This window comes from Salvia miltiorrhiza, chromosome 8, assembly GCF_028751815.1.
Source record: "Salvia miltiorrhiza cultivar Shanhuang (shh) chromosome 8, IMPLAD_Smil_shh, whole genome shotgun sequence".
In the NCBI taxonomy this organism is placed as follows: domain Eukaryota; kingdom Viridiplantae; phylum Streptophyta; class Magnoliopsida; order Lamiales; family Lamiaceae; genus Salvia; species Salvia miltiorrhiza.
In genome coordinates, this window is record NC_080394.1 from 20443979 (window position 1) to 20515581 (window position 71603).

A 71603-nucleotide genomic window follows, 5' to 3' on the forward strand; every position below is an offset into this window, starting at 1 on the left:
CCTGATATAGCATATGTTGTTTCTTGCCTTAGCAGATATATGGCTAATCCTGGATTACCCCATTGGGAAGCTGTGAAATGGTTGTTTAGATATCTGAAATCAACTATGCATTGTGGTCTGATCTTTGATAAATCTGATGATAGTGTTAAGTGTGTTGGCTATGTTGACTCCAATTATGCCAATAACAAGGACAATAGAAAGTCAACTACTTCCTATGTGTTTACTCTATGTGGTTCTTGTATCAGTTGGAAATCTCAACTGCAGGGCATTGTTGCTTTATCTACAACCGAGTCTGAGTACATTGCAGCCACTGAGGCTGTTAAGGAAGCAATTTGGTTGCATGGAGTCCTTTCTGAACTTCAACACATTGATGATAAACCTCTGTTATTCTCTGATAGTCAGTCTGCAATTCAGTTATGCAAGAATCCTGTGTTTCATGATAGAACCAAGCATATAGATGTCAGGTATCATTTCATTAGGGATGTTGTTGAAAGAGGAGAAGTCATCCTTGAGAAAATTCCTTCTGAATTCAACCCTGCTGACATGGGTACTAAATGTCTTCCTGCTGCCAAACACACCTCCTGTCAGAAAACCTTGCATATGAATGTGTAACTTGTTCTGGTCTGTTTGTTTCTTTTCTTCTGCATTGTTTGTGCTTGTGTTGTTGTTTTTGGGTGTCTTCCTTCTCTTTCCCTTGTGTTTCTTGTGTCCTGCTGTTTGTGTGCCTGTTATGCATGCTTGTTTGTTTCCTTGTGTGTCTTGTTGTGTCTTCAATGATAACCTTTTTTGGGTTTGAGAAATGGTGATTACCCTGGGTTGGTCTCTGTGGTTTGAGATTGAGATAAATATGCTTAATATTTTTCTCACCCTCTCTTGTCTTGACTTTGTGGCAGATGAGAGAAAAAATTAGGGCTGTGATGACAACTCCAACTCAATTGATGGCCCTTCCCTGGTAACAGAATGATCAATGTGCCAAATGTGGATATGTGAGGTTGGCCCATTTCTCATTCCTTCTCCCTTTCTTTTTCTTTTTGGGTCTGGGCCAACTTCAGGGCCCAGAACCGAGCCCAATCTCTCATCCCAGCCCATTCCCTAACCCTAGCCCACTCACACCCCGGATATATCACTCCCCGCTTTTCTCTCTCTCTCATTTCACTCAGCGTCGCTCTCTCTCTCAAACCCTAATCCCTCTCTCTCCCTGACTCTCCATCTCCTCCGCCGTTCCACCGCCCATCTCCTCGGTTCCTCCATCACCATTACTGCTCCCTACTCCTTACTGCTGTCCAGCTCCTCCCTCCCCCCTTATATCTTTGATACTCTCTCATACGCTGGGAATAACGTATTATCAAGAAGTGAAGGGCTCTGCTATTCCTTTCAAGTGTGTTTATTCATTGGATAATACGGGATTCCCTGCGTGGGTGGTGGTATCACCGGGCTTTCCAGACCATCGGAGCCCTGTTTGGTGGTTACCTGAGAAGATCTGAGCTGCCGGAGTTCTGACCTTGGCTCCTGCTGGTGGCTCTGTTGAGATCTGTGAAGCTGCTCCATCGTCCATACCTCGCCGTTGATCATTCAGCTGCCGGAAGGGTTGCTGAGTTTAAAGGGGGAAAATCTGAGCCCCTGTGTCCCGAGGACACCTTTTCCCTCGACTGAAACCCTAACTTCTCTCTTCTTTTCATTTAGTTCCTTGTCTCTGTTTACTCCTTTATTTCTCTTTGTGCAGATTGCAGAAGAATGAAAGAGAAGTTGAAGAACTAAAGAGAAGAAGAAGAAAAGAGCTAAAGCTCTGAAGAAGGAGAAGACGAAGAGTCAAGTGCCTGAGCACGAAGTGAGACGGACCGGAGGTTCGGGAAACAAGAGGAGTAATCCCGGCAAGGCGAAGATACCCTACAACATACATATATTTTCTAAATACTTACCAAAAGATTACAAAGTTTAGTGGTTGCAAGATCTTAAAAGTTAACCGTATGCGCATGCTCAGCTTAGAAAGAAAATCAAGACTCGTGAAATTTTAGTTAGGTGTGGAAAATAGCTATGTTTTGAAAAAAGGGAAATTAAAATATAAAAAGCATGTTTTTGATTCTATTGTTGGTGGAAATTTTATTCTAATATTTGTTGCTTCATATAAATAAGTGTATTGTGATCACAATTTTCAAATAAAGCACACTTCAGTGCATCAGAGATGTACGATGTATTTCACTTAATTAAATTTTATATATAGTCCCTTGTTTCACTAAAATTGATTTTTTTTTTTTTTTGAGATGTTCCATTAAAATTGACTTATTCATATAAAAGGTTGGGCTCTATCATTTCTATTTAGTTTATATTTTCTTTTCATTTTTCATGTCTAAAAGAATTGAGTCAATTTTAATAAGACGGAGAAAATATTAATTAAAAAATAATGTAAATTTTTAGTTATACTTAATTATCTTCACAAAATATGAAATTAGGTGGCTGATGAGAACGGGCCTAACCTAGGCACTAGGGAGTGGGGGCCGGCCCAGTGTGCTCATTTTGGTAGAATCAATAAGTGGCTTTACCAATAACTCTTTTTTTGCTTTTTTATCAAGGGTAATTTTATGTGTAGCCACAGTTTTTATCTCTATAGCCTCCTTATCTAAATAAATAATTAAAATATAATAAATTTACTGCTTTATCCTTTTTGTTGTTTATAACCCCCGCTTCTTCTTCACGCTCCCATCCCTCGTCACTGTAATCACACCTCCTTCTTCTCGATGGAGACGTCTTTTCGACTGCATTAGCAGCCATTGTCATAGTTTCATCACATCCGGCTCAGATACAAGAGAATTATACTATTGTAATGTCAAAATCATTAGGGCCTGAAATTTGTCATTTGATGGAGCAGGTATAAGGGAGAGAGAAGGCAGGTTTTCAAGAAAACTAAGATAGATGATGAAGAAAATATTAGTTGGAGAGCAATTACCAACACACAAACTACTAAAATCCTCGAGTGATGAAGTAATTAACGAATTAATTGTTTTCTTCTGCAATTTTGGGGCTACAGATGAAGTAACTAACATATTATTTTAAATCAAGGGGTTATAAGGATAAAACAGTAACTTTATTAATATTTTTATTATCTTTTAACATAAGAGGCTATAATGAAAATAACAGGGGCTATGTATAAAATTACCCTTTTATCAATTCATTTTGGCCTTTTTTTCTTCCCCTCTTCAAATGAAAATGGAAAATAGATTTCACTGCATTCATGAAAGATACTCGAATTGTGATTTTTTGTTATTTTTATTCGTTTATAATAAATATGTTTTTTTATTTTAAAATATAATTGCATCAAAATACATGAACTTTAGTCACTTTTTCATTCTGTACACGAACTTTAAAATTTACATTTTAAATCATGAACTTTGCATATGTTTCAAATTTTTTCATAAAATTGAATTTCCCCCAATTTCATACTGATGTGGATCCTATGTGGAGCCGAAAGTGTGCCACTTATTTCACCGTCCGGCATATGAAACGACGTCGTTTTTTAGGGGTAAAGAACATCGTTTTATCTCAATTTATGAAATTAGGTTTAAATTTCAAAAGCCTCAATCTTATCTCTCTTTTTCTGAAATTAGCTTCTTCTTCTGAAATTAGCTTTCCCATTGACTGCAATATGTTCACATACTGCTTATCCGTAAAATTATTCACCGCCGGCTTGCCGCCTGTATCCCCCAACGCCTCCCTGTGACGATGAATGTTGAAACGACGCAAAACCCTTCTTCTATGCCACAGTTGCGCCTCCGTCCGCGACGTCGTCGACTCTCGACCGTAGAGCTCTCTGCAGCGAAATCGACTGCGACCTCTGCCTCTGATGGTGATTAGCAGCCACAATTCCTTAATCTTCTTCAGCAGCTTCTCCGTCAATAGTGGCGCGGCTGCTGCGGAACCTGATTCAGATGTGCTGCTCCTCTTCATAGGAGCAAAATTCTCAGAAACCCTTAAAATTCAAAAGCTCCAAAAACCTTAGCAAAAACATAACTCAACTTGAAAAACTAATGCCGCAACAACACAATTCCCTCAAAACTCTTTGCACCGTTTTGCCACTTCCCTCTCTCCTTCTCTCTATGAACAACTTCAATAATGGATCCATGATTGAGCTCACTGGAATTTTCCTTGCTCCTGAAAGAGATTTGTCCCTTTTTAATTATGGTAGGGTTTTGGAGGGTAACATGTGAGGGAGAAGATGAAATTATGGCTTTTTTAGATGACCACTTTCAAAACGACTTCGTTTTGTATTTTCACGTCAGCTACAATGACGCGTGTACAATGACACGTGTTACATACGCGTGGCATGTTTAAAGACACCTCAGCTTTCCGGCGGCCGGACTTCAATTTTATGGAAAAATTGGAACATATACAAAGTTCATGATTAAAAATGTAAGTTTCAAAGTTCGCGTGCAAAATGGAAAAGTGACTAAAGTTTGTGTATTTTGATTCAATTAACCCTTTAAAATATATATATCTTTATACTTTATCTCATTTACACATAATATTTACAAAAAATATATCTCACAAACCATTTATCTATTACCTAACAAATCAATTTGTTGGGACCTTTTCTCCACTTTATACACATCTTTCAATATCTTTTTAAAACATGTGTACTCTCATCCATACCACACTTAAGGTAGAAAAATGAGTATAATTCAAAGAATACAAAGTTTAATAAATGATTAGAAGATATATATAAAATGAATAAAAGAAATTTATTAAAATTATACATAATTAAAATTTTATTAGAAAAGCGAAAACAAAAACCTAACAACCTTTGAGGCAGATAAGATGCGAACAAGGGCCGAGCCTCGTTAAAATCTCTTTAGAGAAAATTCAATGGAAAAAACTCTATAAGAGGAAAAAAAGTGCTCATCTATTCCAACACTATAAACTAATAAATACAATGAAAGAACCCAACTAACAAAGTGCAAACACCACAAAAAACAAGCATGGAAAACATCCAACAAGATGGCCCATGTCACACCCAAGGGACCCGACTTAGTAGGATTTAAACCCCAGCGCATCGGGAGTTCGTCTAGAAATCTCGAAAGCTATTCTAACCCGAACACCAGACACAACCAATGAACCAAATGAAGAAATCTATTAAAATTAATTTATTAGACAATTGATAAATGATTTGTAAGATGAAATCTTGAAAGTATAAAGAGGCGATTTGCAAGATAGTCATACAAAATAGTGAAAATCAATTGTTGTCCACAAAAATAGTTTTAATAAATTGTAGCCAAACTTAAGTCTTCTGGATGGAACTACCCCTCCCGTTTACGTACTAAAAAGCATTGCTCTCTCAATTTTCTTCACTTTCGCACTGCCTCTTTATTTGAAATCGTGCATCAACCACTCTAAAGTATATCTATGAAAATCTCTCTCTCTCTCTCTCTCTCTCTCTCTCTCTCTCTCTCTCTCTCTCTCTCTCTCTCTCTCTCCGACAAGTCCCATCTATCTCTGATAATGGTTTTTTTCGTGCCAGTTGCCCGAGATCTACCTCTCATATGCGAGGAACAAAAAATAATTTTGTTCCAACTGGAGATGAATTCAATCCATTTATGCTAAGTGCGCAGGATTGGGGTGAGGAAGAAATCAATCTCCACCCTTCCCAATTCATCATTGTCGCTCCCATATGATGCCTTCTTCCAATGCTTAGTGCAAGAAAGTGAAGGAAATGATGAAAAATGAATATTTAGTTCAATTTTTGTTTTAGTTGTAAGATTTCGCGTTGATTTGCTAATATGATTTGTAATTATATTGTTTAAAAAATGAATAAAATGTTGATTCAATTTTTGTTCTACAATTATAATTGGATTCATTCGAACAAACTGCAAGTATGTTATGTTTTTATTGCGTAATTTTTATGGGATGAACGGTACAAAATAACATATTCGAATCATTCGTCCCAATGTCTTGATGGAACCGTATAGTGAAATACGATTTTTCTTTTCCCTTTCAGATCGTTTATAGTTGTCAAATCAATTATCATACAACAGCTATATACCTAGCATGAATCTAATAATTTTACTACATCACATTGGTGGTAAAATCACTGACTTGAGAAGCTACGCGTGAAGGACTCCAAATTTGATCTTTTTGGTCTGTGATCACTTACCAATGTTCTACTTCTTTGGTAGCGAAAATTTTAGAATAATCCTACTTGAATCTCTGCTCACATAAAATTGTGTGTGCGTGTGAATACTACGTAATAGCTGCCCCTCCTCCTATTCTCTTTGTTTATAATTCTCTAATTATTATCTTGGCCTAGGTCTAGGAACCCTGGCCTAATACGCCTAAGAGATGCCTGTTGTATTTAAATAAAATGGAGCGAGCTTTCACATAATTAAAGCATTAATTCCCTTGGGCTTAGGCTTATGTAGGGTTAGTCCAAGGACCAAATACAATGGATAATGACAGGCCTCTGTGTATTAATTAATTTCTCATATCCATGTCAAGATACAAATTAATTAATAAACATGAATTCATTCCCTAGAGAATCAACGTTGACCTACAAAATGTATGGTCTAGAATTGGTACTACATACTATCTAAGGACACGGTATTATCGGAATCGATATATATATATATATATATATATATATATATATATATATATATATATATATATATATAGGGTTAGATTCAATGAAAAGGGCCTAAATGTAAGAAAGAAGAGAGAAGTAATCTCATCCGTTGATCTTATCTAATCTAACGAACATGATTTATTCACGCCATGTTCAACGAATTTTTTTGTTGAACATTCGTGAACATATACAATATTTTTGGGGATTTTGGGTTTCGACCCCCCATATGTTCAAAAAAAAAAATTCGTTGAACATGGCGTGAATAAATTATGTCCGTTAGATTAGATAAGATCAACAGATGAGATTACTTCTCTCTTCGTTCTTACATTTAGGCCTTATTCATTGAACCTTGGCCTATATATATATATATATATATATATATATATATATATATATATGTAGAAAATAGAATACCAATAGCATGTCTAATATGTTCAATTTAAAATATAACATAAGAAGCTGTTATACAGCATGAAGTGGAACTCATTCGCGTGAGCGTTGCCATCTTTGAATTTCGCAAGAGCAAGAACCTAATGACATTTTGTGAAGGATCAATGGTCCACAACCACAGTCCAACGAAAAGGGTGGCAACATCAGACGGTCCAACGGTGGCTTAGGCTATGTGACGACAGTGGGTGACACTAATTGGTGTGAGTTAGGAATTTGAGATTTTTCTTAATAAATAATTGGGGCGAGTTAAGAATTTGAGATTTTATATAATTTTTTTTATTAAAGTCAATGGATTATAGGAGTATTTTAATAAGAGTTCTTAATATTTATATAAGAAAAATTGAAATGAGAAACTTTAATTATTGTGAAAGGAGAATCATTTTTAATCCTTCAATTACGAAGATGTATAGCGAATGCATCAGTTTACTAGATGGATGCATCGCTTAAATTCGAACATCATAAGTGGTGAACATTCCATTTTTTAGTGCGAAAATTTTTACTGTGAATTTATTGATTTTATATGTTCAGTGCATTGTATACATGTTCTCATGAAAAATGTAGTTCTTACAATGATCTACCCATATATGCATTATGAGAGAGTATAAAAATGAAAATACCAACATTATAATTTTGTGGAAGAAATTTGTTGGAATATGGAACCTAAAATCATGTTTGGTACACTAGATAAGGTCGTGCTAGACTAGATATCCACACTATACTATGTGTTTGGTTCTCTAGATTGCTGTCGCGGAAAGCTTGAGATATATGTTCGACTCTGTCAAATAATATTGTTCCTCTTTAGCAATGGGATCGTGCCACCACCCTCAGATACACATCCCTCGATTGAATAGTATTCAAGATAACAACCTTCTACCTCCAAAAAACAAAGATAACAACCTTCTAAGACCAAATTATCCTTGTTTCTCTTTCTGAAAATAAAATTTCCCTAAAGAATAATCACACAGTATAAAATATCTTAACCATTAGACTAGTAATTTTCAACATATATATATCTCTCATCATGCAAATTAGGTTGAGAAATAACGATACCACGTGGAATTTACTCAGATTTTTAACTGTAGATGAACTCAAGGTCAGGAAGCAATGAAAAATATATCCATATGTAATCTTATGAAATGTATATATGTTGATGATCCCTTTACTAGGAGAAAATCAATCAAAGTGGACCAAAGATAGACAAGAGTTCGGTACAAAGGCTGAGCCACCAGAGTTTGGAGGAAGAAGGCAACGATTGTTAGCTTCTAGCGCCACCAGAGTTTCGAATTCCTTGCTAGGTGAGTCCGCAGTTAAATGACATGACTGTGTTAGCTTTGATACAACGGTGATGGCTGAATTTTAGGTATTTTGATATGTTTAACGATAGAGCTTCAGACGATGTGGAGTTAGAATCAAATATCGGCGAACGATTATCATTGGATGACTACTCGCCAAAGATCGAGATGGACATATTTTAGAGAAAGAGATCATGTCGGTAGTGGTTGACAGTGGAAGATCTTCGGTTAGAATTTTGAAGTTGCGATTTGATAGCAGTGACTTGGGCCGCACGACTGATGACAGCGTGATGCGGCGATGTGAGCAACAATCTTGGATCCACTACACTTGCCAGAATTTAGGGAAGGTGATGGCACTTTTTGGTCAGAGCAGATTGGGGATATTGATTGGATGATGAATTTTGATTCAGTTATACCGATCAAGATAATTGAGAATAGGCGTAAATCATGAGAATAAAATCTTGCCATGAACAACAAGAGCAATAGGGATAATGGGAATTGTTAGGCTTTTCAGGGAATTGCAATGAGTGGTGGAAATTGTCGTGAATGGCTGGAAAATCGATTGATCTCTCGTCTTAGCCCAAGTTTCCCCATAGAATAGAACAAAACATGTCAACGTCCTAAACTCGAGTTTAGATTTTGTACAGATAGCACAAATTGTTGTGCCTAAAAATAACGGTTCTAACGGAAAGCGAAGAAAACAGTAAATAACACAAGAATTTGTGTGGCTCGATCATAAAGATCTACGCCCATAGAGAGTTGACCGAGAAAATTCACTATTTGTGGTCAGGGTTTACAATTACAAAGTTCTCTCCTGAATAATGAATATATGCCCATATTTATAGACTAAAATACTAAGAATTCTAGCAGAAATATGACTCATTTTATACTTATAATAGAGCTATAATTCTTCAAGGTTATCCCTTTCTTCGTGATAATCTCCTTCTTTATTGAACACATGATAGTCTTCAAGATAGCTCCAAATCCCAGAAAAACATGACTGCAGGGCTGCTAAAAACGTTGTTGTTGGTGAAATTAGGCTAGATCCGCTTTGATTTTCCGATGCATATTTTTGTCCTCATCACACATCCCTCGATTGAATAGTACTCAAGATAACAACCTTCTAAGACCAAATTACCCTTGTTTCTCTTCGTCGGACTTATTGAATGAGTTTTCTCCAAAATCTTTTTGTGCGAGTGCTACGATAAGCTTCTTCATCAACGCGGAAACCTCAATCCAATCTACTGAAAAATTCATCCGATGTCGTGGCCGATTCTCCATCCATTAACTATGTCGAAGAATTTCGCTCTGATGATGCTCTACTTGTAGCGGACTTCAAACCTCAACATGTTGCTCAAGTCCCAAACATGTGGCACCCCAATAAAATTTTCAAGAACCTCACGTGTCTCCTGCAGATTTATTAATCGCACAACGAGGATGCAACTGTTTAATTCGAATTGGATCTCTGTTCTAATCCCGAAACCACCTATACTTCCATAGGTTATGGTCTTTATCTTCGGAAATCGTCGATCGCTGCGAGCGATGCTCCTAGGGGTAATTATGAAACAATTTCAATTATGGAGTTGAGGAGATGCAAAGAGGATTTGGGGAATTTTCTGGATGGTGGTGTATGAATTTGTAGACGTACCCATCGAGGGATATGGTGCACCATTATGGTTGGGAAAAGGTAAATTTTGTCTTTTTAAAACTTGACCAAGGATAGAAGTGTAAATTTCACTTTTAAGCTTAGATTTAATATTGCGTACCATACACAGATGTTAATATATCTCAATTTTTTATCTTGTCTATCAAACACTAGGATACAATACCAATCTCACCTTATTTGCGATACATATATTAGATTTTATCTATCTTTCCTAACATTCCCTAAAAAGGGCGTTTACTTTGAAGGTTAATCCATTGTTTACTTCGATGGATTTAAAGTTTGGGATATCTCAATGCCCTTGATTATTTTTATCATTTAAGCTAATTTTATTTGATTCTTATCTCATTGAAAGAGTGAAATTGGAGAAATCTTACTCTTGAAGATAAAAATATTCAATCATGCAAAGTAAATACCCTTAAAGGTAGTAAGCATTTGAATTAAAACACTTTACACTTCATCCATACAAGTGATCTCTATTTATTGTATTTAATTTCCGTTTTCAACAAAGTGAGTAATTATCAATAGACACTTACTTTACACCTTATTCATACAAGTGATTCCTATTTATTTTACTATATTTTAAACACTTCATTCTTAATTTTTGTATCGAGTAAAATGAATTATTATCATTTGGGACGAAGAGATTTTTACAAAATAAAGTATTGTGCGCCTATGCGTTTGTTGGCCGTTAGTTAGCTGGTAGTGCAAATTCAAACCGGATAAACCAATAAAGCGCTGAAATCACAAAATCTTATTGCTTTGAGGCCGACGACAAACAAGAACCAGAAATATTGTTCGATTTTCCGCCACCACCCAAAACCTCACCCAAAAAACACATCCATTCGCCCACAACAACACACGATCTCGCATGTCTCCTGCTCACACTCACACTTAGTGAGAGAAAATACAGAGAGAGAAGATGATGTTGGCAATGGCTGTGAGGAGGCTTTCCTCCTCCATCTCCAAACCTCTCAAGCGCGGCGGCTCTCTCTATCACATGGTCTCCCTCCTCCATCACTCCATGCTTGATTTCTTGTTGTTCCAATTTATGTTGTGATATAATAAGGAAAATTGTGTTTGTGCAGTCTTCGTTGCCTAATGAAGCTGTGTACGAGAAGGAAAAGAATGGCGTCGCGGTATGCTTACACACTGCTCGACGCTTGTTCTCAGTTAGGAAATGAGTTTTGTTTCTTCGTTTGATGAATACTAATCTCTGTTAGAGTGAAATTTGCAGTGGCCGAAGCAGTTGAATGCTCCGTTGGAGGTCGTTGATCCCGAGATTGCTGACATTATCGAGCACGAAAAGGCTAGACAATGGAAGGTCACTTCTGCTTATCTTCTCTTTGCTTTTCATCCTCTCCTACTTCATCAAATTGTAATATATCAATTCTATGTGAAGTTTTTTCTTAGCATTTTGTCTATTGCAATTTGAGCTAAAAAAGGAGTAACCATAAATTCCATCCGTCATATATGTATACATATATATAGGTGTTATGATTTATTATGTCTTAATTTTTGAAATCCATGTATGTTGCAGGGGCTTGAGCTCATTCCCTCGGAAAATTTCACTTCTGTGTCTGTGATGCAAGCGGTTGGCTCAGTTATGACTAACAAGTACAGTGAAGGATATCCTGGTGCAAGATACTATGGAGGAAATGAGTAAGTACATAACTAATTTCTCATTCCTAATCTATTTTTTTGTTTTGTCCATTAACCACAGTTTTATTTTATTTTTTTGCTGCTTTCTACTTATATATGTTTGTTAGCATCAGGGTGTTACATATTAATCTCCCTCGACTTATTTTCTTTTCTGATCAAGTGTTGTGAAATTTCAGGTACATTGACATGGCCGAAACACTATGCCAGAAGCGTGCACTGGAAGCATTCCGGTTGGACCCTGCAAAATGGGGAGGTAATTCATTCTGTAAACAAATGGTTTGCATGATATACTGTGAAGGAATGTCATAACATGTGAGGATTGAATGTGGATTACTGTAATACATTTACATGAGCCAGATTGGGATATTAGTGAAATTCATCTGAGCTGAGTCATCTTTTTCATCACAGTAAACGTGCAGCCTCTATCAGGATCTCCAGCAAACTTTCATGTTTACACTGCTTTACTTAAACCGCATGACAGAATTATGGCACTTGATCTTCCTCATGGAGGGCATCTTTCTCATGGTTACCAGGTGCTTCCTGATTTCTAAGTAATTCTATGCAGAACATTTATCTCGTTGGAGCTAGAAAACAGCAAATATTTATCTTGTTATAAAACTTCATATCTATAAGCTTTCACTTAAACACTTATTTTAGATCATCAAGAATAATGTGAGGAATTTTGCATTCTATTTTTACAGACTGATACAAAGAAGATATCTGCAGTCTCCATATTTTTTGAGACTATGCCATACAGATTGAATGAAAGCACAGGCTACATTGATTATGATCAGGTGCATTCCTTTTCTCTTCTCAGTCATAATTTCTTTATGATGGTTCAAATTCTTCAAATAAATCCTTTTCATAAAAGCAAGAGCAGAATCTTCTTCTATAAATATGTCGTGTCTGATTTGTGAAGCCAGTGTATTATCAGCTTATAGCAACTGTTTAGTATGTTACAGTTTGCTGAATTAGTTTATTTCTGCAGTTGGAAAAGAGTGCTGTACTCTTCAGGCCAAAACTAATTGTTGCTGGTGCTAGTGCTTATGCACGTCTCTATGATTATGACCGCATCAGGAAGGTAATTTTCTGCCAGATACTTGTGGCATTATGGTTGTTGTCTGAAGACAGAACCCTGAGCTTGTTTCCTGGATATCTTTGGCAGGTCTGTGACAAGCAGAAGGCAGTTTTGTTGGCCGATATGGCACATATTAGTGGATTAGTTGCAGCTGGAGTCATCCCATCACCATTTGACTATGCGGATGTGGTGACAACCACAACCCACAAATCACTTCGTGGACCTCGTGGTGCCATGATTTTCTTCAGGAAGGGTGTTAAAGAGATCAACAAACAAGGCAAAGAGGTTGGCTGTCTCCTATTCCACTATAGTTTCTGTTTTCATTACACTTCATCGCCAACTGATAATGAGAGTTACTTTCAGATAAAAATGTTAACTCTTATTTCTTGAAGGTGTTGTATGACTATGAAGATAAAATCAATCAAGCTGTTTTTCCTGGACTTCAAGGGGGCCCACACAATCACACAATTACTGGCTTGGCAGTTGCATTGAAACAGGTTTGGCACTCTAAATAAGTACCATATTGACTGATGTCACCAACACCAAGTACTACTTTTCACATTTTCAATTTTCATTTATCAAATTAGATAGGCTCCAAAAAGACATAACCTTGTTAAACACAGGCAACAACTCCAGAATACAAAGCTTACCAAGAACAAGTCTTGAGCAACTGTGCAAAGTTCGCTCAGGTATGATCGACTTAGATATATGTATGTATTACTCTTGGATGATAAGGCAATCAATATCAAACTCAATCTAATGTTGCAGACTCTCACTAAAAATGGATATGAACTTGTTTCTGGCGGAACAGACAACCACTTAGTTCTTGTCAATTTGAAAACCAAGGTAATTTGTCGGACTTGACACTATTTAACCGCTGTCTTAGAAATGAAAACTTTATATTTATTTGCTTTTGCAGGGTATTGATGGTTCAAGGGTGGAGAAGGTGTTGGAAGCTGTCCATATTGCAGCAAACAAGAACACCGTTCCTGGAGATGTATCCGCCATGGTTCCTGGTGGCATCAGGATGGGTGCGCATGCTTGTTTTTCTTTCTCAATCAATTTTTAGTTTGACTCCATTTCTCTCATCACCAAAATTTTCATATCTGTTTTTCTTGTTATGTTAGGTACCCCTGCTCTTACTTCTAGAGGATTCTTAGAGGAGGACTTTGCCAAAGTAGCTCACTTCTTTGATTCTGCTGTACAATTGGCTGTCAAAATCAAGGCTGAAACTAAAGGTTCTAACTATACTATCTAATCCTAACATCATATTCGTATACTATTTTGAAGTTCAATGCAAATATACTTGAATTTCTGCAGGCACCAAATTGAAAGACTTTGTGGCCACAATGTCTGATCCTTCATTTCAATCCGAGATTGCAAAACTCCGCCACGACGTGGAGGAGTATGCGAAGCAGTTCCCCACAATTGGGTTCGAGAAAGAAACCATGAAGTATAAAAACTAAGAAGGTAGGCACATCTTGCCTAGAGAAGAAGTTGTGAAGAAGAAAAAGTTTATGTAACTTGGTTTTTTTTTTTCTTTTCTCTCAATCTTAGAGACTTAATAAATGGGGTGAAATAAAAATATCGAAAAGATTCAAAGTTGTCATGCTTTGCTATTCCTATTTTCTCCCCATTTTATATGTACAAAATGAATTATATTATATGAAACTTACAGATACGCCTGTTTTTTTTTCTGAAATGGCATGTGGTTGTTGGTGATTTCGTATACTAATATTTTATATGCTTTTTAAATGTAATGTGAATATTGATTATTTATTTATTTCTTTTTTATTTTTTAAGTTACGCATTCACATAAGTTGGACAATCATATGCACCAACACTCACATAATAGTCTAATAATAACTCGTCAATTACTAATACTCTAGTAAAACACTTTAGCTATTGACTTATAAACTGAAATTCAACGTCAAATAAAACATTATAATTTAGCATGTAAAAACACTTTGAATTAAATTAGCCGAATAAACACTACTAATTACATCTTTCATATAATATCGGGTTATTGATATCTTATTACGAGCACACGTCAATTCGTGAAAGTTTTTCCCCTAGGAGTCGAACGGTACGGTATGCCGATTTTTTTTGTCATACCGTATACCCTACTGTAAATTACGGTATGAAAATTTTCATACCGTTGTCGTACCGAACCCTTCGGTATACCGAAGATCCGTATACTGAAAATTTCGATATGAACTTTTCTCATGCCGATATTGTATCGATAGTGCGGTATACCTTATCGAAAGTCGGTATATCGTACTTTACGGTATATTGAAATTATTTGTATATAATTTCATGCTTAAATTTATCAAAATATTACGACATACCGTGTATTTGTGAATACCGAAATTTTATTAAACAAATACAAATAACTTTCTAACAAGTCTAGAATTATATATGTGTGTGTATATTTATGTAATTTATTTAAATTAGTACGGTATACCGATTATTTTGATATATACCAGTATTGCGGTATATACCGAAACAACAATAAATATCGATTTTTCAGTGTATACCGCTGTATCGGTATACCGCGGTATGAGGAAAATTGATATTGTTGTCGTACCAAAGAATTTCGGTACGGTACAATACCGTACCATAATTTACGGTATACCAAAAAATCGGTATTTTGGATATTTTTTCGATACGGTAAGTGCGAATGTGCGATATACCATTTTTTCGGTATTTTAGTCCACCCTTAATTTTTCCTCTTTTAGAGTGAAGCTAGTAAGTTGTCCATTCAAATTTGACAAAAAATCATTTTGTATTATAAATTATATATATACATATACATATATATTTAAAAAATAAGTCAATATTTTATTTCAATATAATAGTATTCAACAATTCATTGGAAAAGGGTTTAGAACACAAATAAAGTTATAATAGAAAAAATAAGTTAAAGAGCATATTTATTTAATTTCTTTTAACTTATATATGTGCTGATTTTTAGCATATGAGCCACAGCCGCGGTCTTGATTACAAAAAAATATAGTTTCAGATATATATTTTTTTATTATAGGGTTAAGTATCAAATAAGCCCCTAATATAAAGACCCTTATCACGTATAGATTCTATAGTCGAAGTTGGTCTAATTAAACTCTCTAACTACTTAATTTCGAATAATCAGGCACTCTACCCTAACAGCGACTTTACGCCGTTTGTTTTCATTTTTTTTTTTAATTTGGTTGGTGGTGGGACCCACACCTTCTTCTTCGCCAAGGTCGCCGGAAACAAGATCCGCGCTTGAAACCCACTAATTTGCAGCAAGATTCTAAATCCCAACCATCACCCTTCAAATCGTCGCTGAATTTCGACCCCAATCTCCAAATCTCTCATCCCCAACCGGCCACCTCCGCAGCTGACGCATCTAAGGCCATCCGCACCGAGATCTCCCACAATAATCCCCGCAATCCTTCCAAAATTCCAATTCGACCTCAAAAAATCCGTAAGAAATCAGCCTAATCCATAAATTCCTGCAACAATTCCCCATCATATCCATGGACATCGAGTTCCCAAGCACCGTGTTCAAGCTGAGCCCCCTCTTCAAGAAGCTCCCCGCCGGCGACGCCGCGATGAAACGCAACGTCGACGCTCTCCACCTCAACCAGCTCGGGCTCACCCTTTACGCCGCCGCTGGCAATCTCACGGAGCTCGGGGGCTGCCGCTGCGCCTGGGAGTTCAACTTCGCCGACTTCGACTCCAACACCGACCCCCACAACCCGGAGTCTCTCCCTCCTTGCGCGCCAAGGCCGCAACCACCTCGAGGGGGTCGACTTGCGCAGCTTCGCCCTGCTCTTCAAGCTCTCGGGCCTCGGCCTCCGGCATAAGCGGCTCACGTGGGTGAGGTTTCACAGAGAGAAACATGGGTTCCTCAAACATGGGGCCCACAGATTAAAAAAAAATAAAAAACAGACGGCGTTAAGTCGTCGTTAGGGCAGAGGGCCTGATTGTTCGAAATTAAGTAGTTTGAGGGTTTAGTTGGACCAACTTCGATTATATAACTCTGATGCATGCCATGGAGGCCCAAGTTACGTTGCATATGTAGGCTAATTTAATCGAGTCCTTTATTTGGTTTTATTTTATTATTTTCGTGGGTTATATCAGGGTGGCTGAAATTGGGCCTTAGTTGAGTCAGTTTTGAATTTTATACTTAGTTTTGACTAAGGATTTGTTTCCTTATTAGATTATGAGTTATTTTTCATGTTTATTCTCCTAGTTTGGTTAGGTTTTCGCATACCCTATATACAGGGCTTGTTATGCACGAAAATTAGGGAATAATGGCCTTGTTTGGGTGATTAGGGTTTGTTTTAAGTTGTTTTCCTTATTAGACTAGGTTTAGTTTTTGCCTATATATATGGCTTATTTGTGATGGACGAAAATTACACCTATTATCAATCAAATTTGTGAGTTTTTATTCCCTCTTGAGAGTTTTCGAATTATTCTTGATTATTCCAAGACGAATTTATCTATCGACGTAACGGCGAGTCAACGAACCCTCGTCTGGTGTCATTCATCGTCCCCGAGTTGCTGCATCAACATCACGTTGGGGTATAGGGAATTCATTCACCTATATCATTTCGTGGGTTAGATTCAGAGGTTTTGGAATTTCCATTATCTATTCCATCTATCGTTCGTTCTTCAGTCTTCCGTTAGCGTGTTCGTTTGAACGATCTGACAATGATCGTATTATTTGGTATCAGAGCCAGTCTTTTCAACCAGTTTTTAGTTCTGTTTAGATTCAATTTGACTTGAGTATGACTGGAGCCGATTTGATGTATATGGTGGAAAAGATGCGGAGAATTGTAAAGAATGAGTTTAAGTCTTTCCATTAGAGGTTATGTCGAATTGAGCAATCTCAACAGAGAGCGGCTTAGAATTTTCTTTAGTCAATTAAGTGTCCTCAAAGGGGTTGTCACGCCCCAATTCCCGAAGGAAGGCAAGAATGCCGAAACGTGACTAGGGGTTGGATTTAAGAAGCGGGAAAGAAAGGAGATAATAATAATAATAATTGTAAATATTTCATAATAATATAATAATATATACGTTCATCTCTTTTTGTTAATATTCTTAAAGAATATTAATTTATAGTAATCGTTGTTAGATAATTAAACTAAGTATTATAACATATTTAATATTCAAGTCAGAAAGCTTGGCTCAGCGCGCTGGTGGTTTAGAACCAGTCTACAAATACGTGCGGCTAAGCAGTCGGACATTTAATTACAATTTTAATAAAGCGGTAAATGATGGGGTAACCGAGTCTAGCTCGCCAAAAGGAGTTGACCGACCAGCTCACTCATGAAATTGGCATAGCACAACATGATCATGAGGGCTTTGGTCAAGCGTCCAAGAGGGGCCGACTACATGCACTCTCCATCGAGCGATAAATAAATCATTGCATAATAATAATATTATATATATAATCTTTAACTAGCATTTTACATACTCAAAATATATGACATATTTTTTTAAATATAATAGCTAGCTATTTCAACATATTGCAGCCAACCCGCCACAGCTGCTTCCATCTCCACCATCTTACTAACCTGAAAAGATTGAAAAGATTTGTGGGCTGAGTACTAGTGTACCCAGTGAGTCATGCATTTTTGAATGATCATTTTCATATGATAGTCCATGCACATACGTGAATTATAGAAGGTTTTAAAATAAAACATTTAACTTCTATAATCACAAAACATTTTCATTCATTGCGCGCGCCATACCGTAGCACCACTGTTACCCTTATCATTTCATTCGTAGTCCCTGGGCGACCCTTGGGAAGTAATCATTCATCATTAACTAGATGGGACCCCGGGACGAACCCATGTCAGCTACACCATCTAGCCGGATTAAGGGCGAACCCAAAATCCTCCTTTCGTCTATAAGGCTCGTGGGGATCAATCCATTACCTTAAGACCGTGCGCACAACTTTTAATAGGTGTGTTAGACCCATTAAAAGTCACAATTGTTAACATAAGAGCATTAAACAGTGGGAGAACGTGAAAATATTTCATGGACATACCACATTTTATATAATTACATCAGAGCTTAATAACTCAAATATACTTTGAAAAATAGAACCCACATTTCAATTGTCTCAAGCTCAAATTCACTGTATTTCTATAGTATAAAAGTTGGTCGTCCACCCTTATGCCTTTAATAAGTTTACCCTTTTTTCTATGTCTTTAACTTAATTATGCTGAGCCCTATTTATACTAATGTTTTCGTAGGAATGATGAGTCAATACTAGCTTCCTTAATAGGTTTATAGGTTTGAATAGTCAGCTCCTAGAATTACTACACATATACCAAACTTTATACTTATTATATCTATGTGCATGGTTTAGGTAATAGTTACGTAAGTAACTTATCCTCCATGCACTATATATCTATATATATAAAGATATAATAAATTCTTGAGTTTAATATATATATATATTTACGTTAACATATATATACATATGTAATAGTTTAACTTTTTAGCTGTCTATCCAAGTTATAGATTTACGTGTGTGTATATATATCTATATATATTACTATTATTATATTATATATAATGTAAATATCTATGTATACAATTTTATGTATATTTTAAAATAGCAATTAAATAAATATAATTTTAAGTCTAAGGACCATATTATAGTACAGTGTAGTTGAGCTCGTTTTTATGAAATGTCAATGCAAATTTTAAGTATAATGGAAAATGAATAATAACATATTTATTCTAAAATTTAATTTATTCTATGCTCAAATAAATCCTAATTATTTTTTAGATTTCATCAAATATTCTAGAAAATAATTTAATATTTTTCTATGAAAAAAAATCGGGGTGTTACATGGTCTTATGAAAGAAGAAAAATCTTGCGAGAAAAACTTCGAGAATGCTCATTGACAATTTTATGGCAGCAAGAAAAGGCGAGGTGGAGCAAGGGATCGTGAGGATATCAAGTTGCAAAATATTCCATCAATTCAAAAGAAACACGATCATAAATCGTATCTTGGAGGGGGAGTGGGATAATTGGATTTATGAGAATCAGCCATTGCCAACGCAACAACTAGAAAACACTGTCACTATCAACTAGACAAGCCACCGTTTGAATCCAAATGAGATGAAGGTTGAAGTGGAAGTCGTGGTGGATATCAAAGACGAGGCATATCTGAATCCAAAGGAGTTGGTGGATGTTGATAGAGAGGTTGATGTAAAAGATGATGAGTCTAATCCTAAGTTGCTAGAATTGAATGATTCACGTGAGGAAGTACTTGAGGAATCTACTCCAACTACTTTGGAAGCACATGCTTTGACGCAAGCTAAGAGCATTGAAAAAGAGCAACGAAATAACATCAATTTAATAAGATGTGATGTTACAAATAAGTTAGGGATGATCTTGTTAAAGTAACCTAAGCTGCAATGGATGAATGATATTGGAGATACCAAGTCGATGAAGTTGGTGAAGGTTCCGTTTCAAATCGACAAGTATGAAAGTGAAGTCTTTTGTGATGAAGCACCGATGCAAGCTACATATAAATGGTTGGAGCAACCATGGCTGTTCGGAAGAAAAGTGAAGCATGGCGATATTTTCAGCAAGAACTCCTTCATGTTCAAGGTTCAAGAGAAGTCAGAGTTAGAGTCGAAGAAGAAGAATGATGGACAAGGGAGAAAAGCTATGGTCCAACAATCGTTTCTTGCAAGAAACGAAGATCTGATTTTTTTATCCTGGCATTTGAATTGACGACTTGGATTTGAGGACAAATCCCTTTCAAGAGGAGGGGAATGATGCATGCCATGGAGGCCCAAGTTACATTGCATATGTGGGCTGATTTAATCGAGTCTTTTATTTGGTTTTATTTTATTATTTTCATAGATTATATTAGGGTGGCTAAAATTGGGCCTTAGTTAAGTCAGTTTTGAGTTTTATACCTTATTTTGACTAAGGATTTGTTTCTATTTTCCATGTTTATTCTCCGATCCTAATTTAGTTAGGTTTTCGCATACCCTATATATAGGGCTTGTTATGCACGAAAATTAGGGAATACGAGTCTTGTTTGTTTGATTAGAGTTTGTTTTAAGTTGTTTCCTTATTAGACTTGGTTTAGTTTTTGCCTATATATATGGCTTATTGTGATGAACGAAAATTACACCTATTATCAATCAAATTTGTGAGTTATAATTCTCTCTTGAGAGTTTTCGAATTATTCTTGATTATTCCAAGACGAATTCATCTATTGACGTAACGGCGAGTCAACCAACCCTTGTCGGGTGTCATTCATCGTCCCCGAGTTGCTGCGTCAACATTACGTTGGGGTATAGGGAATTCATTCGCTTATATCATTTCGTGGGTTAGATTCAGAGGTTTTGGGATTCTTCAGTCTTCCACTAGCATGTTCGTTTGAACGATCTGACAAGGATCTATACGTGATAAGAGTCTCTATGTTAGGAGATTATTTGATACTTAACGCTTTATTATAATATAAACTTATTTTTCAATAATAATTCCATTCATCATAACACTTATTTTAATTAAATTTATTAACACTAACATTTCATAATACATAATACTATCATAATTCTAAAATTATTACGTCAAAAGATAGGGATGGAATTTCGATAGATTACCCACTAATTATATAAATATAGATATACGTATCCCTTTTTCTTTAATACCTTCAAATTATTTTAGATTTAGCCCTTAATATATGGATTTAGTAAGGATTTTAGATTATTTTGTTGTGCTATAGGCTATAGCTATACATCGAATCGAAGAGGATTCTGGGGTTGATGAACAAGATGAGATCCGGATGGAGCCGCACCGTACCCGGCCCCGCCCCATTTCCCCACATCTCCTCTATCCATTTTCTTGTTTTAGGCTTCCTATTTCTTCTCATGGCGTCCTTGTTATCTCTCTCTCGGTCTATCCATTTCCAACCCGTCTGCCTCATTAAACCCTCTGCTCTCAAACCTCGTTTCCCGTTTTACCCCGCTTCCCCTCTCAAATCCCGTCCCTGTCCCCTCTGGTCTTCCTCCTTCTCCGTCTGCCTTCTCCGCTCTCGCGCTCGCTCTCATCACTCCTCCCTCCGCACACCGATCAGAAGTGAACCCCTTCGCTCGCCGCCCTCCCTCCGATCGTTCTGCGCCTCAGCTGCATCCGACGTCGTGGAAATGGCGGATACCGAGGCTAATCCTCTCTTGAAGGACTTCTACTTCCCGCCGTTCGATTTGATCCAGGCCGAACACGTCCGCCCTGGAATCCGTGCGCTGCTCAAGAAATCGGTGTGTGTTTGTGTTTTTTGTGTGATGATTGAATTGTTACGCGTTGATATTTCGAGTTAATTAGATTGGAGGAATTGTAGGAATCTGATCTTGAGGAGCTGGAGAGGACGGTGGAGCCGACATGGCCGAAGTTGGTGGAGCCGCTGGAGAGGATAGTCGATCGGATGGCGGTGGTTTGGGGCGCTGTTTCGCATCTTAAGGCCGTCAAAGATAATGCTGACCTCCGTTCCGCCATAGAAGAAGTCCAGGTACATATATATGTTATTCGTATGTGAGGGAGATAAAGACTTATGCTTGAATAACGGGATTCTTATGTTTTTTTTCTTTCTTTGGGTTTTGTAGCCGGAAAAAGTGGCATTTGAGCTTAAGTTAGGTCAGAGTAAGCCTATTTACAATGCCTTCAAAGCTATTAGGGAATCTCCTGATTGGGAGAAGCTCAGTGATGCTCGCAAACGGATTGTTGAAGGTGCGTTGAAACACCTGCCTTTACTATGATTTCTGGAGATGTTTGGATTCAGAAAAGTTCGTATTTCTTGTATATTATGAGATTTTGCTTCGTTTGTTCTTTCATTAGTAGGAGGTTTATTTTTGCATGCTGATCTTGATGACCTTCCTTGCTGACCAATTTCTGCAGCACAAATAAAGGAGGCTGTTTTGAATGGTGTTGCACTTGAAGATGATAAAAGAGAGGAATTCAACAAGATCGAACAGGTAATTCTATACCAAATATACGTTCATGAATAAACTTGACTATGTTTACTATGCTATTGATGATCCTCCGGGGATTTCAAGTGTTCATCGTTGCTTGTGTACACAATGCTATGGATATGCTACAGCATATTAATTTCAAATGCAGAGCCAATGCATGAGCATGAAATGTGGATGGAATGTGCATATTTCTCATCCCTATTATTACTCTTAGTTTTACAAAAATCTGCTGCATAGTATGCCAATATCTGATAATTTGGTTTTTCTTGTGACCTTTTGCTATAAAATAATTGCCTTTTCTGCTATTGACTTGTTTGCAGGAATTGGCTAAACTCTCACAAAAGTTTGGGGAGAATGTTTTAGATTCAACAAAGAAATTTGAAAAATTAATAACAGATAAGAAAGATATTGAAGGTTTGCCGGCTAGTGCTCTTGGACTGGGTGCGCAAACAGCAGTGTCTAAGGTAATTACATTGGATGACTGATTTGTTTATACCTCTATCTTTTAATTTGATATGTTATCAACTAGGCACTCTTGCTTATTTTGCATTTTTGCAAAATGTATACAGGGACATGAAAATGCCACCGCAGAGAATGGGCCTTGGATAATTACTTTGGATGCCCCTAGTTTTATGGCTGTTATGCAGCATGCTAAGAATAGAACCTTACGTGAGGAAGTCTATCGTGCCTATATAAGTCGTGCTTCTAGTGGAGATCTGGATAACACACCAATCATTGACCAGATTTTGAAGCTTAGATTGGAGAAGGCTAAGCTTCTTGGATATAATAACTATGCAGAGGTATGACTCCTTATTTTCTATATCACTCTTTCAATAGATTCCTAACGAAGTGCTATTTATCAGGTAAGTATGGCCAGCAAGATGGCAACTGTTAAAAAGGCAGAAGAGCTCCTTGAAAAACTTCGATCTGCCTCCTGGAATTCTGCAGTTCAAGGTAGTATAGTATAGTTTCTTAATACATAAATTTTGGAATGTAGCAACAAACTGTTTGCCTTCCACTATCCATGTTTCTTTATCTATGGCACTAACTATTTCTCTGAGTTTTTCTTCCCCCCTAAAGTTGGAGAATTTTTCGGGGATATTTCACAATGACATCACATCATTGTTTGACCTGGCAGATATGGAAGACCTCAAAGTTTTCTCAAAGAGTCAAGGTGCTCCAGAGGCTGATGACTTAAATAATTGGGACACTAGTTTCTGGAGCGAGAGACTTCGTGAATCGAAGTATGAAATAAATGAGGTGAGGTTTCGTGGATCTGTCTCTTAAACATTATTTTTTGATATGTAGAAATTGCGAATGAATGTGGCGTCTTTATTTTCTTAAAAATAGCTACCTTCTGCTTACTTTCATTAACAGACACTCTGTCACTATTTATCCGTTCTTTGCTTTCCCTGCAAAGGGATGTTGCATGATTGTTTATTCATATTTTTGTTTGCCAAATAAGTTGTACATAGGCTAGTAAAGGAACTCCTTAAAATAATGCTCATTTCTAGTTATTGTTATTTGATTTTTTAATCTTACTGAATAAAACTGCTATATTGTCCTTTAAATTAATGAATTTTACCTTATGTTAGTACTTTAGAGATCCGATTTTGGACTGATCTTTCTTGTTAGTCTGTGTTTTCTCTGTGCTTTAAGAAATAGTGTACTTGTGTAGAATTAGAATTTATAAGCTCTAGTGACAGTGCAATATTCTTCTGCATCTTCTCTATGGCAGAACTCTGATTGCTATTGGTATGATTCAATGCATTTCCTATTAATCGGGACTTCTTCCGCTGATTATATAATCTAATCGCATTTCGTGAATTTAACAGGAAGAGTTGAGACCGTACTTTTCTTTGCCTAAAGTTATGGATGGTCTTTTCAGTCTGGCAAACAAGTTGTTTGGGATCAGTGTCGAGCCTGCAGATGGTTTAGCTCCAGTAAGATACTTTCTGTATCTATATTTTGAGATTGAAGGCAGAGCTTATTGGCTACTGATGCATGGGGTTGTCACTAACAGGATCATTTTTGTTCTTTAGGTTTGGATAAATGATGTTCGGTTTTATCGCGTCAATGATTCTTCAGGTAGCCCTATTGCATACTTCTATTTTGATCCATATTCTCGCCCTTCTGAGAAACGAGGAGGAGCATGGATGGATGAAGTAGTTGGTCGAAGTCGTGTCATGTCTCAAGATGGCTCCTCTCCTAGGTTGCCTGTAGCCCACATGGTGTGCAACCAAATGCCACCTGTAGGAGACAAGCCAAGCCTTATGACCTTTCGTGAGGTATGCACATGTCTTTGGTACTACCAACTAGAACATTTGTATAAGTGATTACAGTCTGTGATTAGACTGTTACTGTGCTAGTTGCAGCTGCACCAATTTGTGCACTAAGCATGAAGAGAAGCACCTGTTAAGGTGAAATAAAGACTTAATGAAATTTAATAAACTCTTTGCTGTCCCAATTTGTTCTATGTATGTCCTCAAGTTACATACATTAATATGCTATGGCAAGAAGTCTTTCCCATTATTGATGAACATATGTGAAATGGTTTTGGAGAATGAGTTGACAAGTCTGAATTCCTGGAGCTATTTTTCGTTTTAGCTACTCTTTATTTGTTTGATTCTCATGGTGCTTGTAGGTTGAGACCGTATTTCATGAATTTGGCCATGCTCTTCAGCATATGCTGACAAGGCAGGACGAGGGTTTGGTTGCTGGTATAAGGAATGTAGAGTGGGATGCCGTGGAATTACCTTCCCAATTCATGGAAAATTGGTGCTACCATAGGTAGGTATTTTCACTTGTTTATCTTTTTTGGATATCCTATCTTTCCAATAACTAGAACTGTTTTTCTCAACTTATATACTTGGTCTGGTCAGGTTTGCAAAATGCCCATGTCCTGTTCGGTAGCTACTTGTTCCTATTTATGTAAATCTGTTCTTGATAAATGGATTTGAAATTTACACCTAAAACAACATTGGAGCCAAAAACAATTTTGGCTACTATTATGTTAATTCTTTGCCACACTCAATAACATACTCCTCAATATAGAAACTCATCTATTCTTTTCCAGTCATCTTATTGATAAATTTTAATGTGTTATTGTTTGCAGAGATACCTTGATGAGTATTGGCAAGCATTATGAAACTGGTGAAAGTATTCCAGATGACATATACAAAAAGCTTCTTGCTGCTAGGACTTTCCGTGCTGGTTCTCTGAGTCTCAGACAGGTTGGTGCACCCTTATCAGAAACAATTATTGATTTATTCAATAGGGTTTCCATTTCTCACACAATCAAAAGTATGCTGCTGCATGATTACCTTTGACCAACGTGAAAACTACTTATATGATGCTCTCATGTATATTTCAGCTGCGATTCGCCACTCTCGATCTAGAGTTGCATTCAAAGTATGTCCCTGGTGGTTCAGAGTCGATCTTCCATGTTGACAGAAGAGTTTCTGAAAAGACTCAAGTCCTTCCTCCACTTTCAGAGGATAAGTTCCTTTGCAGTTTCAGTCATATATTTGCTGGTGGATATGCTGCTGGATACTACAGCTACAAGGTAATTTGTCACTTGTCAGTCTCTCTGCATTTATACTTGGATCTGCAGTTGGGTGCTCTTTAACCTCTGAAATGTTTTTCTGATTGCTTGCTACTTCTCGATTTACAGCATTAGGCATAAATTATCCTGAATGGTTTCTTTAGGAGAGAAATTTCATGCTTAATTTTTGCACATACCTAATTTCCAGATTCTAATTTTCTTGCAACACCGCTGATGTCTATATCTTCATGCAGTGGGCTGAAGTTTTGTCAGCTGATGCCTTTTCAGCATTTGAAGACGTTGGATTGAATAATGATAAGGTACTTGATGTTCTATGGTTTTGGTGCATATATGCACATTATGAATAGTTAATGCAACCGTCTCTCTCATATCTTGTGGCTTATCCCTTGCGACAGGCGGTGAAGGAAACTGGTCATAGGTTCCGAGAAACAGTTCTTGCTCTCGGAGGCGGAAAAGCACCTCTAGAGGTTAGAAGTGATGATACTGTGCCCATTTTAAGTTGAAAAATTATACTAGCAAAAGGTGGTTTACATGATCCCTAACTTGGCAAAATATTTGGTTAGGTCTTTGTGGAGTTCCGTGGGCGCGAACCCTCTCCTGAAGCCTTACTAAGGCACAACGGTTTGTTGCAAGTTGCTTGAGTCCGTGTGGGCATATTCTAGTCAAATTGAAGTACATCCAAGACTAAGAAGGGCTTTAGCTTTTTATAGACACACAACGTACAAAATTGAATAACTAGAGTTTCACATTTCTTGTACCCAACCCCAAATTGATCTTCATGTCATAGCGACTAAATTATGTCCTGTTTCTCTCCAAGGCAATCGGCTTGGCTGTTTATATGCCATCATTGCATTTCTTAATATTAAGACGTATAGTCTATACTCCTTTTTGTGTCATTGTTTCTTTTATATTTCAAATGAAAAAAAATAAATAAACCAACTTAAAAAAGAAAAAAATGAATTAGGTGTGTGGTAAGCTATTTTAGAAACCAAAACAAATTTTGTAATCAATTTAAAACAAAAGTAAAAGAACATTATTTGCTTCGTCCGAAAGAAGATATGTATTTTTTGCAACGTTCCTTACGCGTGGTTATTGTAATCTTCTTATTATTTATACTTTCTACGTTCATAAAAAATAGTATTTTTTTTTGTCATTTTAGGGTGTAAACAAAAATTTGTCTCTTTTTATTTTTAGAAATTATCACATGATTGGTCTATTCTTTACCCACAATATAATTAATTATCATTATAATTTTGAATTGTCCACAGAAATTGGTCTCTTTTTACTTTTGAAAACTATCTATCATATAGTTGGTCATATTATTTACTCACAATATAATTAATTATCATTATAAACATTATTTTTTATGTGAATTTTTTCTCTACTCACAACAAATAATCATTTTTATTAAAATTTGTGATGTCTCTTGCTAGATTAATTTTTGTAAATTGAGGTATTGGTTTGTAAGATGTGGAAATGATTTTGAAAGCTTCCGATGTTACTAAAGACATTACAAGAAAAAGGAGGGGAGAATTACAACTTGTTCATTTGATCATCGTAGAGAAAGAGTTTTGGCAGTTGTAAAATTGAATAGAAGAAAAAGGAGGGAAGTTGTGCAAGTTTGATCTCAAGTGACAACATAAGCGAGACCAATGACAGGGAAGAATGACTGAGAAAAATATAAAATTGAAGATGAAGCATTAAACAATGATCAAATACCACATAAATGGCATTCGTTCCCTCAACTTGTGACAGTGTTTAAACTTTGAAGGAGGAGCAACAGGATGAATTACACAACTCCAACAAGCAAGCATCGATTTCGTAATTTAAAGCAACTCTGATGCCGGAAACCACGCTCCTCATACCCCATTGATTCGCCTAAACTTATATCATTAGATGACGTTTCGTTTCGTTTCGGTCTGCTGTTTCATTTGATTTGATGCTCCAGCCAGGTGAGTGATTGAATTGCTTAATTCTTTCTACTTTTATTTTCTCTCTCACACCTGTTGACTGTTGTAGTTGTATGGGTGAGCTCCACTCCACTGTTTATTTAATCGGCATCATCGTTACTCATATTCTGATCTTGTTATCGTTACTAATTGCTTTCTTACGTACCAACACTTCCGCCACTCTTCACTAGCTTGGGTTAAAGAGTCCGTGGAAACCGGCAAGACTGATCGTAATTCAAGTTCCTAGCTCCAGCTTCTTAGATTCGCTTCATCAGGGGCAGACGCAGAAAATATCCCTATATCTTTTAAATGTTGAGTTTGAGATTTCGAAAAGACAATTTTCTCACGATTTGATTTGGTTATATGATCACACAAAATTCCCATAATTTGACGATTTGAACTGAATAATAATAAAAAAATTCCATGTTTGGTGGGGGCTTAAGCTCCCTTTCGCCCCATTTAGGTCCGCCACTGCAAAAAATGAAATGGCATAATGTTGTGGCTGCTGCTCTGTTTTGCTTTCTTCGTTTAAACAACAAGTCACAAGTTAAGAATACAGATGCTCAATTGAGTGAAATTTTACATTCTCTCTGAACAATATTTGGCCTAGTCTAAGTGGTTTTGCATTATGCATCGTCTGGGGAAGGAATTTGGTTTGTACATGCCAGTGTTTGAGTTTCTCAGGTAGACCAATTGACTGGTGTATGGAAGTATTTACACAACACTAGTAATGAAGCAATGGTAGAAACCAAATAGTCTAGAATCGTAAGCTAACTGATTTCATAAGCAACAACCTCAATTCCCCCAGCCGATCATCTTGGCTGTGGAGGAGGCGGTTGCATAAGAATAGGGGATGGTTCCGTCGGAACTGGAGTTGGTGGTATGATGATAGGCCTCTCTATTGAGTAGCGATTGGACCCACCAAAACTCTCAATGGATTTCATGTATTCTGATGCATTGTTTTCTATGATGAAAGCATCTTCTAGCTCACGAACAATGTCTGCCATGCAGGGGCGATAAGCTGAGTAAGGTTCAATACACGCCAAAGCTACCTCTACAACTCTCCACATTGCCTCAGCATGGTATCCTCCCTTAATGCTAGGGTCCACTATTTCTTCGACTTTTGAGTTCTTTATATGAGGTTTTGCCTGTAGTTTATTAAAAAAAAAAAAAAAGGCAAAGCAAAAGCAAAATAAATAAGAAAAATGAGGAAGAAGTGAATATAATAGTTGAATTATAAATTTCATCTCTTTCATGTATAACTCATTTAGGATTGGGGTATGTGGGGTTGTGCGATGCACACACACCTTGTGGGTTATCTGTTCCTCTATTGCAGTTTAATGAAAGTACTATTGAAAAGTGACTTCATCATATCATGTGGCAATACGAAAACTGAGGTTTCAATTCATCACAAGTTGTCAAGATATTTTCTATGGATGATTTGCTGGTCTTGATTTAGCATACGGATTATTTAGAGTTCCTGGGAATCTAATTATTATTATATTCTCTAGAGGAATTATTATAAAATTTAAACATCATAAGCCTCTTTGTGGTGTCTTTGTTTATTTCACCATATTTCCTTCTGAATCTTTTTCTTTTTCACATGTAAGCAAGTACATACCGGAGTTATTACGGACTGTTATGATGCTTAATACTTAATGACACATGGATTTAAACTAGAGCAACACAGTGATAATACCGTATATTCATTGTTGATTTTGCTCGCAGAGTTACCATACTATCTTATCTTTTTATACCAATTAAAACAATAATATGCAAGCATTCAGTGTATGTGATCAGGTTGGATGCTCATAGATAAAATCTTACCCATTCAACCAAGCTCCACTCATTTCTTGGCCTGTTTATATTGAGAGGTTCTCGGCCACTTACAATTTCCAGTAAAACAACCCCAAAGCTAAAGACATCACTTTTTGCTGATAGATGCTGTGTTGAGTAGTACCTGAGAAGACAACTTTGTTAGGAGAGAGAAAGTGGCAATGCTTATAGAACTCCTGAAAGGCTATGTAGGTGAATTTGAGAATAACAGCATGTTGTTGATGCCCTGCCAAAATAAAATAAATAGAGACTATGTTTGGAGTTAATGGAAATAATGTCAAATCTGTCCACATTAGATATAAGCATCTTCATTTCGTGATCTAAAATTTTTGAAGCTCGTGCTTTATCTTCCTGAATCTTTAAGATCATAATATTTCCCCTGGAGTGTGATAGCATTACTTACTCTGGGTCCAGGTATCCTGCAGTACCCCTTACTTCAAGAGAAGTACCACTGTCCCCTTCTTGAGGTGCATATTTCGAGAATCCAAAGTCTGAAACTTTTGCACACATGCTATGATCCAGAAGTATATTACTTGATTTGACATCTCTATGTATTACACAACGCTCGGAGAAGGTGTGAAGATATGTTAAGCCTGAAAAATGAAAAGTTTCACAGTTGGTTGGTAATAATCACAAGATAAGAAAAGATGAAAGGAAAGAGACCAATTCTATTTGTTAGTTTTATGCTCATTTTCGAGATAGTGGTAGATATATAGGTATAGTATTCTTATGTCATTGTTTGAAAGCTTTCTGGTCTTAGTGTTTTTTCTGTTAAGTGCATAGAAATTAATTCTGCCCTGAAAAAAAATTGTGATTAAGCTCATGATAAATGATAGGAGTATTGATTAGTAAAAACATGAATATTTCTGGAACTGCTTGCTACTTGCCTCTTGCAGCACCTAAAGCAATGGAAAGTCTTGTTGGCCAATCAAGGATTTTGCGCTTTGCTGCTGCCCCTATTAGTTAGTAAATGAAGAAATGAATAAAATCCCAAGAGAATCTCACTTCAATCATTTTCCATGTAAATGAGATTTACCATATAGGCGATCTTGTAGAGAACCATTGGACATGAAAGGATAGACAAGAATTTGCTGGTCATTCTCGCAACAATATCCAATCAGTCGCACCAAGTTCTCGTGCCTAATTGCTGAGAGCAAGTTTAGCTGCAGAATTTGACGATACAGATTCTGTTAGGCTGGCATGGGCATGGTTTATCAGTCCATATGTATATATAGGTATGAATTAAGATGAGTTAAATTCTTAACTAGAGAACATAAGTTATTGTGATATTCTGAGGCTGGAAAATTTGTAATTAATTGATGATTCAATGGTTAAATCATATTGTTGAGATTACTTCTAACAAGTGAAACGTTGGGTTATATTATTGAGAGAAAAAGGAATCAATGGTTAATGGGTTGAAAAATTCCTTAATGCAAATCATTTCTTCATTACATATGTCTTAATGTATTTCAATTACTTTGAAAAATAGAACTTCAGTTTCAGACTTCGAAAAATAGAACTTCAATTTTCTCAGGAATGTGCACACTGCACTCATAGAAGAAGTAATCTTGCCATCCATACGGTATATATACATGATAGAAACTTACTTCATTATCAAACTCACGAGTTCCCTGTGTCGAGGTGGCTGATCGGACCTTCACTGCAACTTCTTGACCATCAGCTAGAGTACCTCGATAGACTGATCCAAATCCACCTTCTCCAATCAGTGTTTTGTAGTTTTGTATTGAAGCCTCTATGCACTCCAGTGTGAAACTTTGAATAGAAATTGATTTTGTAACCACAGTTTCTGTGCTTGCTATTGAATAGATTGCATCTGCACTTAAAAATAATGTTGTTATAATGAATGCCGGATAGACCAGTGATGGCTACTAGTTTTTGTTGAAATTATTGGATTTGTGCTGTTTTCTCGGATATTTGAATTTACAGAACAGTAAAGGAAAATCTGCCAATCTGGTGAAACCAGAAATTCGTTGCATCAGAACCTCTCATATCCTTCTAGGTTTATCGAAGGAAGAGAAAATTGAATTGACATGGAGGTGTAGGACAAATCTATCATGGTATTCCATGAAACTAAACTATGAAAGTTCACATAAGTACTTCACTGTCTATGAGAAAATTATAGTATGTGCTTAATTTTTGAAAGTAACTTCTGGAACTGAAATGTGCCAACTAATCAAAATTCAATAAGAATGTTTGTTGTGTTAAATAATTCAGTAAATTAAATATGTTGTATTGCATTACTTCCACAGTACGTAAGTATATATATTGAGTGTTCGTGTGTGTGCATATTGTTAGTTAACTTGTGTGTTTTGAGTGGTTTTGGTGGATTCAAACCATCTTGTATATATAAAATTCTCCATCTGAAACAACATTGACATGTTCTGTGTACTTACTTTTCGACATCGGGTGCCTCTTGTCATCATACTTTTGCAGAGTCCTTTTCTTTCTGTAAATGCAGAACAGGCACGTCCCAACTATGACTATTACTAACAGAGATCCAGCTGCAACTGTGCCTATGAGAATCCCTTGAGCTGAACGGGGGGATACTCGAGCATTACACACCCCATTGCTATATATAAATGTAGATAAGGAGTCAATTCTATCTCAAGGTGCATATACAAAATGGATGTAGATAACAACATTTTTGCTCCATAAATATGCTGTGGGTTCCTAAAAGCATCAGGATCTTACTCTGTAGTGAGATTTGACTTGCTTAAGTTTGTAGGGAGACTTCCACTGAAGTGAGAATTGCAGCCGGAATATCTATTTGAAGAACAAAATAGAATTGAGATTAGATAGAATAAATGATGCACTGACAAAACCAATTTAAGCAGCATTTAGTAGTTAATCATAAATATAATGTGTGAACTTACAGTTTTTCCAAATATTTCATTTTGGAAATAGACCATGTGATGTTTCCTGTGAGATCATTGTGGCTCAAATCCCTACAAAATAAATGAAAACTTAATAGATGACTGTCTTCTAGCAAGTACATGGATATATTATCCCGGTCAAGTCAAGTAGCTCATGGTCAAGGGTATATTCCAAAATAACGCGCATGCATAATACGATGCCTCATGCCTGTACTTCTATCAGGATGACTAATCTTGGCTGTTGATTTTTTGCAGATAGAGACAGAATACGCCAGTTTTTCTAATTCATATTCAATGTCTCTGGCAGGAATTTGTGAAGGAATATTCGCTGTTATAGACATATAACTGGAAATTGTAGATGGTTGTTCATTTTCTGTCATAAATTATTAGATTTGGATCATATTGATGCTTCTTATCTGGTACAAAATAACATAATCCAACCTTAAATTATTTTCTGAAGATAAGCAGATTCTAGACAGCAGAATAAAGACATATTAAGTTGAGTTATTACAGTAAGGTCAGCATGGAAGAAGCTGGAAACTGAGGAACAGTGCCAATGAAGCCATTATTGCTCACGTTCCTGCATTTTACCATTGATCGTCACTACTGACAAGTGCATAAATCAACAAAAGCAATTACAATGAAGAGTACTGATTTGTACAATTCTTTCAGGTATTTCAGCTTGGTGATACTGGAAGGGAATGGCCCGGTGAGTCTGCTGAAGGATAAGTCCCTGTGACAGCAAATAAAACGAATGACCATTGTTGGAACAACGAATTTGCAGGTATAACACATTGGTGGTAGGACAAGCGTGGGAAAAGGAGCATGTGTTATGGAGAAGCATCTCACATTTTACTGATAATTGAGGTACCGTTGAGAGCGTCACAAGACAAACCATGCCACGGAAGAGGGAGACAAGGGTCTCCAGACCATGTCTTCAGAACTTCACTATCTTGATTCTGGGCAAGTAGCTCGTTCTTCACTTTCATTATCACCTCCACTAAATAGATATATGAGAATCTCAGTCATCTGTCAGATTTCTTGCATGAAAATATAAGGTAAATGAAGTACTTAGTTACCTTCCTCCACATTTGTCTCTGCATTCCTTGGGTAAACTTGCAAAATCTCATAAGCATTACAGATGGGTCCCAACTGAGAATTCAAGGCTTTGACGAAGGTCAGATTAAGAACTCCGTTAGCTGTGAAGTTGAGAACTACTGCCAAGAAGCGTGAACCACTAGCCCATATATCAACCTCATGTATATTCCGATCATTGATGTACACATCAAATACCCTTTCCCCGATTCCAACAGAATCATCCAGCTCAAGAAAGTAGAGGTAGAGGTCGTAATTGCTTGGTCCTACGTCAAGGTTTCCATACTGAAACTCTAACCGTTCCGGATGGGTCACAGCTGTTTGTAATACTTTAAGAGGCGGCATTATACTGTCTGGATTGGTGATATTTACATTGGTGGTGGGCGGCAGCATGTAAGTAGCTGTTGAATCAGGGTACACATGTGATCTCCAGATTCGATCATACAAGTCATCTGGGTACCTGAGATCTCAAGCATGCAGTAAAGTAGAAGATTAGTTTTTCAGTCAAATTCCTATTACATTCTTCTCGGGTTTTGGCTCTAAATTTGTATGATAGATGTTGTTATGATAATTAGATCTTTTTATTTATATGTTCACTAATAAGTATTATTATGAGAAACATTGATTTTTGAAATAAGCCATGCTGAAGTGCTAGCATGGGGATGATCTAATAGTATAGAATCTTAGGTGACTACTTGAGTAGTTTTTATTTGAAAACAAACCATGCTAAATCATCAATATTAGAATTCTAGGGTTTATCACTGTAATAACCTTTAATTAGGAAGCATACCTGACTTCAGCCATTGTGTTTCCTACATCTACCCGATCCACAAGTTTGAGCACGCTGGAAGTGTATCTCTTTAGGTATTCTGGATGTGAAGGTCGTAGTTCCAGCTTTGAAAGGTACGCTTCCCCTCTGCCCTTCACTAGGCAGAAGTTAGTGTAGTTACTCGTAGCTTTAAATAATCCCTCAACTTGTTTCTGTGAAGTATTGACTTTCTCTATTTCGGTTTCACTAACTGATACACTGAAAAATGTGTCAGAAGGCGATTCCTGCGGATTGCTGAGAGGAAATGTTCCTCTAATTAAATAGAAAGATTCACTCCTTGTTGGCAAATTGTAACACCATTTGCTGTTATATCTCGACTCAAAATATCTTGCTTCATTAGTCTCTTGATTGACATCCCCAGTCCAAACTGTGTTTTGGCAACTTTTCTTATCAGGATACCAACTTTCATCTGATATGTAGCTAATACTGGTATTCGGATCTGTGAATGTAGTATCAGCGCAACACTGAATGCTAACCAAGCCTGCTGAAGGTTATCTCAAAAATGTGAGTGCTTTCTCTCTAGAAATATTTACTGTGTAAACCTCTGCTAAAGTAACATGCATTTAGCTTATGACTTATGAGTTAAAGTTTCAACTTTGAGCTGTAATAATACTCCATAGAGACCTCTAACATGCAGATTGAAAATGCTCTAGAGTAAATATGCTTTTACCCATACAATTAATGTTTCTACTGTCATCTTCGAGAACAAAAAGTGAAAAAGAAAAAAAAAATTGATCTATCAAAATTACCTCTAGTTCGGATTCCAATTCCTAAATCAAACCCTCTCTCTGCATCCCTCCCTTCTTCTTATCTGCGTCAGCATATAAGACCTTTTATTTTTATTTTTTTTAATTTTAGTTGAAACTAATATAGACTAGGTAAGGGGAATTCATTCTTGAAGATGTTTAGTGTTGAAGATATTTGATGTGATGATAGCAGTTTTAAGGTTGCCCTAAACCCTTTGATCATACTAGGCAATTTTCCAAATTGAGGCCATTAGTTCCTATATAATGGTGTTAGATCCATAAAAAGAACTCTTAACTGTCATACCTTCCTTTGTAATCCTTTACCCTTATCTCCTCCCTAGAGATATCAAAAAGGAAAAATTCAACTGGCTGCAGAACTATAGCTTTTTAATCATGGTGATTTGCACTTATATTATTTAGAAACTAATATAGGATGCTTAATTGCTTTGTTTCCATATGTTTAAAATAGCAAAGTTATAGAACACATTCTCTAGTTCCTGAAGGCAATAAAATTGTTTAAGGTGTACAAGATCTAGAAGAGAAAAGGCAAAAACATAACTACTCATAAAAACCACTGAGAAACTCACCTTCTTGTGCATAACTTGAATTTACCAACAGGAATATGAGAATGATGCAACATGTATTCACATTATCAAACGCTTCCATCATCCTGAAATCGTCATAGAAAGTCGCCCCATCAGGGTGGTTTAATGATCTTAAACTTTATAGTTCTGCTTGCTTCTGTGATCAGGAAAACAGCATGGTAATTCAGCTGATGGTGTTTCCTGGTTTGAATTTCTCAGGGAAGACAAAAGGGCATAAACGACAAGCATTACAAGAAATTGAAGAAAGCTCTGATGATATTCCAGTTTGACTATAGAGGTTGATGCTGAAACATTGAAAACAGGTTAGAGATATATTATTCTAATTACAGAAACTATAAATTTAATGACCATCATTTTAACTAATAGTCTTGATGATTAATCTGATTTGTTTGTTTTTAGAGTAGTTGATATTTCTTTATTGCTGGGAAACTCTTTGGAAAAATTTAAATATAAATGGGCGGAGCCACCATTTACTTATAATTCATCTTTGTCCCTCCCTTTGGCAGTTACCTTGATTGATCTATCATTAAAATGGGATTAGTCTTTAAATAATAATTATTGAATATGATTTATAACCAACCATATGGTGACAAATAGGTCACTCTATAGTTTCTCTATCATTGTGATGACAAATAGGCACTCTATAGTCATTAGATTTGATTTAGTTTGCGTTTGTTTAGTCTAGTTAAATCTTGATTTCTTTACATGTAATATCACCAACTTTATGTGTGTTGAGTTAATCAGTTTATAGTTTCTTTGCTAGTCAGTTTATAATATAAGTGTACATTTTTCTCTTTTTCTTATCAAAAGTAGTGGGTAAAATACCATTTCATGCCTCAATGTTTGAAGGTTTCACAATTTTGAATGAGATATAGTACATGTTAGTACTACATAATATGAACTTCAAAAATTAAGGGTCGCACAATAACTATTTTTGAAGTAGAAAAATAGAAAGTCCCTCTTTCTTTATGTTTCTGTGAACACTATTTTGAGAAAATATCATTTATATACTTTAACGTTTGAACCTTTTGACAGAAAATTTGATGTTATAGTAAATAGAAAATCTTTAGCTAGCAAGACAACTGATTAGTTGGCAACACAATGAAATAAGCCACATAAAGTTGTAATATTTGGGAGGATTAATGTAACAGACTGGAAAGATGTAGATATTCCGACATTTAGTGTTTTACTGAGTCAATTCGGTTTGATCCCTAATTCTACTAATTAAAGTCCACTACGAGATGTCAAGGCCCCTAAATTAATTTCCTAATCTAATTTACCAATAATTTATTGCAATACGACCTGTTCGTGTTCGTAAATTGGAAATTGTTGTCAAGTACATAGACACAAATGCATCACTTTTTGTACTTGATAATTTTGATGAATATTTGTATATCTCTTTGACTTGGAATATTCTCAGTTTTATATTGAAAACATGTTGCTCATTTAATAAGTCTGCGACATTCGTTGTGAATTTAAGACATTTGGCAGTAAAATGGTTTTAGTTTTTAGATTTAGAAGTTGTGATGATCATTCTAGAGTTGAGAAATTATGCTTTAATTGATTGTGTCTTGTTTTTCGTTGCCAAAATTCTTTTTTATGTAAACGAATATGTTTATAAATAATTCTTGTTTCCGACTTCAGCGAAAGAGGTTATAGTTGACAGCAGTCTAACCAGTAACCACAACCACTCTTGTATTAGGTGTAGAGTGGATAATTTAATACTACTACTGATTACCTATTTTTGGACATGTCTAAACTGAACTACTTCAATTTTTATTTATTTTTCAAATGTATCAAAAAATTAATTTGATGAAACTATACACACAATGTTAATGATAAAGAGAGTAAATGATCTATTTGCAGATATTGCATTGAGCACCAATATAGATTTGCATACAAACATTTGCGACCTATATAAATTTTACGGTTGTTACCAGAGATAATTTGTAATTCAAAACTCTTAGGACATTTACTTAAAAGGATTAGCCTTGATCTTGATAGATCAAAATAATAAAGTTAATCCCTTGTTTAATTTGATAGATTAAAATTTTGGGATATCCCAAGACCCTTGATTATTTCTATCATTTAAGTTATTTTTACTTGATTTTTATCCCACTGAAAAAGTGGAATTGAAGAAATTCTACTCTTAAGGATAAAAATAATCAATGATGCATTTTATCAATCAGCCAAAATAAACCCTCTAAGGATATATAGAGCTGAGGAAAAAAATGAAACGATCAATATCAAAAAATCGTACGGTTATCATTTTGAAAATATAGTTAACCAACAATCAGTTAGAAAATAAAGAAGGAAAAATTGTGAACTTTTCTTTTATGTTAAATATTGAAAAATAAAGGAGACATTTAAAGGCATTAATTTTTTTTATCCTTCCTTTTTCAATAATAAATTTATTCATCAAAATTAACGCACTCTTAATTTAAAAAACTGGAGGGTACCACTCGGTTTCGATTTCCATATATGTGAAAAATTGACGGTTAAATGACCATATTGATACATCAAATTACTACTATATATAATATTATTATGTATATATAATATTTTATCAAGTCATGTACTAATTATTTTTATCAAGAAGCCCCTCCATTGAGGTTATGGGTCAAATTTTTTCCATTTTTTTTTTTTTACCTTTTTACTATTTCGTATAAATTGTATGTTTTTCTAATTACAAACTCGTAATACTCCATTTATAAACTATTAGTCCTGAAATAATTTAATGTGTAAAATTATCACTGTAAACACATAAAGTTGTGATGTGATTGAGGTCTTTCAAGATAAAAAAGGTTAAAGGGTATTATTGTCTTTTAAAAGTTTGATTATAGCGCCTTGGCAAGGCTGCGGGTGCACTCGCAGGGCGCGACCATGATCACAGGTTATGTGAGTAGAAACATATGCATGTTGTTAAACGTAAATATACATCTAATTCAATACAAATATGCATACGTTGTAACACAAATATGTATATGAGATGGTTGTTCGACACGACCACCCGGTGCGGGCGTGCCCGAGTGCGCAATTGCGCCCTTGGTGAGGCCGCAGCGCGATCGCGCCCCTTAGTGCTAGCATGAGGTCATATGATTAAAAAACATATGCATATTGTTAAATGTAATTATGCATATAGTTGTATTCAAATATGCATATAAAATTAGTTGCTTCGACACCACCAGCTGATGTGGGCACGCCTCTGGGTGCGGCGCGCGGGCGCAAGGTTATGATTTTTATGGGGACAATAATACCCCTCCTTATTTTTTATCTTTGAAAGCATCTGTCATATGTCGCGTTTTTATGTGTTCACATGTACAAAATATGTGGTCCTGATTTGAATCTACACACAACCTAAGAAAGACTCTATGATATCCTAACCCACAGGTCATAAGATGTGTGTGTGTGTGTGTGAATATATATAGGGCTAGGATAAAAACATGTCTTACAGTATAAAGTAAGAATAGGTCTACACCATTGATCTACCCATAATCTAACGGTTGAGATTTAATCTTAGAGAAATCGTACGTAAATGTATAAATTCTATGTAAAACTGTATGAATTCGTTGTGTAAATATTTGAATTGCGAAAATTAAAATTTTGCTACCTATGAGATTCGAACTCAGACTTATTAATTCATCAAATAAAGTGATGAATCAACTGCAGATTTAGATGATCTAAGGGCTGCAAATAGTTCTTATTTTACATTTTAAAATGTGTTTTTATTTTAGCCCCCTCATATATATAAAACGGCTGAATTCTATGTAGAACACTTATGAATTGGCTGTGTAACTGTATGAATTGCGAAAGGTCCTGAGTTCGACTGAATTATATGTAGAACACGTATGAATTTCGCAATTCATACATTTACACAGCTAATTCATACATGTTCTACATATAATTCATACATTTTAGCCGTTTTTAGTTTTTACAAAAAGATGTGTTTTTATTATAGCTCATACCTATATATATATATATATATATATATATATATATATATATATATAGGGTGCGGTTATAGTGAGAACCACAATTATCGTGAGAACATAAGAACCAATAAAATTACTGCATCTGCTATACAAATTAATGCATCCGCTATTAAATTTAATGCATCCGAAAAAAATAATTTTTTTGCTCCCTTCAGGATTCGAACCCAGCACTTGCATCCATCCACCAAGATGATGCATCCACCGTAGATCTTGATGATCGAATGGCTTAAAATGGTTCTCCGTTCTTATTTTATTAGTGGTTCTTATTTGAACATCTCCCTATATATATATATATATATAGGGGGAGGATCCATAGAGAATTATATTTTCCGAGAGAATGAAGAATAATGAATAAATCCATAAATTTTACGAACAAATCAGCAAAATTAATGAACAGATGTATTCAGTAAATATAGTGAAAATCTCGCCCCTCTCAGGATTCGAACCCAGGCCAAAATCTTATTCACACGCTACATTGATTTATTCATCGAAATTATAGACTTATTCGTTATTTTTTCACACATTCTCTATTTCTCAAAATATTTAGCATTCTCTATGGATCTTCTCCCTATATATATATATATATATATATATATATTGTCCATGATCACACTAGCATTTCCCCGCTTAACAAACACAGTGGTATTGTGATGTTCATTCAACATGCTGGACTCTCACTGATTTGCATAGTGGTCCATGGCTTGACAGGCCCTGCATTGAATGTTGTCTGTATCTCTAATATCTGATATTGGACTACTATAGTTCCTTTTAACATTTGAGATGTTTGATGAGGATCTCACTGACATCCCAATGTCCTTTTGTTTCTAGATTTGTTCTTTGTTTTCTCCATAGACTTCATCATGTTGTTAAAGTTTTTGGTCAATATGATAAGATTAACATCATCATCTTCCATATCAACATCTGCGCTCTCAACATTATCAGTAACATCAATCATAGAAGAAAAATGTCAACATGAAAAGTAACACTCTTCGGATTATAACTAGATTTATGTTGCTCAAGATTCATCTCGAATGTTACTAACTTACTAACTAAATCACCAATTCTAATTGAAGTAACATCAACAGTTTGTTCAATGGAAGAAATTTTCATGTTGTACCTTCTCGAAAGTGATTTCAACATTTTACTTACAAGTCTCTCGTTGTTGATCGGTTCTACAAGACCAACAGCCTCATTTGAGATCCCACACAACTTTTCATAATATGCTGGAATTGTCTCATCTTCACGCATCCTCAAGATTTTCAAATTTGGTGGTTAACATTCGTCCAATTGTATAATTCTAATTAGCATTTTCCGATCAAATTAATGACGTGAAATATTTATCACATGATCATGTGATTGAGAAACTTTCCAATGTCCAAATCTAAAGTGAAGCGATATTTATTGTTAATAATAGAAAAATTATTTAGATCATTTTTTATAACTATATTTCGTGGGAAAATATAAGATGAGTCAAATTTTATGTATTTTTTTTTATTTTCAAAAATTAGTCAAAGTTTATATATTTTGACAATTTTCAAAATTTGTAAAAAAAAATTAAAATAAGTTCGAAGTTCACATATAATCCTCATTTTTGCAAATCACCTTAGAGCATCCGTATTCGAGCACAAATTTTGAAGGTGGGGTTAGCTTTGTAATTTAAAATTTGTAATAAGTTTGTCCAAATTCATGAATTGGTGTCTTCAATATCATGACATCGTCACTACGTTTGCATTAGGGGATGTTTTTTGGATTATCCTTCTATAGTGAATATTATTTTTTGAGACTAATAGTGATATTATTGATACTGAATGAAAACGTGACTTCTAGTCTAGTCGATTAACCAATGGATTACAAATACTCTTTTCTCTCCAAAGAAAGCATCCAAGATTGGAGATGAATTGCAAAAGCATATCCTAAATTCATCACAACTTTATTGAGTTGCACAATTTTCATTCAGATACGCAAAGCAACAACTTAATGCTTCTGCTTCAAGAACAAACGTCGTCGTTTTAGAAAGAGGGCAAATTCCCGCGAGGGGTTTATAGCGGGTTTAGCAGCAAACGAGCTATGCGACGTCGTTTGATAGGCGCTTCTTAATTCTTATCCCCAACAATATTGCAAATTTGCAATTTTGTAAACTGAAACAGAGCGCTACTATGGCCTGTAAACTCTCGCTCTTCAGCTCCACTCTCTCTCTAATCCATCCAGAAATATCTCTACATTCTGCAAAATTACCACTTCAGTTACCAATTTCTCAAAATTTCCAAAGCTTTACAGCTGCAAAATCGAGAAGAACCGAAGGTATTCTGTACTTTTTTTGTTCACCCATTGTTCTCAGTTGTTAGTTCCGAAAGTTGAGTGATTGCTCTTTGATGCAGATGCGTGGCAGTTTTGCGCTACTGCATCTGGAACGGAGGTTGAGGTTGAAGCTGACGTTGAAGTTGAAGTTGCAGAGGGGTACACGATAACCCAATTTATTGATAAGATCATCGACGTTTTCCTGAACGAGAAACCTAAGTCTAGAGATTGGAAGAAATACTTGATTTTCAGAGAGGAGTGGGGCAATTATCGGCAGAAATTTTATAATCGGTGTAAAACCCGCGCCGATTCTGAAAAGGATTCACATATTAAGCAAAAATTGGTAGACTTGTCGAGGAGAGTTAGAAAGGTAATTGTCTTGTTTATTTTTATTCAGTTATTTCTCTCCATAGATTCCTCAACGTTGCTACTTCGCAAAAAAATAATTTCTTCGCTGATCTTTGATTTCACTCAACTAATTGTGCTTATCCCAGAAATTGGCTGGTCTTTGTGATTTTGGAATATAGTGTAGAATTCACGTAACATTTATGTAGAAAATGAACTGTTGCAAACACGAACTGAATTCGAAATGCTTAAACAACGAACAAGAACACACACAACAAAGAAATTACGTGGTTCGGCCGTAAGGCCTACGTCCACGGAGGGTAAACTGAGTTCTTTATTGCCTTTGCCCGGAGATTCACTGGAATTACAGATCTCTCAACTGAGAATCAAGAAACGCGACTCGATTTTACAGAAGCTTCTCTCTCTCTCAAAAACACACCTTTTGTGAGGAAGAAGATAATCTGCTAACTAACTACCAGATTTGACTCTACTTATTAATCTTTGACTCCGACTAATACAAAACGACATCGCATAAGAGAAAACGTAATACTCAAAATGACGACTCTAGTAAAACCGAAGAAAACAAGTGAGCTGCTATCTTTGAAGTCACTAACTCCACAATCTCCACCTTGACAAGAAGATGGCAACTCTGAACTCTTTCAGCTTTCCCTCAATCCAGCCCCATTACAAGGCTCCCAGCAAATTACTGATCTGCTCGATCCACCAAACTTACCAATCTAATACACTGTTTAAATTTGGTAATTGGCAAAGTTTTAGTGAGCATATCTGCTGGATTGTCTGCTGTTCCAATTTTCTGAACATCCACCATGCCTTTATTGACAATATCCTTCACGAAATGATGTCGCACATCAATGTGCTTTGATCTCTCATGAAAAACGTTGTGTTTTGATAAATGTATAGCACTTTGGCTATCACAATGGACTATCACTTTCTTCTGCAGAATCCCAAAATCTTTAATCATTCCCTTGAGCCAAATAGATTCTTTGACTGCCTCAGTGAGCGCCATGTACTCTGCCTCGGTTGTGGAGAGCGCAACAACACTTTGTAAACATGATTTCCAGGATATAGCAGAACCATAAAGAAGAAACACATAACCTGACTGAGATCTCCTGTTGTCTATATTGGCTGCATAATCAGAATCTACAAAACCAACCAAGACATCACCATTCAAATCTTTACACTGTTCAAATAGTATCCCATGCTTTGAAGATCCCTTTATGTATCTCATAATCCATTTCATAGCCTCCCAATGATATGCTCCTGGATTTGACATATATCTGCTCAAAACACTTATTGCATGAGCTAGGTCTGGCCTTGTACACACCATAGTGTACATTATACTACCCACAGCATTTGCATAAGGTACCTTGCTCATCTGATCTGCCTCTGATTGATTCTTGGGCTTCTGTTCCTCAGATAATTTGAAATGAGGACCAAGAGGTACACTTACCATTTTTGCATCATGCATGTTGAATCTTCTGATGACTTTCTTTATATAATTCTCCTGGATCAGCCATAACTTCCCCTTTTGTCTATCTCTGATTATATCCATCCCTAAGATTCTCCTTGCATTTCCCAACTGTTTCATCTCAAATCTGGATTCAAGATCTCTTTTCAACAGTTGTATCTCCCTTTTACTTTTGCTTGCTACCAACATATCATCCACATATAGCAAAAGAAATGACACCGTGTCCTTGCCAGCATTCTTAACATAAACGCAATTATCATGCTCTGATCTTTTGTATCCAATGTGGTTCATATGGCTGTCAAACTTTAAGTACCATTGCCTGCTGCTCTGTTTCAGCCCATATAAACTCTTTTTCAGTAAGCATACTTTATTCTCATTCCCAGGTGATATGAAACCTTCCGGCTGTTCCATATATATACTCTCCTTCAAATCACCATGTAAGAATGCTGTCTTCACATCTAATTGCTCCAGTTCTAGATCAAACTGAGCAACCAATGCTAGCAAAATTCTGATTGAGCTGTGCTTGACTACAGGTGAAAAAACTTCATTGTAGTCTACTCCTTCCTTTTGTGTGTAGCCTTTTGCTACAAGTCTTGCTTTATACCTCAAGATTTCTATAACAACCATTTCTATCTTTTTCTTGAATATCCACTTGCAGCCAATAGTTTTCTGATTAATTGGTCTATCCACAAGTATCCAAGTGACATTTTTAAGTAATGATTCAATCTCCTCTGTCATTGCTAACATCCATTTATCCTTCTCATTTCCCTTCATTGCTTCAGAGAAATTTCTTGGTTCTGAGTGCAATGTTTCATCTGCTACCACCAGTGCATAGGCTATCAAACTATCATCTCTGAATCTTATTGGAGGTTGAATGATCCTCCTTGGTCTGTCTCTTGCCAGCTGGTACTCAGTTAAACCATGTTGGTCAGTGCTGTTTGCTCAATCTCTGAATCTTCATCAGTATCTTCTGGTGTTTGGAGATTCTGTGATTGTTGATTGCTGCTCTCACTTGGCTCCACCTCAAACTGATTTTCTGGGATAACATCCAACTTTTCAGAACTTTCAGGTGTTTGATTCTTCAGAAAAGGCATTCTAGATTCATCAAAGACCACATCCCTGCTGATGATGATCTTATTTTCACCATTTTCAATGCACCAAAGCCTGAACCCTTTTGTCCCTTCTGGATATCCCAAGAAGACGCATCTCTTGGCTCTTGCTTCTAATTTATCTTGCCTTGTGTGAGCATAAGCTTGACACCCAAAACTTCTGAGAAATTTGTAGTTGATTGGCCTTCCTGTCCACCTCTCTTCTGGTATTTCACCATTTATGGCTGATGATGGACATCTATTTATTAAGTATGCAGCTGTTGCTGCAGTTTCTCCCCAGAACATTTTAGGGAGACCAGATGATTGGAGCATACATCTTACTCTCTCGAGAATGGTTCTATTCATCCTCTCCACCACCCCATTCTGTTGGGGATTTCCTGGGACAGTGGTATGTCTCTTTATCCCATTGTCTAAACAATAGATTTTGAATTCATTTGATAAGAATTCTAATCCATTGTCGGTTCTTAGACATTTTACTTTGGAACCTTTCTCAACCTGTGCAGCTTGACACCATTCTTTGAACTTGTTGAAAGTATCATCCTTTGATTTCATGATATACAACCATAACTTTCTGGTGTAGTCATCAATCAAAGACAGGAAGTATCTTCCACCTCCCATTGTTGGAGTTCTACTTGGCCCCCATAGATCCGCGTGTATGTACTCCAAAGGTTCCTTTGAAATGTGTCTGCCAACTGGAAATGGTTGCTTTTTGCTCTTTGACAGAATGCAGCTTTCACATGACTCTAATTTGAAAACTCCACCTTCATTGATATTTCCCTTCTTTGCAAGTTGATTGAGTCCAGATTCACTCAAATGTCCCATTCTGAAGTGCCATAACATGCCATTGCCTTTTGTCACCACAGCAGTTTCTCCAATCAGAGTTATACCATCAAGATGGTATAATCCGTTTCTTCTTGTTCCTTTGAGTAATACTTTGGACTGCTTCATCACATATATTGAGCCTTCTCTAGAGTTGAAATCATACCCCTTCTTTTCAAGGGTCCCAAGTGATATCAAATTCCTTTTAATCTCAGGAATGTATCTCACTTCTGTCAATGTTCTAGTTGATCCATCCTCCAATCTCAATCGAATACTCCCTATTCCTTTAACACAGCAACTGTAATCATTTCCCAGAACTACACTTCCAAGGTTTTCTTCCTTTAGATCTATGAACCAATCTTTGTTAGGAGACATGTGAAAAGAACACCCAGAATCTAATATCCATGTGTCTGCATTTGCTGCTCTCATAACATTGAGCACTTCATGGCTTTCAGTTTCTTCAGCCACATCCACAGAATCAGGGTTTTGAGTTCCCTGTTGTTGTTGCTGCTTTCTTTTCCAAGAATAGCAGTTTTTCTTCAGATGTCCGGGCTTCTTACAGTGGAAACATCTTCTTGTTTCATCTCCATCTCATTCCTTTGATTTTTGTTGTCCTTTCTTTGCTGGATTGTTTCATTTCTTGAACTTTCCAGATTTCCCTTTCTTGATGTTCAAGCTCTCAGGTTGTGAGCTAGGCTTAACTCCTGTATTTCTTTGCAATTCTTTTGCCTTTAGGACACCAACAACATCCTCTAGAGTAATTTTACTGTATCTACCGTAGAGGATTGTATCCTTAAAGTGCTCATACGATTTAGGAAGAGCATTTAACAGAAGTATGGCCTTATCCTCATTTTTCATAATACCATCTACACTTTCCAATTCATCCAAAGATTTCTGAAAATCATCCAATTGATCACCAAGATCTTTATCCTCGGTGATTTTAAATTGAAACAAGTATTGTTTAACATGAAGCCTATTTGCAGTAGTATTGGCCATGTAAAGTGAATTTAACTTGTTCCATACCTGCAGCGCAGTAGTTTCCTTCGACACTTCTCGCAGTACTCGATCCCCCAAACAGAGAATGATTGCTCTATGAGCCCTCTGGTCGATTTCCACGCTGCTCAATCCTTTTCCGGCATCCAGTTCATCCTTCCCCTTTGGATCTGGCTTTGTTTCTTGAAGTGCTCCTAACAACCCCTGCTGGATCAGGAGTGCTCGCATTTTAATCTTCCAAAGATTAAAATCATTCTTCCCGTTAAACTTTTCAGCATCGAATCTCGTCGTCGACATGGCCATGGGTTGGGTTCCCACAGACGGCGCCAAATGTTGCAAACACGAACTGAATTCGAAATGCTTAAACAACGAACAAGAACACACACAACAAAGAAATTACGTGGTTCGGCCGTAAGGCCTACGTCCACGGAGGGTAAACTGAGTTCTTTATTGCCTTTGCCCGGAGATTCACCGGAATTACAGATCTCTCAACTGAGAATCAAGAAACGCGACTCGATTTTACAGAAGCTTCTCTCTCTCTCTCTCAAAAACACACCTTTTGTGAGGAAGAAGATAATCTGCTAACTAACTACCAGATTTGACTCTACTTATTAATCTTTGACTCCGACAAATACAAAACGACATCGCATAAGAGAAAACGTAAAACTCAAAATGACGACTCTAGTAAAACCGAAGAAAACCTCTAGAAAACAAGTGAGCTGCTATCTTTGAAGTCACTAACTCCACATGAACGATGTGGCATAACTTCGTATGTGCTACTTATTGTCTTAAGATATGTTTGGAAGATTAGAATGTGTATTATTAGTTGAAAATTTCTCAGTAGGCTGTAGCTACATATTGATCATGCGTGAACTTGGCAGATTTATGAAGAAATGGAAAAGCATACTGCACTGTTAAAAGAGATACAAGATAGTCCCATGGATATCAATGCTATTGTAGCAAAGAGACGTGGGGATTTTACAGACAGTTTCTTTCGTCATCTCACTTTGGTCTCAGAAACCTATGACAGCTTGGAAGACCGAGATGGTAATGCTTTTAAACAATAGCTTATCCAGTACAACAGACATTTTTTTTAAGCGAACCTATTTTACATGACTTGGTTGAAGTATCTAGGCAACGAAATGGTGTATTCTAGTGAATGTGGTGCGTACAAGTGCTTCATAGGGGTCCTTATTGGAGCCCTAGAATTGATAAAATAAACGCACGAAATCGTGTCTAAGATCTCACTAAAAATAGGGGTCCTTATTGGAGCGCTCTCATATATATATATATATATATATATATAGAGTTTTGATATGCTGGGCGAATATGGTGAGCGACTCCGTGAGCGCTGATCCTAATCAACCTTTTTTATTTTTTTCCATCCTCTTATCTTTCTCCTCTCTCTCACTCTTTCTTTTTTTTTATTATTTTTTTCCATTCTCATATCTTTCTCTTCTCTCTCTCCTTCTCCTTTCTCTGCAACTTACCCACTTGTTTTTCCCAACTCTCTCGCGTCTATTATTCTTTCTCCATGTCTTTGCAAATCTCTTTTTTTTTTTCTTCTTGATTTTTGTTTCCTTGATTTTTGTTTCCTTGCTCCCATTGTCTCTCCATCGGACCTCTATACATGAATTCAGATCATTCCATTTTTTACATGGATGTCAAATTAAACATGAATTAACATCAACGAAAATTAATAATGAGATGATTGAATTCTTTGTGTGCTCTCTTCTTTCATACTTTCGAAGCGCAGTTAAAATTATCCAAATTTGCAAAGTAAGAGAATCAAGCAACCATTTTTGTTTTCTTTATGCACCAATTTAACACCAAAAAATAGATGATTTTTTAATGTCATTTTATCCATCATTTTTGCTTGTAAACCAAAGGAGTACGGGTTCTTAAATCTTGAATCGTTAATATTCTGTAAGACAAAAAAAAAATTAATTTTATAAATTAGTATGAATTTTGAGATCTCCATTTTGATATGGTGGAACTCGATAATTGGGTAAGTTGCAGGAAAGGAGGGAGAGAGAGATAAGAGAATAAAAAATATATTAATAAAAAAAAGTGATTAGGATTAGCGCTCAGAGGCGCTCACTTTATTCGCCTAGCATATCAAAACTCTATATATATATATATAGGATATATATATATATATATATAGGAGGAAGTTCAATAGAAAAATAAATATTTGCAAAGAAAGGAGAAACAATCTCAGCCATTGATCATGATCCATCGAACGGTTAATTAAGATTAAATTTCACATCCAGATTTTTTATGAACATATCGGTAATTGTGTTGAACGTATTCAGATTTCGAACCCCGAAAATCTCAAACATTCAATAAAATCATTGGTATGTTCAACCGCATTACTGACATGTTCAATGTTTCTCATCTTCTTATATAAGCTCCTTTTCTTGTATATATATAGGGTTAGGTTTCGTGGAGAACGGAGAACAATGAATAAATCTATAAATTTAACGAATATATCGCATAACTAATGAATATGTGTAATGAATATGTGTATTGAGTAAAAATGCAGAAAGAATATATAAAAACACGCTCCTCGTAAGATACATTTATTTATTCATCGAAATTATAGACTTATTCGTAACTTTTTTCTGTTCTGTATATAGAGAACATATTTGTAGTTCTCTACGGATCTTTCCCCTATACATATGTACCTACATATGTACTTTTAGTTGTATACATGCTTGACATCTGTTATATGCTAAGAATTTTGAAAATTTATATCCATAGTCTGAGTCCTAGTGTATTACCAATTATTGTAAATACCAAAAAAAATTATATGCAATAGGGACTTGCATTATCATCTAATTTGGATTTAACAATTCTGGTTTCATTTGCCAATGTAAATTCAGGCATTGCACTGTCATTTTTGTTTTTCCTTAAATAATAGTATTTATTTATTATTATTATTATTATTATTATTATTTACCTGATTTCAGATTGTCTAAATTATTGAATAAGAGTCTACTTGTAATCTTATAACTGAGCAGCGGTTGCAAGGCTTGGGACTCGATGCTTATCAGCAGTCAGCGCTTTCGATAATACTCTGGAGATTGTGGGTACATTAGACATTGCCCAGGCTAAGTTCGATGACATCTTAAACTCCCCTTCAATAGATGCAGCATGTGAGAAAATAAAAAACCTAGCCAAGGCAAAAGAGCTTGACTCTTCTTTAATTCTATTGATAAATGGCGCTTGGTCAGCAGCAAAGGAGTCAGAAACGATGAAAAATGAGGTATGAATCAGCTTTCCAAATTAAAAAATCTGTTCAATACATGTGATGGCATTTTGATTTGAAAAGCAAAATGGTGTTATTTACTTTCCATTTGTCATTCTCCAGATTATGTGCTATGATTCTTCTTCTTTTCCTCAATCTTTATCATTCCCATCCTTGATTTAAGGTCTTAAATGGGTTGGACAGAGCAATGAGCGCATTGGTTATTCTTCTAATGGTTTGCGAAAATCTCATAGTCTACAGCTAACATGCATCAAATTTGTGATATATTTTCTTAGAAATACACTTAGACATAGTTTATTTGCAGTTGGCTTGCATTTCTGAGATGGAATACAAGATGATGACTTCAGTATCCAGACTGATGGGAGGCATATCAAGTCCTTAGCTTGAGCATGTCTCCACTTATTGAATAATCTTCTTGTATTCTTGATCTTGCTGTACCTTAAAAAAAGTGCTTGCTGTTACTGATATTTCTATTAAGTACTTAAAAACAATAGGTACCTGTTTGGATGAGATGTTTGTGTAAAGATGTTCTGGGTTTGCTTCAATTGATTTTGAGAAAAGTTGCTCTTATAGTTTTCTGCATGAACATCAAAATGGCGCTAAAGCAGATTTCACAAGAGTGAAGAAGCAACAATGTAGGGAGAGAGAATGGATCTGAATGTCTTATTGCTTGCAACAACAGAAAAATAGGGATAAGAACATATTATATCTCATCGTGAAACTATTAGTTGCTTTGGTTATCATTTAGGCCACAGGGTCATCATGCTTAGGTGAATCTCTGATATTTCAAGTGTCACATGTTACTTGAAATTTTGTTTGTTTATTTCATTTAACTTCATCATTTGTGCTGAAGTAGACACCACTCTAGGGATAGTCACTCTGGCCATGAAATCCCTGGGGATTCTTGATATCTCAAAACCAGAACCTTCATATGTCGGTTGATTTCTGAACACTATCATAGTTCTCATCCCTCTTAAACTAAATCATTGTGTTTGTTTCTTGCCTAAAAATTACTTCTCATGCAACACCGCCATTCCATTTTCTCAAGAATTTGGTGTATATTTTCATGCAGTTTACATAAAACAATTTTTTGCAGGTCAAAGATATAATGTACCGTATATACAAGGCAACACAGAGTAGTTTGAGGAGTATTGTGCCACAAGAAATTAAACTGCTGAAGTATTTGCTGAACATCACAGATCCTGAACAGAGATTTTCTGCATTGGCTACCGCTTTCTCCCCTGGTGATGAACATGATATCAAACAACCAAATGCTATATACACGTAATACATCATGTTTTTCCATAATTTCAAGTCATGTAAATGGTTCAGAATTTCTTTTTGATGTTCCTGCATCTTCATCTGATGTTTCAGAACTCCGAAGGAGCTGCACAAGTGGATTAAGATCATGCTTGATGCATACCATATCAATATGGAAGAGACTGAAATTAGGGAAGCCAAGAAAATGGACCAACCTATTGTTATTCAGAGACTTTTCATCCTTAAAGAAACTATAGAAGAGGAGTACTTGGAGCGAAATGTCAAAGCAGAGACGGGCGCAAGCTCAGAAAACAAATAAGATGCTCTTTCCACCAACTGGTGCTGCTAAATCTGTGGGAGCTAGCTAGTAAACCTCGAAGTTCATTTCGAGGGGGTGTGCTTATTTCCTTATTTGGATGGAATTAACTTATACATCTTCGTGAGATCGATATGAGCCATTTGCATCCAGCACATCTAACCCCCGCGATGAATTTCTGGATCATGTATGATGTATCACTAGTTGTTCTTATGCAAGCATCCTATTTATGTCATCAAGATTTCCTTTGAGCCAAAGATGTGATGTGTGATTGCCCTTTTCCATACTTGTTTGGTAGTGGTGTGCTTATTCTACCAGTTGTTTAGTTTGTCAAGATATTGATAGCGTGATCAAGATCACATTTTGGAGGTGTTGATGCTTATTTTGCGGGCGCATTCATCATGGCCTCTGTGTGGATGCATGTATCATGCGTACAAAAACAGAATATCATGCATTTTGTGCAGCAGCTGATGATGTTTTCTAGCGAAATAAGGTTCCAATTGCAAGTTGCAACTGTATGTGGAATGTGGATAATGCTGGGGTAGGTGTTTCTGTAATTTCATTTTCCTTTTTTCCAGGCTTAGCTCAACCAATAATTTAATACGTGTATATAGTGCATAAGTTAGATATCTATCTATACTATATTAAAAAGGGAGTTTCCAATTTGAAATCAATTTCAAAATTGGATGGCAATTTTGTAGTTATGATAAAATTGAAAGTTTATGTTTAAATTTTTCTTTGTATTTTTCATTTCTTTAACTTCTTATTTATTGTTTATTTATTTTCAAAATTGTGAAATTTGATTAATTATAAAATATTTAATACGCATATCAAATTAAAGATCACGATAAGAGCTTTAATTTGATATATTTTATATAAGTATTTAATTTAAAATGTACAAATTAAATTTGTTTAAATTTTAAAATTTTATAAATTTCTCTCTCCTCTCTCTCTCATCTTTTTGAAAAAAAATGTATTTTTAATTCCTTTTTATTAGTATTTTTTATTTTTTAACTTATTTTTTTTCTTTTCATAATATCAAATTTTATCATTGTAAATTCTTTTTTATTTTTATTTTTTTAATATTCAATTCAAATATGTTTAATTAAAATTAATTTTTATATTTATGAGTATGATAAATGAATTAGTATTAATTTTTATATATAAAAAATTAAAAAATATATATTTTCCCGTGCATTGCACGTGATGCAAATGCTAGTTATATTAAAAAGATAGTTTCCAATTTGAAATCAATTTCAAATTAATTTCAAAATTGAGTGGTAATTTTGTAGTTATAATAAAATACATTTATATTTAAATTATATATTTTTCTGTTTATTTTTATTTTCTTTAATTTCTTATTTGTTGTTACATTTCTTTCCAAAATTGTGAAATTCGATTAATTATAAAATATTTAATATGCATATCAAATTAAAGATCATGATAAGAGCTTTAATATGATATATTTTATGAAAATATTTGATTTAAAATGTAAAAATTAAATTTGTTTAAATATTAAAGTTTTATAAATTTCTCTCTCCTCTCTCCTCTCTCATCTTTTTTGAATAAATATATTTTAAATTATTTTTAATTAGTATTAGTATTATTAATTTTTTAACTTATTTTTCATGATATCAAATTTTATAGTTGTGATTTTTTTAAAAATTTTTCAATATTCAATTTAAATACATTCAATTAAAATTAATTTTTGATTATATTTATAAGTATAATAATTGAATTAGTATTAATTTTATATAAATATAAAATTTAAAAATATTTTCCCGATGCACGGGATGCAAATGCTAGTGTATAGTAAAATATTGGTTCATAATTAACCAGTTATTAATAGAAAAAGTACCATTTTAAACCTCATATTAGTTCATAATTAAACAATTATTAATAGAAAAAAAGTACCATTTTAGACCTCAATTAGTTCATAAATAATCACACAACCTACGGCGAAGAGGGAGAGAAGGGTAATTTTGTTATTGTAAGGAAGTTGACATTTTTACCTATTAACACTATTTTTATTTATGTTCTCAAAGATGGCGTGCAATTCAGTTTTTGCCTTATTATATTTTACATGAGAAAGACCCGTATAATTTATCTTTTATTATTTAAAGTGGGGTTATATATCTATAACTAGAACAAGACATATATCTACATGCACCTCCTTGTACTGCCTAATCCACATACGATACATTATAGTCCTCACTTTACAGTTTCCCAATTATGCCCTTTCTCTGAAGCAGCAATTACTATCCCCATTTTCCATGGCAATTCCATAAGTTTTGCTCAAACTCTATATATAATCCGTGTATTATTAAAATGCGATTTTATTATAAATGGGAAAAGGGGAAAAAGAACAAAGAAACCCTTGAAAGCACAAAAAAGCAGACTAAGGGCCGAGCCTCATTAAAACCTTTTCATGGAAAACCCCGTGGGAAAAACCAGAAAAGGAAAAAGAGTTCTCGTCAAAAGACAAAGACCACGACCAGAAGAGCGGAAAGGAAAGTTTCTGAAACTCCGGCCTAACCATCGTCCCAAAACAATCCCAGCTCAAAAAGTCACAACCGAAATAAGAACACGCAAAGCAACAAAGATGATGGCCGGTGAGAGCCCGTCGCCGTCATCCAAGAAAAAGAAAAAATAGTTGAACCTCAGTCGGTAAGACGCTGTAGTAAACCAACCGAGCATCAACCACTCCAATAGACCAATCCAAAACAGCCCCATGTAATCAATTCTTCAAACGAACGCGACTATGAGTCGCCATATCTAAAGACACCGCAATCTTTATATCCTCAATAGCAAAGGGCCACCACCCTTCGATCCGGGCATGATTAGCCATAATATCCGCCACACTATTTCCTTCTCTAAAAATATGCGAGATCTGAAGTCGAAAATTTGAAAGCCAATTTAAAGTCTGTTTCCATAGCGGGAGAAATCGCCAAGGAACATTCAAAGAGCGAGAATGCAGAAGCTGGACAACATAAGACGAGTCTGCTTCAATCCAAAGCCAGTGCCAACCACGAAAATTCGCAATTCGAATGGCATGCATGATCGCGAAAAGCTCCGCTTCAAAAGCGAACCCCGAACCCCCTTTATAGTGATAACAACCGCGAACCGCACCCCAGTTATCGCGGAATACACCGCCTGCGGCAATGCTTCCAGGTTTCCCAAGCGCCGAACCGTCAGTATTGACTTTAATCCACTGCCCCGCCGGTGGCCACCAGTGAACCTCAATCATCAAAGGGGGCGCAAAAGCGCGCATAGCAACCCCAATTCGCCTAAGCACCAAATAATCCTGCCAAGAGTTATGAGAACGCCCAAGCTTAGGGAAATTGGAATCCATCTCCTTAAACACAACTTTCAGGAACCCAAGAATCAATTTTGGATGGAAACTGGCCTCATTAAAAGTCACTTGATTGCGGCAGTCCCAAATTTTCCAAATAAAATTAATCACTCCCGCTTTCCAGTAGGACCGAACCAACGGACTGAAATCCGTGTTCCATGCAGCAGCCAACATGGTATGAATATCCAAGCAGTCCAGCATTTGCGACTTGGCAAACCAATCAAAGAAAACCACCCAAGTCTGCCGAATAACACTGCAATTCCAGAACAAGTGGTCAATAGACTCCTCAGCCAACCCACACATCACACATCTGTTGGGGCCGTGCATGCCCCTTTTGATTAGACCATCCAGAGTCGGCATCTTCAAATGCAGAATCCGCCATGTGATAAGAGATCTTCTATCAGGAATAAAACGCTCCCAAATCCAAGTGCCCCAAAGAACTTTGGGAAAATGCGGAGACTGCGAAACATAGGCAAGAGAGGCCGAAACCTCCCCACTAACAGAAGGTTTCCAGAAGCGAGTGTCACTCTCCTCCCCAATTGGAAGCAACAAAATATCCACCACAATATCAGGAAACTGAATAATAAAATCCGGAGTGAAATGCCAAACACCATCATAGAAGTAATCACTCACAGCTTGCTGCAGGAAGTCTCTCATAAAAGGCGGAATATGAAGCTTGTCCGCCAACTTGTAACCCAGCCAATCGTCATGCCAGAAATAAATGTGTTCTCCAGTGCCAATATAGGAATAAGAATCCATCACCAAGGAGTTCACATGCTCCCTCACGCCAGTCCAGAATGGCGAAGAAGCCAAGAACATCTTAGCATACCCAAAATTCGACAAGTAGCGAGTCGCCATGATCGCAGGTGCGAATTCTCGGCCTTGCACAAGCTTCCAGGCCATCTTCATCAAGAAGCTTCTATTCATGGCCGAGAAAGATCTAACCCCGAGGCCACCCTCCGAGCGAGAAGCGCACACCCTAGACCAGCTCACCGGGCACGAAGGCTTTTTGTTTACATGTCCCGACCAAATAAAGTTGCGGCACTTTCTATCCAGTTTATAGATGAGGGATTTAGGCCATCTATAAATCATCATAGAGTGCGTAACCGAACTTTGTATCACAGAACGAACCAAGCAAATTCTGCCAGCCATAGATAAGTGTAGCCCCTTCCAACTTGAAAACTTATTGACAATCTTATCATAAATACCAATCAAGTAAGAAGCACGCATGCGCCCAGCGAAAATCGGGACTCCCAAATAAGTAACCGGCAAAGATCCCATTGCAAAGCCAAGCTCACTAATCACACGATTCTTCATAATGGAAGAAACGCCCCTCCCGAAGAAAACGTGAGACTTAGTAGGGTTACAAATTTGTCCCGAAATATCACCATAGAAATCCAAGATTTTTTTGATTTTGCGAGCGTTTTTCATCGACGCCTTACAGAAAATCAAGATGTCATCAGCATAAAACAAATGAGTTGGAAAAGAGGCCTTTCTGCTGAAATCCATGGAAGTAATGTGACGAGAAGTCACACAACTGAGAAATAAGTGACTCAAAACATCCTCAGCAATTCCAAAAAGAATAGGAGAGAGTGGATCACCCTGCCTAACTTCCCTAGAACAAGCGAAGTAGCCACTCAGGTCCCCGTTGTAAAGAATGGAAATCCGGGCGGAGCTGAAAATAATGGAAATCCATTCAATGAACTTTCCATGGAAACCGTTAACCCTGAGCACGTTCAGAATAAAGTCCCAGCGCATAGTATCAAATGCTTTGCGAATATCCACTTTGCACGCCATATTCGATCGTTTGCCCGTGCGATTCATGCAGCTAAAACCTTCAGAGCCAAGCATGATACAGTCATGAATCGAACGACCTCCAATAAACCCAAATTGGTTTGGCGACACCCCAACAGCCGCCACTTCCCCCAATCTGGAAGCGAGGATTTTGGAAATAATTTTAAAGAAGAAATTTGACAGAATGATAGGTCTCAAATCAGCCACCGTCTCCACCACCTCCTTTTTTGGGATCAAAATTAAGATGCTAGCATTACAGCCTGCAGGCAGATAAGAATTAAGGAAGAAAGCACGCACCGCAGAAAGAATATCCAGTCGTATAATGCTCCAACAGCTCTGAAAAAACTTCCCAGAATACCCATCCGGACCCGGCGAGCTATTCGCATCCAAGCTAAAAACCGCAGCCATAATCTCCTCATCATCAGGTATATGCGTGAGCTTCCCATTCTGATCCTCAGACACAAATTGATCAATAATACCTTCCAGCATATCCCAGTTCACATTACTGGGGCTTTCATCTTTAAAAAGAGAGGAAAAGAAATCAATAATATGTTGTTGAATATTCCCCCTATCATACGAGACAACATCGGCAATCTTCAAGTGCTCAATCTTGTGACTTTGCTTTCGAAAGCGAATAGCACGATGGAAAAAGGAAGTATTACGGTCTCCGTCAGAGAGCCAGTGCGCGCGACTTTTTTGTTGTAAAAGACTGTTCTTCCTGGCCAGGAAAGAAGACAACCGAGCTTGATGACTGACCTCCTCCTCAAAAAGAATGTCTGTGTAACCATGGTCAGAAATCCTATTCTGCACGTCGAGCAACGAGACTTGCTCAGAATTAATCTGCATATCCACCTGCCCAAACACATCTTTATTCCACGCCCTGAGGTCATTTCTGAGACGACGGAGCTTGAACATGATTTTAAAAATAGGACAGCGAATGTCAGTCGCAGCATCCCAAGAAGACGCCACTCGCTCAAGAAAGTTAGGGTGTGAAGTCCACATATTCAAGAATTTGAATCGTCTCCCCTTACCCATCTCATCGCTGCATTGGAAAATCAAGGGAGAGTGATCAGAGGTAAGTCTTGGGAGCGCATGGGTGTTAATCGAAGCCCACAGATTCGCAAAACCAGGAGAGAAAAACGCCCTGTCCAATCTAGATTCCACATGCCGAGGAAGTAAAATCCGACCAGACCATGTAATGCGAATGCCAGAAGAAGGAGATTCAATCATATCTGAAGCCTCGATGAAGTCGCAAAACTCGCTGCAAGAACTTCTCAAAGGCGCCGCCAAACTTCGTCGCTCATGCGCTCCCTTAACGGCGTTGAAGTCCCCAATAAACACCGTGTTCCCATCAACAAAAGAAAGAAGGTCAGTCCACAATGCACGTCTAGTAACGTGGTAATTCGCACCATGCACAACAGCAACTCTAAAAAAGTATGTTTGCCAAACACAATCAGCAATAATGACTTGATCCGAGGAGAGCAGAATCGTGGTCTGGACATCCGGACTAGTGAGCAACCAGATGTTCGGTCTCCGAGGCTGTCGAAAATTTTGATGTCGAGGGACCAAATTAATCGATCTCCAGTAGCTCTGGCGAACTTTGTGAAGACTTTTCTTAGGCTCAATAATGCCTACAAGTAAAGGCAAAAAGGAACGACAATGCTCCTTAAGAAGAGATTTAGAATCGTCCGAAAAGCCTCGGACATTCCAAACCAAAAAATTCATAAGAATTATTGATTGATTCTGGGCTGAGAAGACCCCAGCTCCGCTTCCTTATCCCACCGTTTGTTTGCTACGTTGTCCATAGCCTGCAAACTCTCCGACTCTTGATAATCAACAATATAATCAAGTGGTTGATGCCCAGCATCAGCTGCCTTCCGGAGACGATTTTTTATACTTTCTTGCTGAAGATGAAGAACCTTATTATGATTGCGCGCATTCTGATCAATCTTGGGAGGACGCCCTCTGCCACGTTTAGATAAGCTTGATCCTGAGACCTCATTCTTTAACCTCTCCACTTTAATATCATTTTCTATAGCAAGAATTTTCTTTTCCTTGCTTGTTTGGTCAGCCGAAAAATGAGCAAGAGTGCTCTGCGCAGTCTGCTGAGTAATGGTTTCGCGATCCCTCCCATGTCTCTCCTCTTGAAGAGAAACCTGAATCAAGCCTGCTGCCACATTCTCCGTAACGTCCCCCCATGGTTCGTTCATTTGCTCCACCTGAAGAGAAGCCTGGTGCGAGACTGCTGACACCTTTTTCGAGACGTCCCCCAACTGTTCTATCCGTTGTTCCCCATCAACCTGCAAAAAAGATCCTTCTGCCGTCATTAAATTGACGCCCCCTAGCTGTTTGGTGAAAAGTTCCACCGAAAGAGGCTGCTGAGATTCCCTCTTATCAGTAGCATGTCCCATCTGTTCTATGCTATGCTCTTGTTGTTGAGATCCAATTCCTTGATTATAATTATTTTCATCCGAAGCAGTGTTCAAGTCGATGTCCCCCTCTGTGTTCTTAAGAATGGTATCCTGCTTGTTAGTCACCAAATCCTCTTGAATCGAGGAATTTTCGAGGATTACGAATCTGTTACCATCCTGGGACCCCAGTTGATTGTGCTTAGACTCCGAACTCCTGTTACACAAATTTTCCAAAATATCCGGCCCTGTAAACTCCTTGGGCGAAGTAACACTCGCTTCCTTAGCTCCATCTTCCGACTCCGAGTCAGATGCTACCTCTCCATCGAGAGGCTGCTTACTCTTGGCCTTCACAACAGCCTGCCATTCCGGGCCTCTAATGATCTTCGCCTTAGGTTCAACATTTTTCCCTGCTTTTCCTCGCCGACACTTGTCCGGCGAGTGTCCAGTTATCTTACATTTAGTGCAATATAAAGGAATATATTCATAACTGAATTCAATGTTAAAAAAATACTCGCCTCCATCGATAGTCATGAATTCCGGGAGAGGTTGAGAGAGATCAATTTCCACTAAAATACGAGCAAAGTGAGCTACTTCATCATCAATAGACGTACCATCAATCTTCAACGGTTGTCCCAACCATCGACCAATGCCCGAAAGAACCTCCGGATGCCAGAACTCCACCGGCAGGTAATAGACTCTCACCCAAACTTGAGCCAAGGAGGACGATTCTTTATAGGGGTTAAAACAGCGAGCCCAATCACGAAGACGTATCGAACCTGCATGAAGATCCCAGATCACATGTCGTTTAGCGGTAGCCTTATCTTCCTTATCTAGGAACTTTAAAGTATAGAATGCGTACAAGTTTTGCTCTCTTTTCTTTTCTATTTTATGAATTGAATTGAATGGTTTATAGATTATTGAACTTACAACTTGTAAATAATGGATACTAGTACGGCCATTCGCGCGATGCACGACGAACATCGAAATTAAACAATAATTTAAATAAATAAATTTTAAATATTAAATAAAATTATAATAAATAAATATAAAATACATTTTAAAAATAAAATAAAATAATCCATGTCAATTACTCAAGGAAATCCTGAATTTGAATATATAAATTTTTAACTTTGTATAAAGCGTAATGATAATTAAAGTTATTAAATAAATTTTAAAAAAAAATCGATAATAAAAATTAGCATTACGCATTATTATCATTATAGAGTATTACACGTTATAATAAATAAATAAATATTTTCATACACAAACATAAATAAAAAGCTGTAAAATTTTAATAAAGAGAGAAAATAACATATATTTTACATTTTAATCTTTTTCATATCTTATTTTTTTTAATTCATTTTTCATGATTTTGATACTATATTAAATTTCAAATGCATATTGAATATTTTTTTCATGAATCAAATGTAACAATGTTTAGAAAAGAATTAAAATACATAAAAAAAAAAGTGAAAAGATTAGTGGGAGAAGAGAGAGAAAAAAGAGAGGGAGAAATTGGAGGAAAAAATTCCTCTTTTATATAGTATATAGATATATATTAAATTAAATTTTTTGTCATTATCTTTAATTTGATATGTATATTGAAGATTTTATTATTAATTAAAATATATAAATTTTAGAAAAAGAAGAAGAAATCAAAATAACAAAAAAGAAATAGAAAAAGGTATATAAAAAAAAATTAGCATGAAAAACGGTACATTAAGATATTCTTGGGGGGCTTCTTTCTTTGTAGCATTGAGTCGGCCGAAATGTAGGAACGTGAATTCAAAAAAAAAAACTGATTTTATTTTTCAAATTTTAGTGGTAAAAAATAGCCGTTGAACTGCTCTTTTATATACTCCCTCCGTCCCACGAAGCATGACCCACTTTCCTTTTTGGTTTGTCCCACGAAGCTTGACATGTTTCTAAAAATGGCAAAAAATCTACCATTTATTCACATTTTCACTTTTTCACCTACCACATTTAACACATACAATACCAATTTTTTAATTCTCGTGTAAAAAAAAAATGGGTCACGCTTCAAGGGATGGAGGGAGTAATATATAGATACCGGGTGAGGATGTAATATGGACCCCACTTTTTCTTTCCCTTTTTCAACTGCCAAGCGGCCCAAGCCTATGCAAAGAAATTACGGTGTAGGTGTTTGATTTGAGAGGCAAAATGGTATTTATATCTATTTTAAAATATAAAAAGTATATTTATTGTTATAATAATATATATGTTAGTGTTGCTTCTTCTGGATCAAAATGTTGTGCAGAGTGTTGTAACAACACGCACATCCACATAGAGAAAATTTGCAGCGGAAATAAATAAAAATGGGAGAGAAGACACAAGGAGATACAAAAATTCTTCAAGTTATAAAATATATAACTTGAAGATGCCTCATGGCAAAATGACTAAATCGAGAATGAACAACTCACGTTCAATACCTTTACAAGACTCTAGGTATTGAACATACGACACTCTCACTAAAAAACAAAACTCGGTTCAAGAGTAATACTCCGAAACCTTACAAAATTAAACAACGAGTGTTGACTCTGATGTCATCCCAACATACAGAATCACACTCGTACACAATTGCCCTACATGGCTTGATTTCTCTCTGTAAGCTCGTGGCAGACTTAGGGAACAACGAGTGCTGTAAAAGATGTTATCGTAACACACAACATAACACTCGTACAAGAACCGTCTATCACCCTCTCAAGCTGCACTTTGAATGAAAACTCTTCCCCAACTTATATAGGCGTCTCCAACTTGCTCCCCAAGCCTTGAAAAACGTGCTGCAAGTGATGGATGGAGTGGTTGTTGAAGTGGTTAGGTTTTCCTTGTTTGTAGGAACAAACTCCACCAACTTTCTTCCCTTAACTTCCAACAGCCACGTTTGAGCCTCCAACCACTCCCTTTCTCTCTCTTTTCCCTCTTCTCATCTTCCTTATTTGTAGGAGTCTTCAACCTCTCTTTGACTCAGCCATTCGAACCCTACAAAACACACGTGAAGAAGGCAAAACAAACCAAAACTTTAGGAAAGTTTTATGGAATTAAAAATTAACTCCAACAATATAAATAACATTCATTTTTATTACTTTACTCTTTAATGCATATAATGCTTTATGTCACTTTTAGTTAATGCATACTTACATGTTGACATGACACACATCTTATGGTATGTACGGTGTCCCTTATGGTATGTTCGGTAGTCAAAATAAATTCATGATAGAGCATTAATTATATGGGCTTAACCTATTGTTTAGTATCTATTGTGAAGGCTCGAATTAGTGTTAGGGCGTGTATCGCGTCTTTTCCATCTGATTGTAATGCGATCTCAAACGGTATTCAAAATAATAAAAGTCTTTCATCAAATTACCCATTCAATTACTTCTATTTGGAGAAATGGAAGATGACATGAAAGATTGAGAAGGGGAAATTACCTGAAAAAAAGAAGAAAAAAATTCACAACGATTTATCTAGAGAAAATGAAGGGAGAAATCATTTGGAAGAAATGGAAAAGAAAATTGACATCGGTTCACATGTGAAAGATTGATAATGGAGCAGCCACTACTTCATCTTCTTCACTCCACTTCTTATTTATTCAGTGGAACACGAAGTCTTTAATCCAATTTGCAAATTTAACAGTTTACGGAAAGTCGAGGAGAGAGACCAAATAGAAATATTAATTTGTAAGCAAATGGTGGTGAAGCAAGAATTAACATCCTAAATAAAATGATAAACGATAAACGACACGAGGATTTTACGTGGTTCGATCGTGAGATCTACATCCACGGGTGAATTTTCAAGGTTTTCCCTATATTTGGGGAATGATTATACTTTACACGGTGAGAAGTGAATAGAAAAGTATACTAATTTAGTAATGAAACCTACTACTTGGGCCTAAGCCCTTATTACAATAGTCTTTGTCTTGGAATTGAGTCATCGAGGCTAATGCAGAGCTGGATTGTCAAAGTCGAAACAGAGTTGAGCCGTTAATCTATCAAGATAATTCCTGATTCATAAAGTCAGCCATGTAAAGTCAACGCTGCACCAAATATTCAAAATAACAATAATAACAACAACAACAAAAACAATAATAATAATAACAATATAAAGAAACATTTCAGCCATATTAATTGCACAGCACTGATGTATATTTTACTCCTCATCACATGGACTTCAAAACTATTAATAATCTTATTTTTCAGTTTAAAATTATGAAAATTTAATACTTGTATAATTTTGTTCACGACGAACAATGAAGTGACACCTCTTTAAAAAAGAAATCAATGACATTACAACATCTTGAATTCTCTCTTTAAATTAATTTATATGAATCAATAAAATAGTGCTTCCTACGTCCACAAAGAGTGTATGGTAAAGTGGAGGGCACGAGTTTTAATAAAAAAAAGTTGAAAGATGTAATTGTAGTGTTAAAGGGTAGTATTGAGTTCATCAAATTGTAAAAGTAAATAGTGGGTATTTTATGAATATTGAGTGTGAATGGAGTTTAAAGTATAAATGAGGTTTCTAAACACACAATCTTTGTGGATGGATGGGGTAGTATAAACTTTCACAACTAAAACTAGAATTCACAACCAACTCGATAAATTCACAATTGAATCGTTAGTATTAGTTGTAAATTCGAGTTTAAAAGCTCGAATTCACAACTAATTGTTTTAGTTGTGAATTCAAGTTTTAAAACTATAATTCACAACCAGTTTGATGAATTCACAACTAAATTGCTAGTGTTAGTTGTGAAGTCGAGTTATTGATTTCACAACCAACTCTATTGCTAGTTGTGGATTTATATTTTAAAGTTTGAATTCACAGCTAGAAATAGTGGTAGTCATGAAATTGACTTTTAAAGCCTGAATTCACGACTAACATTATTTCTAGTTCTGAATTCATATAAACCTTGAATTCACGATTAACAATATTTTTAGTTGTGAATTCACGTTTTAAAACTTGAATTCACGACTAACATTGTTTATAGTTGTGAATTCACGCTTTAAAACTTAAATTCACAACTAACACTATTTTTAGTTGTGAATTCAAACTTTAAAACTCGAATTCACAACCAATACTAGCTATGAAGTTGTGGATTGGAGTTTTAAAGCTTGAATTCACAACTAAAATTAATGATAGTTGTGAATTTAACTGGTTGTGGATTCGAAGATAATTTTTAAATTTTTTATATGCAATGGTAAGTGTAGCCAATTTTAAATCTTTTTATCTTAGTGACCAATTTTTAAATTTATTATTTCAAAGTGGCTATTTTCAAAAGAGGATCTCATTTTGAGATAGCCATTTTGAACAGTAAAACACAATATTTGGCAACTCATCTAAAAAACACAAATTTTGGTCATTTTTTATGTTTTAAGACTGTTTTGCCCTTAATTATGGCGGATCGAATTCGAGTTTGCACGCGGGTTAGGTACACTTGTCACTACTATTAGTGCCAAAAGTACCAACAGAAATTAAAAAAAAAATCTAAGTAAATTGGTACTTTTGGCACAAATGACAATATTAGTGCTAAAAGTACCAACATAAATTAAAAACTAAATAAATTGGTACTTTTGGCACAAATGGTAATATTATTGCCAAAAGTATCATTCGATGATTAAACCCTAAATGAGAAATCTAAACCCAAAATGGAGAATCTAAACCTTGAATGAGAAATTTAAACCCTAAATAGAGAATCTAAGTCCTATGGAGAAGTGTTCAAAATAGTCATATAATTGCACTCATATATATAAGACAAGACAGTGTATCAACACAAGTATATGACACTATTGGCACTAATATAGTCATTAGTACCATTTATGCATGACACCATTTGCACTAATAGTGTCAAGTGTACCAATTTACTTGAATTTTTTTTTTTTGTTTCTGTTGGTACTTTTGGTACTAATGGTGCCAAAAGTACGTAACTCAAGCACAAACTCAAATCCGATCCGTCCTAATTAAGAGCAAAACAATCATAAAACGTAAAAAATGGTCAAATTTTATATTTTTCAGATTAATGGCCAAAATTTATGTTCTTTTTTCAAAATGGTCACACTAATGTATTGTTTCTTTTCTAAATCCACTCTTTCTACTTTTGATTCAAATTTCAAAGGAATAAAATTAGTTTCGTCTCAACAAAAAAGAATAAAGGGTTAAGTATCAAATAAGCCCCTAACGTGGAAACCCTTATTACATTGCCGACCCTATGACAAATGGGGTATCAAATAAACCCCTATCGTAATTAATTTTGAACAATTAAGCCCTCCGACTTAACGGAGAGTTAACACCGTTAAATTTCTTTTATTTTTATTTTTATTTTTTTAACGAGCAAATCATCAAACATCTGGTAGGCGCGGCTGGTGCACCGACATCACCACCGTCTTCCCCCTCGCCGCGAGGCCCCCCAGCGCCGCCATGAGGCGGTAGGCCGTCGTGGCGTCGAGCCCCGACGTCCTCTCGTCGAGGACCAGCAGGCTGGGGTCCAGATGGTGCAATCGATATCCTCCACCACCAAAATGGACTTATTGGCGGTGGCGAGCAGCAGCTTCCGCACATCAGAGTTCTGGCGCAGCTCCGTGAGCTCCAAATCGTAGACATCAAAGTTCAAATAATTGGCCATGGCGGCAATGAAGCTGGATTTGCCAGTCCCCGATGGGCCATAGAGCAGATAGCCTCTCTTCCAGGCCTTGCCGACCTTGCGATAATACCCTCCGCTGCAGAAATCTGTCCACATCCTTCAAAATCACATCTTTCTGATGGCATCCATGGCCAGAGTGGCGAATGTAGCAGGGTGATCCAGCGTCACGGGCTTCCACATATCGTTGATGTTGTACATATTCTCGTAATCCACCGTGAAGATCTTGATGGTTTTGTTTTTTTGTTTCCTCATCTTGGCCTGGTTTGCGATGTGGGGAAGGTAGGAATGGATCACCATTTCTCTGTTTGTCTTGTGGAATGTGATCTCGAAGGATCTGACCTCCGATCTTAGCGTGGAGTTCATTTCTTTGGGGTTGTAGAAACCGTGGGATTCGATTCGTCGGCAAACCCACACCCATTTGATTTGTGGCCTTTGTACAAGTCCTCGACGAGCCGACGTCGGGGCTCGACGCCACGACGGCCTACCGCCTCATGGCGGCGCTGGGGGGCCTCGCGGCGAGGGGGAAGACGGTGGTGATGTCGGTGCACCAGCCGTCCAACCGCGCCTACCAGATGTTCGACGATTTGCTCGTTAAAAAAATAAAAAAAATAAAAGAAAGTTAACAGTGTTAACTCTCCGTTAAGTCGGGGGCTTAATTGTTCAAAATTAATTATGATAGGGATTTATTTGATACCCCCTTTGTCATAGGGTCGGCAATGTAATAAGGGTTTCCACGTTAAGAGCTTATTTGATACTTAACCCAAGAATAAAATTGCTTTCAATTTTCCTTTAAAAATAAAAAAAGAATAAAATTACATGTCAACCATCGGTTAGAAGGGCAGGGTAGTGTTTTCCTTTATGGAAGAGGGTAGTTTCGTCATTCACTTCCAACTTGTACTTCTTCAAATAAAAATATCGTACTCATGAAAAATGCTATAAATACCGGTCATTTCAGCGCTCATTCCTCATCCAATTTTACAATCGTCAACGGAAAAGTTGCACTCGATTTCGTCAATTTCCTGGTGAGTTCCTAGCGCTTTTTTACGATCAAAGCTTTCCTTTTCTGTTGATAATCATCCTTATTTGTTCGATCATCGCTACCGTGAATATAATAGTTTTGCTAATAGCACTGTGCTAATTGTTGCTTAGTTCAAGTTTAGATAATTCTGTGCTCAACTTTTGTTAATTTACTGGAAATCCGGAGTGGAAGTTATCCGGATTCTGTTTCTGCCGAAACTTACTTAATTGAAATTTGATTTAAGGGATAGAGTATGTCTGTATCGAACTTGCGATCGTGCATTAGTCTTTACTGGCTGTGAAAATTTTGTTTTCTGAGGTAGTTGACAGCTGTGAAGAATGGAGAAGCAGCAGGAGTTGGAATGGGAAGCAGCACAGAGCACTGAGATCAATGTTGACCTTGTTTCCGCGGCAATTAGGCAGCTCAAGTTTCTGGCGGCTGTTGATCGGAACCGTTGGCTCTATGACGGCCCTGGTCTAGATAGGGCCATTTACAGGTAAACAACTGATCGCAATCGCACTTCTTTTTGTTTATTCTAACAGTTGATGACTTGATGTGTATGGATGCGCTATCGATGCTTTAATTAATTGATGATCGACTATTTCAGTAGAACGCATGGTAGATGCCGTTTATGAATGGTTTTTAAATTATTCTTGATGTTTTGAGTCAGGAGTCCATTTTTATGTTGACACGGTCCTGATAATCCGAAGCATACTCCACTTTCAGAACAGGAAAAGTTGAATTGCTATCGCCTTACTTTATACTCAATATTGTTTTTAATTAGTCAGCATCTCCTGGTATGAAGTCAGGATGATGACTTCGCATCCACCATCACAAGGATCTTCATCATAACATCTTATGCTGTATCATCTTGACGGGAATAATCTTGTTTCTACCACTAGGTACAATACTTATTGGCTTCCATTGCTGGCGAAACATTCTGAATCACCACTTTTTGAAGGTCCATTGGTTGTCCCTTTGGATTGTGAATGGATTTGGCATTCTCACAGGCTCAATCCAGTATGCTTCCATGCTCTTTATTGTTGATTTCAGTAATATATTGTGTTAGTAGAAGATTGAAATAATCAATTCTGACCTGATCTTCCAGCTTAGATACAAAAAAGACTGTGAGGAGTTCTATGGCAGAATTCTTGACAACAAGAATGTCATTTCTTCTGTGGAGGGAACTTCAAGGAAGCAAACTGAAGACATGTGGAAAACAGTATACCCAGGCGAGCCGTTTGAACTAGATTTGGAACTTCAGCAAGAGAATATCTCTGGTCAAGGAGTAGTGGCAGAGAATTGCACGAAGTATGATTTGATCTCAGCTGTTCAAAGACAAACTCCATTCTTTTATCAGGCAAGTGCGATAATTATATTGTCTTTTAAATTTTAAGCTCTTTTTATAGACTCTATATACATTATTTTACATAGTTACAGTCATGCAACAAACTGACTGTCTTTACTTGATTCAAAAATTTCAATATTTTCCTGTATTTTCTTCTCATGTTCTATTGTAGGTCTCCCAACTCCATATGAATGACACTCGCTATATTGGAGGAGCTGTGGCAAGGTACAAAGGATTTCTGCACCTAATCAAGAGAAACAAGGAGAAAGGCATCAAGAGCTTCTCTGTTCCCACTTACGACATTGACCTTATCTGGCACACTCATCAGTTGCATCCAGTTTCTTATTGTGAAGATCTTGTAAAACTAATGGGAAAGATTTTAGAACATGATGACACTGATTCTGATAGAACAAAAGGCCAGAAACTGGATGTTGGGTTTACTGGGACGACCAAGACATTTGAGGACCTGTATGGACGTAGGTATTGGAGAGCTGGAGCAATGTATAAGGGTAGTGCCCCTTCACCCGTCAGACTTACTCCTTACTCTGGCACTATCATGAAGAAGGTGCCAAGTTTTAATGAGAGCCCAAAAGTAGCACTTCCTGCAATTAAAGTTTTTGAGGTACTTCTCAAGGACCTTTTCAACACAAGAATAAGATGTATGCATACTGCATTGCACTAGGTTGATGCTATGCCAACATTCTTTTTTTCTTTATTACATGCTTTATGCAGTGCATTCTGGTCTTGACATAATACTTTTTGGTCCAACTGGGTTTCCTTGTCCTTTTACAGATATTCTTTTGAACCCAGAAATATTTAAGAAGCTCACAGTTTACATCACCAGATGGCTAGGGAAATGGTTTGAGCATAACATCTTTCAGTTTCTGGGATTAGACCCTACTAAGTTTTCAAAAGTTCCACGTTTGTTTACGATATGAACCCGTCTTTACCTAGGTACCATGTAGCACAGACCCCGTTATACTTTGAAGTATGATCCCCATCCACCAAATATAATTCAGCATTTATGAGGACAGATTTTTTCTTCAGATATTTTGTCCTTTTGGGATTATTTGGACTGGCTTATTGCTTCACAAAGAAAGAAGAAGAAAAGAAAAGAAAGAACGAAAGAAGTGGAGGGACTTTTATTTTACTGTTTTGCATTATGCTATTCAGCCTCATGCTTCATAATCTGACTGCTTTGTTGAGAGTCTGTTTCTCAGAGACAAAATACAGCAATGGTCATTTGGTTTTAAATGAAACATTCTAGATATGAGGTCTCTTCAACATTCTAGAATTCCCCATTATGCATGATTAATTAAGAAAATTATTTTGGCGAAGTATAAAATTGATATGTTTATTCAATTCTTCAGGTCATGTTGGAGTTTGTAGGTGTAAGGAATCTGCCAGAGGGACACAATGGAATTCTCTGTGTGTCCTTTAGTAAATCGCAACCAGATATGATCTTCAATGCAAAGAGAACCCTTAAAATTTTCTCTGAGTCTGGTGAGAAACAAGTGGCATCCTTCCAGTGTCAGCCTACTGGGAACCTGCTCTTTGAACTCATGTCCTCATCTTCTGTTTCATCCCTCACAAAATTATCCAAGAAAATGGGCACCACTTTCATATCTCTGGAAGACTTCCTGTCACCTGACTCCAATCTTACAGTGGAAAAATGGTTGGATTTGGTTCCTAGTTCAAACATCACGGAATCCAAACCTATTGGCTTGCGAGTGGCCATGTCAGTTACCATACCTACCCCAGCACCATATACACTTCATATGGTTCGCTCTCGGCCATTCTTGAAAAGTTCTTGCTTGTTCCCACTGCCAGTCAGGGCCCAGTTCTCTAAAAATGGGACACGCATAGTAGATGAGGATGGGAACATGGTGCTCAACCTACATATGAGGTATTTAAGATATGCCTTTTCATTTATATGAGTTGTAGTGTCTTAAAGTTTTTGGCTTGTTTGGGTGTGTCTATCTATAGGCGTTTAGTTTTCCTTCTATTTTAAGTTTCTTTGCCTTCTCATTTTTAACTTGGTCGTCATTATTTAGCTAGAAACTTGTGATATGTTTTTAACTGAAGCACTGTGCTTAGCTTTTCAAAAACAGTCTCTCCTATATTTAGAAATACTCATGTTATCTTATGTGGATAATGTAATGAGATGTTGTTTTCCTGAAAAACGTACAATTCTGATCTGATCACGACAAACTTATGTTGTATGTATGATCTCCTAATGTCAGAGATCAACAGAAGTCAAAAGGCAAGAAAGAATCTAGAAGAAAAGTAGTGGTTGGAATCATGGATTCGGGCAAAACATGTAACCTGGCTGAGTTTGCAGAGTCCAAATGGTCTATGGTGAATTCTCCATGGTCCCTTAAGCTTCCAAATGGAAACAATGATGACGGACACCTCTTCGAGATGACTGGTCCTCAAACTGTAAGTATCCTCCATTTTTATCTTATACAGAAGAGAATCTCCAATAGAATATAAGAAAAGGAGAAAGTTTGGACAACACATATTGAGCTTTATTTTTAACTATGATAGAGCATGAACCATCTATTTTTATAGGTTATTCCAGAACAACATTGCTATGTATTATCTTGAGATAGGATTGTTTTTCTATTTGGCCATGTTTAGCCATTGATGGAAAATATCATACTTTTCCTACTACTAAATCTTTTGCTTCACATAGGATGAGAACATAAAATCTGGCACGACCTGAATCTGCATTTCATACAAACTGAACATCTTATAGTACAAATTACTACTATTATTTTAAGTAAGTTTTTGGTTAAAACCCAGCTTCTTATAAAGTCAGAGGGCTTAGGGATTACTCCATCCGTCCACGAAAAATTTATCA

The 71603-nt window shown here is 36.4% G+C and overlaps 5 protein-coding genes and 1 long non-coding RNA gene across 7 annotated transcripts in view; 4 read left to right on the forward strand and 2 right to left on the reverse strand.

Moving 5' to 3' along the window:
• Positions 1 to 10703: 10703 nt before the first annotated feature.
• Positions 10704 to 14457, forward strand: LOC131001763 (serine hydroxymethyltransferase, mitochondrial). The gene is made up of 15 exons (XM_057928330.1): positions 10704 to 11018; positions 11104 to 11154; positions 11253 to 11339; positions 11556 to 11677; positions 11854 to 11930; positions 12086 to 12210; positions 12379 to 12471; positions 12666 to 12758; positions 12843 to 13040; positions 13148 to 13252; positions 13379 to 13444; positions 13524 to 13601; positions 13675 to 13786; positions 13883 to 13993; positions 14076 to 14457. Exons 1-15 carry the CDS (start codon positions 10938 to 10940, stop codon positions 14219 to 14221), a joined length of 1545 nt encoding a protein of 514 aa, XP_057784313.1. The 5' UTR covers positions 10704 to 10937; the 3' UTR covers positions 14222 to 14457.
• Positions 14458 to 18171: 3714 nt separating this feature from the next.
• Positions 18172 to 18957, reverse strand: LOC131001764 (uncharacterized). The gene is made up of 2 exons (XR_009094025.1): positions 18862 to 18957; positions 18172 to 18322 (listed from the first exon to the last, which is right to left on the reverse strand). It is a non-coding gene; the product is annotated as an uncharacterized LOC131001764 (long non-coding RNA).
• Positions 18958 to 21437: 2480 nt separating this feature from the next.
• LOC131001765 (probable cytosolic oligopeptidase A) lies at positions 21438 to 27197 on the forward strand. Its single transcript, XM_057928331.1, has 16 exons — positions 21438 to 22043; positions 22124 to 22291; positions 22386 to 22509; positions 22678 to 22754; positions 23072 to 23215; positions 23321 to 23551; positions 23615 to 23705; positions 23890 to 24011; positions 24587 to 24694; positions 24794 to 25039; positions 25396 to 25541; positions 25867 to 25984; positions 26125 to 26316; positions 26550 to 26615; positions 26712 to 26783; positions 26880 to 27197. The coding sequence occupies exons 1-16, from the start codon at positions 21552 to 21554 to the stop codon at positions 26955 to 26957; spliced, it is 2475 nt and encodes an 824-aa protein (XP_057784314.1). The 5' UTR covers positions 21438 to 21551; the 3' UTR covers positions 26958 to 27197.
• A 1554-nt stretch (positions 27198 to 28751) lies between these two features.
• Positions 28752 to 36678, reverse strand: LOC131001766 (nodulation receptor kinase-like). 2 transcript variants are annotated; one of them, XM_057928334.1, is made up of 15 exons: positions 36253 to 36678; positions 34881 to 35400; positions 34075 to 34550; positions 33845 to 33995; positions 33657 to 33728; positions 33507 to 33575; positions 32996 to 33067; positions 32814 to 32885; positions 32516 to 32691; positions 31709 to 31935; positions 31138 to 31264; positions 30989 to 31057; positions 30505 to 30694; positions 30093 to 30225; positions 28752 to 29413 (listed from the first exon to the last, which is right to left on the reverse strand). In XM_057928334.1, the coding sequence occupies exons 1-15, from the start codon at positions 36332 to 36334 to the stop codon at positions 29078 to 29080; spliced, it is 2772 nt and encodes a 923-aa protein (XP_057784317.1). In that variant the 5' UTR covers positions 36335 to 36678; the 3' UTR covers positions 28752 to 29077. The 2 variants fall into 2 exon arrangements, with proteins under 2 accessions (XP_057784317.1, XP_057784315.1); XM_057928332.1 differs by having other exon boundaries at positions 34881 to 35403; positions 36253 to 36652.
• Positions 36679 to 42374: 5696 nt separating this feature from the next.
• LOC131001767 (uncharacterized protein At4g37920-like) lies at positions 42375 to 52413 on the forward strand. Its single transcript, XM_057928335.1, has 6 exons — positions 42375 to 42563; positions 42641 to 42930; positions 48197 to 48362; positions 50339 to 50583; positions 51683 to 51870; positions 51961 to 52413. The coding sequence occupies exons 1-6, from the start codon at positions 42419 to 42421 to the stop codon at positions 52163 to 52165; spliced, it is 1239 nt and encodes a 412-aa protein (XP_057784318.1). The 5' UTR covers positions 42375 to 42418; the 3' UTR covers positions 52166 to 52413.
• Positions 52414 to 67321: 14908 nt separating this feature from the next.
• LOC131001768 (glycine-rich domain-containing protein 1-like) overlaps positions 67322 to 71603 on the forward strand; it is a 5498-nt gene continuing 1216 nt past the window's right edge. Inside the window, exons 1-7 of the mRNA XM_057928336.1 lie at positions 67322 to 67396; positions 67715 to 67888; positions 68295 to 68412; positions 68501 to 68752; positions 68913 to 69362; positions 70111 to 70646; positions 70984 to 71179. Of these exons, the coding sequence (XP_057784319.1) occupies positions 67731 to 67888; positions 68295 to 68412; positions 68501 to 68752; positions 68913 to 69362; positions 70111 to 70646; positions 70984 to 71179 (1710 nt within the window). The 5' untranslated portion in view covers positions 67322 to 67396; positions 67715 to 67730. The remainder of the gene's footprint in view (positions 67397 to 67714; positions 67889 to 68294; positions 68413 to 68500; positions 68753 to 68912; positions 69363 to 70110; positions 70647 to 70983; positions 71180 to 71603) is intronic.

Excerpts from the sequence above, each read along its gene's own strand:
- LOC131001763 (XM_057928330.1), top strand. The coding sequence starts at position 10,938 with ATGATGTTGGCAATGGCTGTGAGGAGGCTTTCCTCCTCCATCTCCAAA. Across the intron at positions 11,155-11,252 it reads AGGAAAAGAATGGCGTCGCG|TGGCCGAAGCAGTTGAATGC; the intron begins GTATGCTTACAC and ends TGAAATTTGCAG. Across the intron at positions 13,787-13,882 it reads TCCTGGTGGCATCAGGATGG|GTACCCCTGCTCTTACTTCT; the intron begins GTGCGCATGCTT and ends TTGTTATGTTAG.
- LOC131001765 (XM_057928331.1), top strand. The coding sequence starts at position 21,552 with ATGAACAAGATGAGATCCGGATGGAGCCGCACCGTACCCGGCCCCGCC. Across the intron at positions 23,706-23,889 it reads CTGGAATTCTGCAGTTCAAG|ATATGGAAGACCTCAAAGTT; the intron begins GTAGTATAGTAT and ends TTGACCTGGCAG. Across the intron at positions 25,040-25,395 it reads GCCTTATGACCTTTCGTGAG|GTTGAGACCGTATTTCATGA; the intron begins GTATGCACATGT and ends TGGTGCTTGTAG.
- LOC131001766 (XM_057928332.1), bottom strand. The coding sequence starts at position 36,334 with ATGATGGAAGCGTTTGATAATGTGAATACATGTTGCATCATTCTCATA. Across the intron at positions 30,226-30,504 it reads GCAGGATACCTGGACCCAGA|GTACTACTCAACACAGCATC; the intron begins GTAAGTAATGCT and ends TTGTCTTCTCAG. Across the intron at positions 29,414-30,092 it reads AGTGGAGCTTGGTTGAATGG|GCAAAACCTCATATAAAGAA; the intron begins GTAAGATTTTAT and ends AATAAACTACAG.
- LOC131001767 (XM_057928335.1), top strand. The coding sequence starts at position 42,419 with ATGGCCTGTAAACTCTCGCTCTTCAGCTCCACTCTCTCTCTAATCCAT. Across the intron at positions 50,584-51,682 it reads CAGAAACGATGAAAAATGAG|GTCAAAGATATAATGTACCG; the intron begins GTATGAATCAGC and ends AATTTTTTGCAG. Across the intron at positions 51,871-51,960 it reads CAACCAAATGCTATATACAC|AACTCCGAAGGAGCTGCACA; the intron begins GTAATACATCAT and ends CTGATGTTTCAG.